The sequence below is a fragment of the Nuphar pumila genome, chromosome 13 (assembly GCF_984573655.1).
Source record: "Nuphar pumila chromosome 13, dmNupPumi1.hap1.1, whole genome shotgun sequence".
NCBI classification, from domain to species: Eukaryota; Viridiplantae; Streptophyta; class Magnoliopsida; order Nymphaeales; family Nymphaeaceae; genus Nuphar; species Nuphar pumila.
Window position 1 is genome coordinate 20340217 of NC_143261.1, and position 72089 is coordinate 20412305.

Genomic DNA, 72089 nt, shown 5'->3' on the forward strand with positions numbered 1-72089 from the left:
TAGGTGTCATGTTCTGATTGACAAGTAATATTTTTTAATTATTTTTTGGCCGATTCAAAAGGATTTACTTGAGAATCGGCCTATTCACTTCATGAATCCTTGGCCAAACGACACAGGTTTGACTCCGATACTGACAGCATTGATCATAACAATCCAGCCAGTCAACCCCATCATCATCATCATCATCATCATCATCACCACGAAGCTTTATCTCAACTACATGGAGTCAGCTTTAAGATTTCTGCTTCTCTGTTTGTTGTTAGTCTTAACTCACAACTATAGTCGCAAAGCTATCTCTACTCATTTAAAGCAAGTCAATGATCCACGAGCCTTTTTTTTTTTTTTTAATGAATATCCATGAGTACTCACAAAACACAGCATCATGAGGGGCCGTGTTTAATGCAAGGTTGCAAAACTAGGAAGTGGAAGCGGGAAGCGAGGCATTTTGAAATTTATAAGAAGCCGGAAGCTAAGTATCAATTTGAAAGTCAAATAGAAATAAAAAAATGAAGCAATATGATAACTGAATAGGAATTGAACAATAAACAAATAAAACCTAAAATAAAAATGATTATTCTTCTATTTCATGATTTTACAATAAAAGAGTTAAAATTTTGTTAAAATCTAACACTGATAGTTACCAATTTAGAGAAAGTACTTAAGTGAGTGAAAGAGTGAAAAAAAAATACATGAAAAACATTAAAAAAACATGAAAAAAGCATATAGGAAACATATACTAAGTGTGTGAAAAGCACATAATAAGTGTGGGGGAATCAAAGTTCTCATGAAGTTTCGAAAGCGAGGAGTATTGCGCTTTCGAAGTGAATTTTTGAGAAGTGTGCTTTCCACCTATCTAAGAAGCTTCCGGTAACTCTGGTTTAATGTTGAAATTTACCGACTACTTCACTCCAAACAAGGTAGAGACTTGGGACCATGTTTGCCGGATGCTCTGACATTCTACGGAATGATGAGCGTTTGATTCTTATGCTATTTTACATATATGCCATCTGCTTGAGAATTCAAAACCCTTTCTTTTCAATCTTTCCTGCGTAAGTAACTTAACCGGTACCAATAAGAGCATCACTTGTTTGGTAGGAACTGTTATTGCACAACACCATGTGTCAAGACGTTGCAAGTTCAAAACCCAATGGTATCTTGTGTAACTAGTGTGAGTCGGCCTAACCCCAGCTTGCCTTTCAAAAAAAAAAGTAGCTTAACGATCCCATGTCTCATTGTTGATAGAGGCAATGATTGAATTCGGCATTCTCAAATTGCTGTGAATTTCACAGCTAGCTGAGTGTTCTAGACACTAGACACCCCAAAATTTACCAAAAACTATTATGAAATTTTTTCAAACTTCTGAAACAATCTTTTTAAGGAAGGCATATTGGACCTGAGCGTTGAGTTTAGACTAAGCCGAACCTTGGTCGCAATATTGAACCAAGCAAGGCCTTGGTCAAACCCAATCAAAACCCATTAACATATAAAATCGACACTTGGATCATGAATTTTGGATAGAAAAAATGGCATTTGGATTCTCAAAAATTTATGAAAATTGTACACCGCTGATTTTTGAAACTTATAAAAACCTATCAATGCATGGGAATCAAATGCTCCAAGAAGTGATTCCTATAAAAACAAGCATATAAATCACAAATGTATGGTCATAATTTTAAAAAAATACCAAAAATCCTTTATATATATTAGGAGAATTAATAAAAAAAAACTTTGGAATAGTGCAACGGTCCAAAAAAATACTGGAGCGCCGCTGCAGTATTCCTGTTAATACTATAACACTGTTGTAATATCCTCATGGTTACTTCAGAGGTTGGACCCCCAGTGGCTTATAAATAATCCTAGGAACCCTCATCCCAAGGCATCTAAGCCTTGGGTGTGTGCCCACCTCTTTTCAGCTTAAAAAACTCTTCAAAGCTCTGAAAAAATCCTACAAAATGTAGAATTTTTTTGTTTCTGTTTGGCTCAAGATCCCGATCATCATAAGAGTTGGAGACTCTATCGATTCAAAGTGTGCTCGCTGCTATACCCAAGGGGTTTGGCACAGTGGCATGGGGCCTAGACCATTTCACGAGCAGTCTAGGTTCAAATTTCATGGGTGTCATCTTCTTGAGTAAGACGAAACTTAGCTACTCCCTTGGGTCGAGGGATAAGCCCTCAAAGTTTTACGCTGACATGGACAAAGACCATAAGTATGTCAAGCTGAGCCAACTCGAATAGGTCTCTACACCTGAAGCGGTTTCTCCAAGTAAAAAAAAAGTGTGCTCGCTGCCATCATCAACCTAGGGCTACCTAAGCCTGCAGTGAGCTCTCTTCTTTTGTTTTTCTTCTATTTTCATGCTATTTCTCCTTAATTATCCTAGTTTCTTTTAAGTTTTTTTTTAATATTTATTTAGTTTAAAGTTATAAAATCTTGGATTTTCTCACTTTTCTTCAAATTTACTCAAAGTTCACACTAAGATCTCCCATGTTTTTCTAAAATCTAGTTTAAGATCGTCCAAGTTATCCGCTTAATGTAAGTGCACCTCTTATTTGACAAGTTGAAAGGGATAAGATTTGTTTTTGTCATATTGACACAACTCCGATATTGCTTCAAAATTATGCATAATGACCAAAAAGTTTTAGATTGAGTCTTTCCTATCTCTCGAAAAAAAGAGCATCATCTTCATAGAGAGTGATGCCAAGGGAAGCTTATGATGGTCACTTGGCTGAGCTAGGGCAAGGTGGCAGGATAATCTTTTCATGACGATGAAAAATAAGTATGATGATATTACTACCTGAATGAGGGTCAATAGCGGTGACAAAAGTCGTTGCTATTGCTCTCTTTGTCCCCGTTATAGACTTATAACGGCAACAAAAAGTGGTCATCTATTTTTGGCTGTTGTTAAGTAATAACAACAACAATTATTCATTGTTGTTAAATGATACATCCCAATAGTAACAACTTAGCTTATAACAGTGGCGACCCTATAACAACGACTTCATAGTCGTTGTTATAGAAGATAATGACGAGAATTAAATTCTATTATAGCTTATAATGACAAGCATGAAGTCATCATTATAGGTTTTAACAAGGTTAAGACCTATAATGATGACACAGGAATGTCGCCGTTATAGGCCTTAAATTTGCACTAATAAATTTTTATATTAGTTTAAAAAAAATTACAGAATTTGCATATGAAACATACATTTAACTTCAAACATTATATTCAACAAAATTTAAACAATAACAATACAAATGAAACCACTAAAACAATAACAATTCACTGAATTTTTCTTAGGCGTCTCTTGTTAACCAAACAAGGATCAATTAGTAGACGAAAATCTAAAAATTTGAACATTTATTTACTTATAAATATATATCCAATTTCACATCCTCGTCGTGCAAATGACAACATCTATTAATTTCATGTAAACAATATTAGATCATATTATAATATATAGAATTGAATCATACAAGAATATTGACTATCATACAAGAACAATATTAAATTTGATATTATACTCATCATATTGCATACAATTATGAAATATAAACAGATCAATAACACATGCACTTATATTGCACTTTCATTGACCCTAGATACTTTGTGAATGCTTAAATAAGTAGATGTTCAACTGCACTTATATCAAATTCTAGGTCTAGTCATGAGTCCACTAACCAATTAGGACTTTCTGGCAACATAGTCTTCCTTCTTCGCTTGTGATAAAAACATGTTGTAGTTTATGAAATGCCCTACAATATTAGAATATATCACAACTAAGTGCTAAATAAGATTTTCTCATAACATAAATACGTTGTGATGAATTGTATGCATAAATAATATTTTTCAATCATCCTTTGAATCATCTCAGGGTAAAGGCATGGGATCTTCGTCGATGGTGTGGGGAAGTAATGAATAAACAATGTTAAAGGCTGAAACACTACTAGTAAATGAACATTGTTACTTATCACTCGCACTTTCAAACTCGCTTTTGTTGAAGGCATCACTATTCATACTAAGAAATTGTTTTCTCTTACAAGGGTAGTTCAATCTTTTTCCCCAACAATTATGCAGAGAACATTTTTCTCTCTTTTCGTAGGGTCATTCTAAAATACCAATCATAATCAAAGTACTTGTTGAACATCATATATTGTCACTCACACTTTCACCCTTGATCTTTTTTAAGACAACAATATTGTATGCATAAATAATATTTTTCATTTTTAAGCATCGATGATGTGTCTTACACCACTGGGGGCTCACCCAGGTACTCAAAGTTTGAGGTACGCAATAAGCAAAGAAGATCCAAATCCAATTGAGGTCCTAGTCTTGTTGGAGTTATTCCTCGTTAGTAGAGGAGAAATGACCCTAGCTCGCACGTGTGAGATCCCATAACTTTTTAAAATGGAGGCGAGTTAAAGTTAATATTTTCAAAAGATTTTTTCAAAACAAAAAGACAAGTGGAATGATGAGATCTCCATTACGCCCATCTCAGGTGTCCACATGTGTCAATCACCCCAGAGAGCTTGATTTTGGTACATATTTTCTTTGGTGTTGCATCAAAATAGGCCCTTGATCAAGCCAAGGGTCAAACAAGAATGAAATTCTGGAACCCCTCCCTACTATAACATTTTAGCACCTTTATTCAAAATGGATGCTCCTATACGACCTATTTTCATCCAAAGGCCTCCCTCTTCCTTCAGCTTGCACACTTGATCCTAGTGGAAGTGCTTTTATTGTTCATTGTCATGCCATAAAAAAGATCTAATAATCTCCACCATTTTGGACCCAGAGTTTGAAGCATTGCATCCAAAAGAGCAAAAAAGAGGTTAAGACAAATTTAATAAGGCGACCTGTTCAAGATCATAGTGACAAGTATTGCGAGATTTACGAAAATCTTGTAATAATATTGTGAGAAATTGCTTGGAAGTTTAAAATCGCAATTTCTCTCAAGAATTTCAAAATATCATGTGATTTATGAAAAACATAAATACCATGATTTAAATGCAATATTTGCATTTTAAACGGCCATTTATTGTGAAAAAATGTGTATTTTTATTAATATTTTCTTATAAAAATAATTTTTATATTTTTTAATTTGTGTTTTTATTGCCAAAATTCTGTTGGAAAAACACGAGATTTATAAAAAAAATTCAATTTCTCGAGAGTTTTTGAAAAATGCAATTTTGCCAAAAAAAACATTTGTCACTATGCTCGAGACAACAATTTCTTATTCTAGTCTTGAAGTTTGTCTCTAAATTTCTCAATAAACTTTCTGATACTTTCATTGCTCCTTTAAAGAGGGAGAATGTCAAGATATATAACCAGAATATTTGCTTGATGCCATTCACTTATTTGCTTAATGTAAGTGCACCTCTGATTTGACAAGTTGGAAAGGATAAAATTTGTTTTTGCCATATTGACACTAAGCTCGGATATTGCCTTGAAATTATGCATGATGACAAAAAAGTTTTGGATTGAGTCTTTCCTATCTCTCAGAAAAAAGTGCATATGCATAGAGAGAGTGATGCCAAGGGAAGCTTGTTATAGTCACTTGGTTGATTATGCCTTCATCTTCAGCTAGGCCAAGGTGGCAGGATAATCTCTTCATGACGATGAAAAATAAGTATGATGATATCACTACAAGGATGAGAGTCAATAGCAGTGACGAAAGTTGCCGCTATTGGTTTCTTTGTAGCCGTTATAGATCTATAACGACAAAAAGTGGATGTCTAGTTTTGGTCGTTGTTAAGTAATAACGACGATAATTATAGGTCGTCGTTAAAGGATACATCCCAATAGCGACAACTTAGCTTATAACGGCAACAACCTTATAACGATGACTTCATAGTCGTTGTTATAGGAGATAATGGTGAGAATTAAAATCCGTTATAGCCTGTAACGGCAAGTATGAAGTCATTGTTATACGCTATAAGTCATTGTTATAAGCTTTAACGGGGTTGAGACCTATAACGATGACACAGGAATGTCACTGTTATAGGCCTTAAACCTACATAAATAAATTTATATATTAGTTTAAAAAAATTATAGAATTTGCATATGAAACATACATTCAACTTCAAACATTACATTCTACAAAATTCAAACAATAAGAATACAAATGAAACCACTAAACAATAACAATTACATAGTCAAATGAAAGTATATGATAGCTTTCAATATTCGTTAACAGAAACAGAAGTTCAAATTGCTCAATCATTGACATGATTGATTAAGATCTCTCTCATCATTGACCCAATGAAATCACTCAATGGTGAATTAATCAATCAGCTTCATGTGCCAACAAACTAATCCTACTTCTTTCTGCTTTTCTTCCATAAAAAAATAAAGTTGCAGGTTAGTACCTTTGACAACTATTAAGAATGTAATGCTAACAATCATAAACAGTCAAGTAAATGTGAGTCTTCGATGTTTTACCATCTCAAAGATGAAATTTTGTGGTGCCAAAAGAAAAGGAAAACACACCAAAATATTATCCACTTGCTATACATTAATAAAAAATTAAGATATACCAAAAAATCACTTTATAGAGGCTCACCTTGAAATCGAAGTTGAAGATGCCTTGAAAGAAATGTGGCTCATTTACCAGTTGCACAAAAATGCCACAAAAAATAAATAAGTAAATAAGAGTATTTAAAAAAAAACAGTTCTATTCTCAAATTAGGTAATATTATTTCACACTTAATTATTTTTCAAGAAGACAAGCAACTTAACATGATGGTAAATATAAATATAAATATAAATATAAAAGCACATTTTATTTAGCACGAACCCATTACTCTCTCTCTCTCTCTCTATATATATATATAAAGAGAGAGAGATGATGAAGCTCATCCTTACCATCGATAGAGAGGGTCATCTCTCTTGACGAGCAAACAACATGAGGTGGTGGGTTCATGTATTTTTCAAGAAGACAAGCAACTTAACATGATGGTAAATATAAATATGAAAGCACATTTGATTTAGCATATTTCATTTAGCACAGACCCATTACTATATATATATAGTTGTAGATTTTAGACCTTTCTTTGCTTGAAAGGTACCCCTTCTCTCTCTCTCTCTCTCTCTCTCTCTATATATATATATATATATATATATATATATATATATATATATATATATATATATATAGAGAGAGAGAGAGAGAGAGAGAGCGAGAGAGAGAGAGAAAGAGAGAGAGAGAGAGAGAGAGAGAGAGAGATGATGATGAAATGGGGCATACCAAAATCATGAAAAGATCTAGGATGAGGGATTCGATCTGAGCGATGCTACTATATTCAGCATGTCCTTTCTGAACTTCCTATTTTCTTTTGTCTCTTGCTCTAATTGTTGTTCGAGTCATTCGAGCTTCAACTACATTGCCTCCAATTGAGAAGATAACTCTGAAACTCAGGTTTTGCCTTTGGATGGAATGACAAATGCACTCATCCTTCTCACATATCCAAATCGCTCCCCAAGGACCTTCGCAAAGTCTTCTTGTTGCGACATCGACGTGCCTCCTTGTGAAGAAAATATTTCACAATCTTCAATATCTATAGATCGCAGTTTGTTGTACACGTCGATGATATATCATTGGTTATACATAACTAATAATATTATATAAAATAGAATGAATGAATGTGACACTATAAAGTGTGAGTTACATACATAGTTCTCTGATGCTTCACTGTAGACGAATGTCTTGCGATCTGAATGGGTGTGCAGTTCTAAGTAGAACTTATTCACTATCAGTTTTTTCTCTTCTATTTCAAGAGTCTGTAAATAACAAATTTTAAATCTATTACATGAAGCATATTTAACATTGTACTAATATATGAACAAATAAACTTAGGGAATAGGAAACTTACCCTCGTATGAAATTTCTAGAGGTACGAAGATGATCCAGTGGTATGTTGGGCTTTATTTGCCAAATTTTTCTTGGACGTCTCCTGTTAACCAAACAAAGATCAATTAGTAGACGAAAATCTAAAAAATAGAATTTATTTACTTATAATTATATATCCAATTTTATGTCTGCATCGTGCATATGATGACATTTGTTAATTTCATGCAAACAATACTAGATCAGACTACAATATATAGAATTGAATCATGCAAGAATATTCACTACCATACAAGAACACCATTAAATTCGATATTGTATTGGTCATATTGCACATAATTATGAAATATAAACAGAGCAATAACACATGCACTTATATGACACTTTCATTGACCCTAGATACTTTGTGAATGCTTCAAATGATAGATGTTCAACTATACTTATATCAAATTTTGGGTCTAGTCATAAATCCACCAACCAATTAGAACTTTTTAGCAACCAGTGTTTTCCTTCTCTGTTTGTGATAGAGATATGTTGTAGTTTCTGAAATGCCCTACAATATCCGAAAATATCACAACTAAGTGCTAAATAATATTTTCTCATAACATAAATATTGTCGTGATGAATTGTATGTATAAATATATTTTCCAATCATCTTCTGAATCATCTTGGTGTAACAACATGGGATTTTCATCGATGGTGGGAGGGAGTAATGAATGAACCCCTCCATAATCGTCATCCTGATGCACATTGTTGTCATGTTCTTTGTTTCGTTTAACTGAAGATGGTAAAATCTCGTACACATTTCTTGGTATTATCTATTGTATTTTAAGCATTTCACTAATTGTGGGATCTCTAATATAAAATAATTGCTTTGCTTAAAAAGCTAAAATAAAGGAATCATTTGTGTATACTATGTGAGACATGTTAACGCGTGTAAAGTATTCGTCCTTATGCATGTGTCTATTATCAAACCAATCATATTTAAACATATACACCCAATTTTATCCGCTATATTTCATTTCAATAATATATTTTAGAACATCATAATAGTCTACATCAAGCTCTCCTACATTGCCTTTACACAAGACCATCACTCCATTGTTCTGAGGACTACGAACTTGACCTCGAGATTGTGTATGAAACCTAAAACCCTTTACATCACAAGTAGGACAATGATTCACGCTCAGCTCTTCTTATGAGACTTTGTAATTCTGGAGATGCATCCTCGTGATTATGTAGAAAACAAATTATTCATGTCGCATTGTAGCTTGTTGAACATTGTCGCAAGGGTAAAGAGAAGCGCATCGAGGAGCGATACCCAAGCTCATAGAGGGCACATAGGGCATAGAGAGATATACACATGCTAGCAGAGGGCAAAGAGAAGCTCGTCAGGGAGCGTCACCTAAGCAGAGAGGAGAGAAATTGCAGATAAAATGAGAAGAACAACGGTCCAACAATGTCACCCAAGCAAGACCATCGTTCCTCTCTTTGCCTATTGGACCATCGTTATTCTATTTTAAAATTATTAGGACCGCCATTATTCTATTTTAAAATTATTGAAAAAACATATGAACACAATGCACACCTACATACTTATTACATCAAGACAATGCCATACTCTTGAAAGAAGGCATGTAGTCATGTAGTACACTAATTCTAAACTATAGCTTGGAATACAATGCAGAATTTTTTGAAAGAAAACAAGCACACACTCAATGAAGAAAAGAACAAGACAACTGCCCCTAGGAAACCTAAGTCGTCCCTCACCAATTGTTGTTCAATTATTTGCCAATTGCAGCAGTCAAAAGATCGGTGGAAGCCACGAGAATGTATAAGTTTAACTTTTAAATCACCCAAACAAAAACAACACACGTTTGCAAGGCACAAGAACAAATCAAACAAAAGGATCACAATTAAACATGAACATCTCTTTTTAATACAGAGAAATAAATCCATTCATCTTGTCCATGCATAAAACTATAGGTTTACCTGGGGTGGAATAGATGAATTAGCATACTAATCTGGGTTTTAACTAAAATAGTTCAATTCAAGAACAAACCTTCCAAAAGCATTCACATGGTTTTCAAAAACAAAAAGATCCAGAGAAAACCACTAATCAAGCCAACCTACATTGATAAATTGGACATTTCTTTCTTTCTAATAACCAAGCAGGTCTTGAACTCCAGACACCTCGGTCAAGATAGTGAAACTCTATTGTTCCATCTATCCTATTGTGACCTAAATCTGGGTTTTATTACCGAACAAACAAATGAAATTAGAGACAGTAGCCATTTGATAAGACCAATAATCTGCAGGAATCACTTTCTAGCTATTCCACATATTTAGGGAGATAAGTACTATAGATGCATTAAATCACAAGTACAAACCTAGGCATTTTGTGGCATGTAATAGGTATAACATAACTAACAACTCCTACAAACACAAACAACAAAATAGTACCCTATGACATGCATGCAACACCCGCACCCACACACGCATGCACAACAACAAACACACTCACTTTCTCTCTCACACTACAAGAGCAAAAGCATAAAAAATACACAACAATCCCAATGAATCGGAAGAAGAAAGTAACAATGGTGAATTCATATAAGCTAGACAAAGACTTGTGCATTTCATAACCACATTAAGCTAGAAAGACACCTATGAGATTTGCCAACACGGGAAATTTTCTTAGCTCATCCACCCCTCAAAAAGAGAACACATTTATTTTTATAAAATGTGGAACCATGAACGTGCTCCATTACATACTATAAACAAAACTGTATTTAGCAGAAGATTTAAGCATTCACAAATGCTCTTGATTGTTAATTTATTTTTGGTTAAAGAAAAGCGAAGCAAAATTAAACTAATGTACATTGGAACCATTATAAACGGACATCATACATACGCAAACTACAAGATATAGTTTAGTGAAGCACAAAAATCAATTCCTATGACCAGCAAATCCTATTCCTATAAAATGGAGTTTAGACAAATGTGGAAATGAATGACACAAACAAAGAGAGAGATACACACGCTTGCAGAGGGCATAGAGAGGCGAGTAGAGAGGAGAGAGATCGCAGAGACAGAGAGAGAAACGATAGTCCTACATTATCACTCGAGTAGGGATCGAAGATGGTGTTTGGCGGTGTCACAAGAGGATATCCTCCGGCAGTAGTCAGGCGGTGTCACTTGAGCAGAGATCAGAGGTGGTGGTAGGCGGTGTCACCTAGAGAAATTGCAGAGAGAAAGAGAGAGAGATGATCGATCCTCGGTCTGACGACTGTTAGACAGTGTCACCCGAGCAGGGAGGGAGGAGGTGGTCCGGCTGTGGTCCAACAATAGAGAAAGATTGCAGAGGGAGAGAGAAAAAATTAGAATTAGGGTACAACATTGGGCCTTAATTATAAACCCTATAACGACGACACCTAAATATGGCAGTTATAAAGTGAAACCTACAACAACAACATTCAGTGTCCATTAAATATGACCGTAAAAGTGGTTTAACAACAATATTTGACGGCCACACATGTCACCGTTGATGACATATCAATAACGGTGACGTACAAGGTCGTCGTTATAGAGTAAAACCCTATAATGGTGATGTAGTAATATCATCGTTATTAATCAATAATGATGATATTTAATGACCGTTAAATATTATTGTCAGAAGTGCTTTCACGACAATATTTAATAGCTACATATGTCACTCACATATGTCACAGTTAAATACAACCTATAAAAGTAACATTTATTAATCGCCGTTAGAGACATATCTTTAACGGCGATATATAAAATCGTCATTATAGATAAACCTATAACAATGATATATAAAGTCACTCTTATTGTGACAATTCAACTTCAACAATAGTGGTGACTTTTTGTGTTGCCATTACGCTATTGACCATCATCCTTATAGTGTATGGGGTCACTTTGCCATATACCCTCGTTATTCCAAAATTGATTCTAGCTTTCGCCGTTTATAACTACGGCAAATGAGGGGGTGCAGACACATTGCATCACTCTAGTAGTCCACTCCACTGAGCAGCAAAAAAAAAAATCCTTGAGAAAATCCCACTCCACCCGATCATAAGCTTTTGCTATATCAATTTTGAAGATGATACTCTTTTTCTTGCTATCGGTCATAGAATCGACCATTTTGTGGGACAACAATAAAGTATCCTTCATGTGCCGGCCTCTGAACAATGGCCATAGGTTGTGATTGATTATCCTTTTTAAAATTAGCTTTGTTATTTCCTTATAAACGAAATAACGAAATTGAGTAAACTGATCGGTCGAAAGTAATTTATTATGTAGAGGTTTTTTCTTGTTGATAAGAAATTTTTAATTGCTTTGAAAAAGTCCTTGTTGATGATAGGCCAAAATTCTTGAAAAAAAGGTGGCTGAAAGCCATATGGGCTTAAGGCGCTCTCTGAAAGCTATCTTTTGAATTTTTGCATCTGAAACCTATTTTATTGTCTTGATCTGTGACCCCAAGAGAAGCTAGGCCGGGGAACAAGGCCTAGGATCGAGAGCAACCTTTAAAGAGCTATAAGAAGTAAGACACTACCAAAACTTTAATCTCCTATTGGGAGGATATTGTTCTACCATCATCCCTTTCCAACCGAATAATCTTTTTATTCATCACATTTTTTGTTTACCATATTCTGGAAAACGCCAAGTTTCTATTCCTTTCCAGAATCCATTTGCATTGGGATTTTTCTTCCTGTCAGATTTTTCTGCCTTTAGTCTTCTGTTGCGAGAGGCTTGTATACATGTGTGCAAGTGTAGTAGCCTCCTAACTCCTAATCAAAGTCATCGTCCTTATCTAGATTAACAAAAAATCCAATGTATGATGCATTAATCATCTTGTCATCGGTGTTGATAATTAGGTAATTTTCTCATAAATAAAGTAAGAATGCCCTCAACTTCATATCTTCATTTACTGCCTCCTTCAATTGTTGATTTATTGTATCTTTGTGGACCCTTTTTCTATTTTTTTTTCACAAGTCATATTTCTCCTTCAACCACGACAGTTTAATCCTATCATTAGAAAAAAACCATCTTCATTTGCTCTCAACAACAATCTAGCAAGATGTCGAAAATCACCAAACTTGAATTCATTGACTGGCTTCTCATGACACTTTAATCATGTTATGCATGCAACATCCTTCGGAGCCAACGTAAGCTCAATTTTTGAGAATTGGAATTTGTTGGTGTCCGGATTTCAAATATGTGCATTGACATCTACAAGAGGATGAAAAATCTTCCATGGCATAACACTTGGAACTTTCTAAAGTGTAGCTCATTTTGCCTCTCAAAAGGATTTTTGTACCACTCATGGACTGGGAGCCAACATAACCAATGTATCAATCATTTCAGCTCCTATAATGAGTACAATAGTGCATTTATCAGTCATGCATAGTAAAAAATAAATCTCTTCATAAATCATTGATAGAGCATAGACAAAGTAAACAATGAACCTGACCACGAGGGCATCTCCTCCATTCTTCTCCTATTTGCTGCACTTCTTTGCATTTTTATTTGAGCGTGTTGAGAAGAAACACCAACCATTGTTTCATCAGCAACATAACCAATTCTATTGTTTTTTGTTGTTGGGGACATGCACCATCTTTAGGAGCACTGACTATTTTTCTAAGAAACCCAACAATGTTTTGTTCAAGAGCCCCATCCAACTCTTGTTTATGTTCATCCACTTCCCTCCTTTGTTGTGGCTCCAATATTTTTTTAATTCATCAGAAGCACATGTGTCTCAATTTGTTGTCACCTGGGGACTAGTGGTGGGACCTTAGTTTTAGGATCCATATTTGAAGGTGAAAGACCTTGATAGAGGTCTTTATAATTCTTTTGCACGATAGTTTAGAGTTATTGAACTATTTTTCTGAGCTCTTTCCTCTTTTTCGCTCTTGTATTTGACGCTACTTGTAACGCCCCAAAAATTTTAACCTTAATTATAGTTCAAATATTAAATTTCGAGACTAATTTTTTTTATAAGTATAAGTAAATCAGATCTTATACTGCAGAAACAATTTTTAAAAACGGTTAAGACTTTGGGCGCGGTTACACTAAAGATAACAATCAAATCAAAATGTATGGGATATACACATTTCAAACCACGTATAATATAAGACTGAAATATGAAGACTTTTAATTTCATTTCAAAATAAATAATGAAAAAATACTTCAGTCTCTACATGATCAAGTACTTAAAACAAAAAGATCATGAATACCAAGATCACAAGGTAAGAGTGGACCCTCGAAGATGCAACTCAACCAGCCCTTCGCTCCAACTACTCATCATACTTTACCTGCATTACCTGTTCCCCATAAAACGGGGTCAGACTCGCTAAAGTCAGGTAAAGCAACCCAAACTCAAACTTAAAGAAAATATATCAAGCATTTAAAGGTAAAGATATATTATTCATCCATCGTCAAGTGATAGACAAGAGAACAATATCCTATGAGTCATTCATTTCAAGCATTCAAATATAAAACATTTAAAAACATTTCATCACTTAATATTCTATTCAACCTTAACTCACGTAATAAAGCATAATTTATATGCATTCAAGTCATACAAGTCATCGCATAAATAAATAAATAAATAAATAAATATATATATATATATATATGCATCTAAGACATTCAGATCATTGCATCATTTTTATATGCATTCATAATTCTTATAAACGATAAGTCAAATCACATTTGACCATTCCAACGTGAAACACATGCACATACCTTATAAGTAATTTAGTTAGATATTCATGATACATATCAATCATGATACATAAGTGTGATATATTTACTCAGACAATCATAATGCAGTCATTTGCAATGAAACTATGTAGGCGTGATGTATCATTCACCTAATAAGTCAAAAGTAGTCATTTGTAGGCATGATGTGTCATTCACCTATACACTAACATAAGTGTCACAATCATAACCTCATATCAAGATCTAAAATCAATAAGGATCTGATTATCATATCTGAGTTCAATATATAATTATATTATAATAGAAAAGCCAAATCTATAGATTCATAACTGGCTATCTCAATCAACTCAAAAGATCATCACAATTCATCATAACATTTTATTTATTCATAATAAAGATTTACAAAATTCAAGATGGATTACCTGGTCTAGAAAATATACAACCTCACAAGGAGTTACCGCCCTAGACGGATGGTTTGCCTGGTCTTGGACAATGCACTTTCTCACAGGAATATACTATCTTTGTGGCTACCCGCTCTTGGATAATGCACTTCCTCACAGAGACTTACCGCTCTAGCTGGATTACCTGATCTCGTCATGTACACCCTCACAGAGAATCCTTTAGGAACAGTTCCTCAACAGGTACCATATCTAGTGAAAACTATTGTGGTACATGCATCAATACAATTGACCACTCTCAAGGTCGATAGCCATCAACACAGGCATAAGCATATATACAATCAAAGCATCACATCATACATCACTTCATATGACATTAAAATTATAAAATCACACATTTAACCAATAAGGCTTTATGAACCAAAGTTCACTATTGAACTTAAACATTTATCGCATGCATTCATAATTTTATTTTACGTGGCATTTAAATCATATCATACAAAAACATATTATCTTATGCATCATATCATCGCCACAAAGAACATTGCACTTCATAAATTGAACCTCGAAGCATGCGTAAACAAAACATGAGTTTTATACATGCATACGTGAACTTGCACATTTCATAATACGAAGCAACTAAACCTCAACATACATAACTCTTACGTAGTTCGAGATTTGCACACACGATAAAAGTCATGCATTTTTTCACCACATGAATCAATATATCACCTTAGATATAATTATGTAAGGGTTGGTCAAAATCTCATTGACCATCCTACCATACATCATACGCATATATTTCTCAAGCAAACAAGACATACAAGTTTAAAATAATTTTTAACATTCGCATGCATTCTTCCATACAAGAATAAATGAGTCCATCATATGATAAGACAATATATATAACATTCACATTATGCATTAAACACGACTTATACATATTCATAGTAGTTATATGTGCACCATGTATCAAATTCATACAAACACACAAGACAATATAGTATGCGCAAACTAAAGTATGATGGCACACATTGCGTATATATTATACATTCATAAGTGCATAGGCATTCAAGCTCACTCACAGGTGTACCTGCAGCAAACACACTCCATATTTCGCTAACTACAATCATGACAAGCATGATCTCTAAATTACAATCACAAGAGTCCTAGATATTCAGAACTAAGTGAAGTGTGTGAGCATAACTTATATTTGCAATTTATTTAAATATTCAGTGCAACGACAACATGCTTACACAATTAGTGCCTAAATATGCTCTCTACAAGTTTAGTTAAGGTATCTTACCTTAATAATGTGAAGAACAATGAATCAAAACTCAAAAGATTGAGGAGTTTTTAAGTCCGCAAAGACCGATACCCAAGCAATACAACAAACCCTTCGTGTGCGATCACAAATACCAAAAACTCAAAAAATGTCAATTATAACAAAATTAGCCAAAAAATAACAAATTACCCTATAAATCATTACCAAGAGTCAAATAACACACAAATACACTTCAATAATTTACAAACTCCATCAAAAATATATTTAAATATAATATATATATATAGTAATTTATAGCCCAAAATAGTTCTATAAATGCCAATTATACCCTGATTGGCTTGAATGAACAAATGAATATGCAATAAATAAATAAAAAATTCAAAAGCTAGAAACACATTTCTAATTTGAAGATAAAGAAAATGAGTTCTTTATTTATTAATAATCCTTAAAAATTATGAGTTTTACACCACTTTTGTGTGCTTGTGATTGAGCTTCACTAGATCACTACACTATTGCAAGTCTAGGAGGGGTTTCGTCTAGCCCGTGACTAGGTTACAAGTTCTTAAAACAAAGTAAAACGGAGTCACCTCACACACGCGAGTTACAAGGGAGGTTGTTGCCTAGTTAGGCTACACTCAGCCTTAGCTCAAACTTCTGCCTCACACAGACAGATCACATAAAGAATTCAACTAAGGGAGGTTCACAATTTCAAAGCACTGTGAACAGGCTGCAGGTGAAAGTGCAGCGGCAAGATGCAGTCACATGTTGAAGCTGCGCACGTTGGATGAGGCACAACAAGGCCGTGAAGCAGAAGACTGAGCAAGTTAGGTGCGACAGGAAGGCGCGTTGCAGAAGGCATTGCACGCATGGTCGTGTTGAGAAACTATGTTTTTTATGACACATAATATGATATACTGTCATATATGCTTTAATATGATATGGTGATATGCCTTCATGAAAAATGTTATACTATGACTGGATATGATTTGTCATGCATTTAACGAGTATTTGATGCAAGGTTATTTCCCCTAAGAAGAATGGAGACAACTTGATCAAGTACAACTATTTGATGGAATCATACTCTCTGAAGAAAAAGCTTGATGGGCCATACATTCTTAAATACTATTCAAGGAGATCGACTACTTCAAGATGAAGATTTTTTTTTTAGAGTCATATGTAACAGAACCTTCAGAAGCATGCATACTGCATATTTCATATTACATGCTTTATCATACAAAGCCATCTACTTTCAAAAAGATATGTTTCATAAAAGGATACTATTTTTCAAAAAGCACCTTTTTGAAAACAAATCATTGTACCTTTCTATAAGCATTTATGAAAAAGATATTTTGACAAGATATAATAGCTCATGATTTCAAAAGCATTAATTGTACCTTCTAACATACATTTATGAAAAAGACAACTTGAAAAGAAACAAAAGCTAATGATTTCAAGTATGAAAGAAAAAGACAAAATGAATTTAAGTCATAATACATAATCGACTATCTTGAATTAACAAAACAAATATTATTATATACAAAACAATTATGTTTAGAAAAGACTGTATTCACTTTATACACTAAAGAATGTCGACTTACTTAAAGTCATTATTCTTTCTGTAAGCATTAAAAGCCACCTTAAAAGCATTTGAAAAATGACTATTTATTTAATAATAAAATTCATACTCAAGAATGTCGACTTACTTAAAGTCATCATTCTTTCTGTAAACATTAAATGACACCTCAAAAAGCATTTGAAAAATGACCATTTATAAATAAAGTACTCAACAAAGCATTTATTGTACTTACATGCATTTAACTAAAGAAGTGACGACTTGTAAGAAATATACTAACATACTACAAATCATTAAATTGAGTAAAGACAAAACTACATGATAACTTACACTCTAACATTCAATGTACTACAAATCATTTATTATGAGAATAGATCTTTTACAAATTATATCTCATTTAAAATACAACAACGAATAGTGTACCCCAAATGCTACACTTATGGAAAGAAGACTTTTTCGAAAAAGCAATGTAGTACATATATCTTTTTACATAAAGTTGTTTTTGAAATGACTTGACATCTCATATCTCAAAAGGACAATCATTTCAAAAAGGTAACGACTATTTTCTTGAGGCTATATATACACTAACAAAATAGTTTTTCGACCAAGACTCATGAGCTTACAAAGAGAAAAATTCCTATTCAATATTTGAAAAATAGAGCCTAGAAAAAGAAAGAGAAAAAGTTAAGAAAAGCTCTTTGACAAAGAGAATCATCTGTGTGAAAAGAAAAGAACATTCTGAGAATATTCATTCATGCATTCATATCATTCTGAAGGTTCTATAGGAACTATTGTAACTTTCTGTTATTCACTATATCCCTTCTCTGTTGAGGGAAGTAGACCTGTGTGAAAGAGGGTGTTTCTCTTCTCTGTTGAGAGAGGTAGACCTCTGTGAAAGAGGGTGCTTTTTCTTCTCTGTTGAGGGAAGTAGACCTCTAAGGAAGATGGTGTTGTACTATTTATCCGGTAACTCAGATGTTATAGTGAAAGGCTCAAGTATTTTGCTTGGGGACTGGATGTAGGTCAGTAACTCGACCGAACCAGTATAAATCTTGTGTTTTATGTGTTGTGCCTTATTGCCTATATCTTTTATATTATCGATCTTTTTCATATTTCACTAATCACCCCCCCTCTAGTGGAATTTCATTTGGCATCAGTGCAGGTTTTTCTGGTTTCGACATAACAAGTCTTCTAGCACAAATGGCACCTACCTCCTATGCTCGTGATATTGAAGGACAACACGCATCTCAACCTCCTTTCTTCAACGACTCCAACTATGGTTACTGGAAATGCATAATGACTATATTTCTAAAGTCTATAGATTTTGCTGTATAGAAAATTATTGAACATCCGTACACATCTCCATCCTAAGACTATAGCTTGTGGTCTGATGAAGAAAAGAAGATGGTCAATCTAAATGCAAAGGTTATGAATGCTTTGTATTGTGCCATTGATTAAAATGAATTTAACAGAATATTTATTTGTGAATCTCCTTATGATATTTGGCATTCTCTGGAGGTTATTCATGAAGGAACCAACAAAGTAAAAGAAGCCAAGATCTCATCTTTGGTTCGAAAATATGAGTTGTTCAAAATGAAAAAAGATGAACCCATCACAGAGATGTTTACAAGATTCACAAACATCACCAACGACCTTAAATCTTTGGGAGAAACCTATTCCCAGACTGATAAGGTGAAGAAAATCTTGAGATCTCTCACAACGGATTGAGAGAAAAAGACAACAACAATTGAAGAAGCTCAAGATTTATCCAAGCTTACACTGGATGACTTAATAGGCAATCTTATGGCCTATGAAGTCTATATGAAGGAAAGAAAGGAAGAGGAACAACCTACAAAGAAAACTCTAGCCTTCCCAGCCCTTTCTGAGAATGAGGACTCAGAAAAGGAATCTGAAATCGCGTTGCTTACTCGAAAATTTCAGCGCTTCTTAAGAAAGAACAGGTTGTCAAATAAGCACAAGGAAAAGAAAGATTCTAAGGAAGATTCTATGTGCTATCAATGCAATAAGCCAGGTCACATGAGACGTGATTGTCCTCTTCTAAAAAGGAAATCCAAAATTGAGGAACCAAAGAAAAGGTCTTTTAAGAAGAAGGCTCTGCATGCTCAATGGAATGATTCAGAACCATCCTCAAGTGAAGAGTCAAGTGATGATGAAGCTGAAACCGCCAACATGTGTTTCATTGTAGAAAGCTCTGTAAGTGAATCCTTTGATTTTTCTTTTGAAGAACTTCAAAATGCTTTTCAAGATCTTTTTGAAGAATCAAGAAAAATGATTCTCAAAAACAAAAGTTTGAAATCTGAAAATCTAGAGCTTCTCTAGAAAAATAAAGAACTCATTATTGAAAATTCTGAGTTGAAAAAGAAATTTTTTTTCCTTATGAAATCAGTTCTACTAATTTCAAGACAAAAAATCTTCAAGTAGAAATTTCAGAATTGAAAAGCAAAACTGAAAACCTTATGAAAACGGTTTTCAAGTTTACCAAAGGGAAAGAAAACCTGAATAAACTCCTATCCTCTCAAAAACTCTCTTTTTACAAGAATGGTATTAGTTACTCTCATATAAATAAACCTTCTTGTATGAATAAAAAGACTGTTTTTGTCAAAGGTTCTGCTGAACCTAAGTAGAAGCATTACAACTTTCATACTATGTACTCCTCTAAATTTATAGACAAACCCAAATCAAAATAGATATGGGTACCAAAGTCTCACAAAAAGGGACCCGATCGGGTACCACAAAGATTTTTTACTTGATGTTTTATAGGCTCTAAAGAAGAAGAACAGATGGATACTAGACAGTGGATGTTCAAAACATATGACAGGACATCCTGATCTTTTTGTTGTTCTTCATCATAAAGAAGGAGGAACCGTCACCTTTGGAGATAACAACAAAGGGTTGATAATTGGTATTGGCAATATTGGTAATATCGATAAACCTCTTATCAAAGATGTTCTCCTTGTTAAAGGTTTAAAACATAACCTATTAAGTATAAGCCAAATGTGTGACACAGGTTATAACGTTAGTTTTAAACATGATGCTTGCCTCATAGCAGACACCAATGAAAATATTATTTTAAAAGGTATAAGAAAAAATAATATATATGAATTATACCTAGAAAATATTACTGAACATTGTCTTATAACTAATAATGACTCTCAAAATTTGTGGCACATGAGAATGGGTCATGTTAACTCTAAATATATGTCAAAATTAGCTAAGAACAATTTAGTACGTGGGTTACCTAAAATATCATTTAAAAAGGACTGTTTTTGTGATGCATGTCAATTAGGAAAATTGTCAAAATCATCTTTCAAATCAATAAATATTGTTTCAAGTAAAAGACCTTTAGAGCTTCTCCACCTGGATCTTTTTGGTCCTTCTAGAGTAGCTAGTCTTAATCACAATAAATATGCTTTTGTCATTGTAGATGATTACACAAGATTTACTTGGGTAATATTTTTGAAAAACAAAAGTGATACGTTTTATGAATTTAAAATTTTATGTAAAAAGTTACAAAATGAAAAATCTTCTTCTATCATCAAAATTCGTAGTGACCATGGAGGAGAATTTGATAATGATTTTTTTGTAAATTTCTGTAAATTGCATGGTATTTATCATAACTTTGCCTTCCCTAGAGCTGCACCTCAAAATGGTGTAGTTGAAAGAAAAAATAGAACCCTTCAGGAATCTGCTAGAACTATGCTCCAACATAATAATCTTGCTAAATATTTTTGGGTAAAAGTTGTTAATACTGCATGCTATATATCAAATAGAGTTCTTATCAGGCCCTTATTAAATAAAACTCCCTATGAATTATTCTATGACAGAACTCCAAGGATAGACTATTTTAAAGTTTTTGGGTGTAAATGCTTTATCTTTAACGCAAAAGATATCCTTGATAAATTTGATGCTAAATCTGTTGAAGGCATATTCTTAGGATTATAGTAAAGCATACAGAGTTTTTAATAAGAGTTCAAACACTATTGAAGAATCTATGCATGTCAATTTTTGTGAATCTATTGATCAATCTGTTCATAAGCAAACTAACGATGATGATGTTGAAAGTACAAATTCTTTCTTAGAAAATACAGCTAAACCCAATGAAGATGATCTTTAAAGAACATTTGCCGAAATCAGAGATCATCCTCAAAAGCAGATTTTGGGAGACCTGACCAAGGGGGTTCAAACTAGAGCTCAGCTAGAATGGATTGTAAACATGGCATTCATTTCTCAACTTGAACCAAAGAAGATTGATGAAGTCATCATTGACGAGTTCTAGATGCTATCCATGACTGAAGAACTATATCAGTTCCAAAGAAATGATATCTGGGATCTTGTACCAAGACCAAAAGATCATCAAATTATTAGGACAAGATGGATCTTCATAAACAAGCTGGATGAAACAGGTAATGTTATAAGAAATAAGGCAAGGCTAGTGGCTCAATGATACAATCAAGAGGAAGGTATTGACTTTGATGAAACATTTGCTCATGTTGCTAGACTTGAATCTATTAGAATGTTTTTAGCATATGCAAGCTATATGGATTTCAAATTATATCAAATGGATGTTAAAAGTGCTTTTCTAAATGGTTTTATAAATGAAGAAGTTTATATAAAACAACCTCCAGGTTTTGAAAATGAACAATTTTTGGATCATGTTTTCAGACTAAAACGTGCTTTATATGGATTAAAACAAGCACCTCATGCTTGGTATGACAGACTTAAAACCTTTTTATTAAAAACTGAATTTTCTGTGGGCAAAGCAGATTCAACCTTATTTATAAAATTAGTGAATGAGCATACCCTAATAGTTCAAATATATGTGGATGATATAATCTTTGGATATACTAACAACAGTCTTTGTGAAGATTTTTCTAAGTCCATGCAGAATGAATTCGAAATGAGTATGATGGGAGAACTCACCTACTTTCTTGGACTGCATATTAAGCAAACCAAGGATGGAGTCTTCATCAACCAATCTAAATATGCTCATGAACTTCTGAAGAGGTTCAACATGAACTCAACTGCTTCAAAGAATACTCCTATGAGCACAACTATTGTATTGGACAGAGATGAAGATAGTAAGACTGTGGATACAAAGTTATATAGAGGTATGATAGGATCACTACTTTATTTAACTGCTAGCCGTCCAGATATCATGTTCAGTGTTTGCTTGTGTGCTAGATTTCAGTCAAATCCAAAAGAATCACATCTTAAAGTTGTAAAAAGAATAATGAGATATCTAAAAGGCACAATTGATTTTGGGTTATTTTATTCAAAATCATCTACATTTGATTTAATCTCATACAGTGATGTTGACTTCGCTGAAAGTAAATCTGACAGAAAAAGCACAAGTGGAACATGTCATATGCTAGGGCACTCACTAGTTTCATGGTTCAGTAAGAAACAAAACTGTGTATCTTTATCAACTACTGAAGCTGAATACATAGCTGCAAGCCTAACATGTACACAGGTCATCTGGATGAAACAAACCTTAAAAGATTTTGGTTTAAAATTTGAAAATACAACTATTTTTTGTGATAATACTAGTGCTATAAACTTATCTAAAAATCTTATTTTACACTCTCGAACTAAGCACATTCAAATTAGACACCACTTTTTAAGAGAACAAGTCTTAAACAACATAATCAAACTAGAATTTATTTCCACTAATAAACAATTAGCAGACATTTTTACTAAACCATTGAAAAATGAAGACTTTATAAAAACCAGAAGAGAGTTAGGAATCTGTAAATTAAGTGATTTATAAATTTAATCCATATGACTAATTAGGATATAATAAAATTTGTCTACTCGAGTTCACCTCTACAAAATATTAAAATATAATATTTACTTAACAAAATTTATTTTTACTAGAGCTTAACAAGTAAAGAATAATAAAAACACTTTGTGTCAAATCATTTTTTATGAATTATTTTTGGCTATCTTCATAATGTAAAGTGTTTATATTTTTATTCTTTTCATGTTTTGTCTTTCTTCCCTTTCACCACCTTTTTCAATGTTAACAAGTCTTTGCATGGATTCACGTACATTACAAGTTATGATAAAAACAAACACTTTATGTCACCTCTCTATTTTAAATATATGATTTTTCTCAAAGTACATTCAACTTTTTGTCCAGTCACCTTTTTCACTTCTCTATAAGAATTCATATAAAAACTCCTTCTCGACAAACTTGTCTTTCCTCTTATTTTTTAATCATTAAATGTTCTTTTCATTGGTACCATCTTTTTCTTTCTCTCTCATCTACGAAATGTGAATCCACCTTTTTTGTCATCTCAAAATCGTGGATTTGGCTCCTTAACAAGATTTGAAAAGTTCATTATTTTTTAAAACTATAAACTCCCTCATATCAAATTTCTTTAAAACTATGTCTTTCAAAATAAGCAATAATTTCAGTCAATCATGACATTACTTTATGTCATTTATTCCATGTCAATCATCTATCTTTTTTGTCCTCTTCTCCATTCACCTCTTATTCGAAAATCCATGTATGACATCACGTTTCTTTGACTACTCTTGCTCCTTCTACTCATATTCATAAAAACTACTTTTTATATGAGCAATCATAAGTCTTTTTTTGTCTCTGTCTTAATCCATCTCTCACAAATTTAGAATTTATTCTCATAAAGTAAAAATATTCTTTAGTTGTTTGTTTTATTTGGCCATTATTCATCTCACATGATATGGCTTTATAACACTCTTACACATCCTCCTTTCACGATTGTTTTTTTATCTCATCACATCTTCACATGGAAATCTTTAAAAAATCTATGGATCATAATTCACATCGTGGAACACACCTCTTCGGCTTTATTCCTTTATCCTATTCTATTCATCCACATTTTTTTTTACACACCACTTCCAATGATCACTCCATACTTAAACTATGACAATACAATGGACTCTCCCATATTAACATCTCCTTATATAGAAAATTATTTTTGAAACTATGTTCTTCTTGTCACCTTTCCTAATATAATATATTATCATCAACACTATCTTCCAAAGAATGATTTGATTTATCATTCACAAGAGCCTTAAGTTACCACTCACGAGTTCTCACTTCAACTAAAATTTGAATTACATTCACTTCAAGTGTCACTCACTTCTTATCATAACAATTCTCATCTCTCTATTTAATGAAATGATTCATCCTTCACCAATTCACTCGAATATCTCTTTTATCCTACAAGCTATCACTCTCTCCAAGTTCTTATTTTCTCTAAGTTTCTATTCTCTCAAGACTACTTGCAATGGCATCCGCTTCACGATCCTCTGATGTCAATATGATTGAAGCAGCTGAATTGAGATTTCCAGATCTCATTCACCACTACAACTCCATTAACTCTTTGCCGATTCAAATTGGTAAGCTGGTTCACTTTGAAGCCTTTCCCTCCTTCGACCTCCACACCTCTCTCTTATATTTTGCCTATATCTTAGGATCATTCAACCCTATGACCATTTATCCTCAACTTATCAAAACTTTCTACACCAACCTTTCAGTCGACCATGACCAATCAACTATCACATCCATGGTTCATGGAAAAATCATCTCTTTTGACATTCTTCAGTTAGGTTGTATTCTTAACATTTCTTCTTGTGGCATTGAACTCCCCAACATAGTACCTATAGACCATACTGTGTTTAAGAAGATCCTCCACTCCACTCGTTCAACCCATTTTCCGTGGCATACAAGCAAATTGAAGCCTCATGCTTTGCTATTGTCATAGATCATCTTCTCTAATGTCTTTCCTAAACCGCCATCCAAGGGATTCATTGCTAATGAAATCTCTCTTCTCTTTTATGCGATTTTCTGTAGCTTTCCCATAAACTGGTTCAGTATCATTTTCAACAACATGATTAATTTTCGTTCCTTTCGCTCTCTCCCATTCGGGTATTTCATCACCCATATTCTTCAATACTTCCGAGTGCCCTTTCAAACTGATGTCGTCGTCTACTCCATTCATGCTTTTGATGACTCCTACCTCCCTGAGGAAGGGTCACCTCAACACCAATCTGACGACGAAGACCATGGTGAAGCAAATCCAGCAGCAAATTCTGAACTACACATCTTCTCAGCCCTTGTCGACGTTCAGAATACCCAGGATCTCCTTCTGAGGAACCAAGCTTCTCTGCACCAAGCCTTTGAATCTTTGAAGATCGGCCAAGATGATTTACTCAAGAAGTTCAATCCCACCTCCGATTCTGAATGAACTTTTTTTTGGTCTGTAATAATAACACTTTTATACTCTGATCCCCTCCTTTTTGTCTATGACAAAGGGGGAAAAAAACCTTGTCTCCTATGATGGAAAAAAGTACTCTGATCTTTTTAAACTTAAAACTTTTATGTTTTATGCTTATGTTTTATGCATTTTTATGATATCATTATTATTATGCATATGGCTTTTTGACAGGGGGAGCATATTTTGTCATCATCAAAAAGAGGGAGAATGTTGAGAAACTATGTTTTTTATGACACATAATATGATATACTGTCATATATGCTTTAATATGATATGATGATATGCCTTCATGAAAAATGTTATACTATGACTAGATATGATTTGTCATGCATTTAACGAGTATTTGATGCAAGGTTATTTCCCCTAAGAAGAATGGAGACAACTTGATCAAGTACAACTATTTGATGGAATCATACTCTCTGGAAAAAAAGCTTGATGGGTCATACATTCTTAAAGACTATTCAAGGAGATCGGCTACTTCAAGATGAAGATTTTTTTTTAGAGTCATATGTAACAGAACCTTCAGAAGCATGCATATTGCATATTTCATATTACATGCTTTATCATATAAAGCCATCTACTTTCAAAAAGATATGTTTCATAAAAGGATACGATTTTTCAAAAAGCACCTTTTTGAAAACAAATCATTGTACCTTTCTATAAGCATTTATGAAAAAGATATTTTGACAAGATATAATAGCTCATGATTTCAAAAGCATTAATTGTACATTCTAACATACATTTATGAAAAAGACAACTTGAAAAGAAACAAAAGCTAATGATTTCAAGTATGAAAGAAAAAGACAAAATGAATTTAAGTCATAATACATAATCGACTATCTTGAATTAACAAAACAATTATTATTATATACAAAATAATTGTGTTTAGAAAAGACTGTATTCACTTTATACACTCAAGAATGTCGACTTACTTAAAGTCATCATTCTTTCTGTAAGCATTAAAAGTCACCTCAAAAGCATTTGAAAAATGACTATTTATTTAATAATAAAATCCACACTCAAGAATGTCGACTTACTTAAAGTCATCATTCCTTCTGTAAACATTAAATGGCACCTCAAAAAGCATTTGAGAAATGACCATTTATAAATAAAGTACTCAACAAAGCATTTATTATACTTACAAGCATTTAACTAAAGAAGTGACGACTTGTAAGAAATATACTAATATACTACAAATCATTAAATTGAGTAAAGACAAAACTACATGATAACTTACACTCCAACGTTCAATGTACTACAAATCATTTATTATGAGAATAGACTTTTTACAAATTATATCTCATTTAAAATACAACAACGAATAGTGTACCCCAAATGCTACACTTTTGGAAAGAAGACTTTTTCGAAAAAGCAATGTAGTACACATATTTTTTTACACAAAGTTATTTTTGAAATGACTTGACATCTCATATCTCAAAAGGACAATCATTTCAAAAAGGTAACAACTATTTTTTTGAGGCTATATATACACTAACAAAATAGTTTTTCGACCAAGACTCATGAGCTTACAAATAGAAAAATTCGTATTCAATATTTGAAAAAGAGAGCCTAGAAAAAGAAAGAGAAAAGAAAGAGAAAAGGTCATGAAAAGCTCTTTGACAAAGAGAATCATCTGTGTGAAAAGAAAAGAACATTTTGAGAATCTTCATTCATGCATTCATATCATTCTGAAGGTTCTATAGAAAGTATTGTAACTTTCTGTTATTCACTGTATCCCTTCACTGTTGAGAGAAGTAGACCTCTGTGAAAGAGAGTGTTTCCCTTCTCTGTTGAGAGAAGTAGACCTCTGTGAAAGAGGGTATTTTCCTTCTCTGTTGAGAAAAGTAGACCTATGTGAAAGTGGGTGTTTTTCCTTCTCTGTTGAGAGAAATAGACCTCTGAGGAAGAGGGTGTTGTACTATTTATCCGGTAACTCAGATGTTATAGTGAAAGACTCAAGTATTTTGCTTGGGGACTGGATGTAGGTCAGTAACTCGACCAAACCAGTATAAATCTTGTGTTTTATGTGTTGTGCCTTATTGCCTATATCTTTTATATTATCGATTTTTTTCATATTTCACTATTCACCCCCCCCCCCCTCTAGTGGAATTTCAGGTCGGTCATGGTGCGTTGATAGTGCGCTGCAGAGTGATGTATGCACGGGAGAGGAGGTTGTGTGTGTTGCGGTGAGCGGATGTTGTGGCGCGAGCGATGAGCGAATGCTGCAGCGCGTGCGGTGCACTAAGCGTTGTATGTTCGTTGTAGCTGAAGGTGTTGCTCGGTCGTTGCGCAGACTGCGTAGTGCGAAAGCATATGGCAATTGTGCGTTGCTCAGCGAAGAAGCGCCAAATGATTGCGCGTGAGCAAGGCTGAGGTGTGGTGTTGCGGCTAGGCTGCTCAACTGAGTCTGCAACTACTGTCGTGGCACAGTTGCTCGAACGCACAAGCAGATGGCATCAAAAGCAAAGGATCAACACGCTCCTGGGCCTGTGGAAAACCTCCACTGTTGCTGCACAGGTTCAAAGGCGATCAACCTTCATTGCTCTTGGCGGTAGGCGAACTCTGATCTAAAAGCCTCCCTACGCCTGGAATTGATTATAAAAGGTCTTCTGTTGCGGCAGAAGTGCTCCTCGAGTACGACCGTCAAAGTCGTTCATCCGGATAGGCGCGACACAAGAATAAGAGCAAGTAATGAATGCTCTTGCCGAATCAAATTGGAATTAAATTGTGAGAAGTCAAGCACTCACCGATTGTTAGGAATGAGTGTTGCGCTCTTGACATCTTCACTGCAATGTGTTGTAAAAGACAGTCTGCAAGTCGTCGGATATGCGATGAACTTAATCTAGGCTCGAAGCATTGGATCAAGGCCGAATTCTAACTCAGTCATCAATCTCGAATTTCCCTGGTTGAGGGAACCGAATGCACAAGGCACCAAGAGATTTCTCTCTTCCAAAGACCGAAGTCCAATTCTCATTTAAAATTTTCAAAAGATATAATTCGATGGATATTAGCCTTATTTATAGGCTGAGCAAAACCAAAAACCAGTCAAAGAAACCACAACAGTTTTCTAACTGCCACAAGTGGTCCCAACAACTCAAGGGCGCACATACATTGAACCTGATTTGTTGAAGTGACTCCCAAAGGCGCATATACAATGAATCTAGACATTCTAATGTAGCGCATTCACAACCGCACAATTGATTGGTTGAGTGTCACTGCTGACTACTTACCTGAAGTGGCAGGCTTTGCTGGCAGCGTATTTTGTACAAGCAACAATAACCCATGCTGGCAAGTGCGGCCTTCCGTTGTTGTTGTGCTTGCATGGCAGCGCTGACTGATACAACCGGCTATCCCATGCTTGCATGCATTCACTGTGGGTTGCATCACTAGCCTCAAAGTTCACATTGGCTATGATATCAGCGTTCACATGTGCTTTGCTTTCGTAGCTTTTCCTATGCTATTATTCTTCCCTTTTTTGAAAGCTTTTCATACGAAAGTCAATTTTCTCGTAGCCGATGTCAAAACTCTTGGCCTTAATTTATACATTTTCTGTGCAATACATTAGATACCTATGCATCTGGGTGTGGTAGAGCTAGCCTTTCAATCCACTCGTTGATTTTCTTATGTATTGCAGCATATGATTAATCAACCAATCGTGTTGGGCTGAATGAGGAACAAGAGACAACTTGTAGATGAAAAATGAGTTTGCAATGATCATTCATTGTGAATAAACATTGGAAAAAAAATGTTCAATGTAAAACATTTTTTTCATAGGCCAAGGGAAAACCCCCTCATTGCTGCACCTTTGGCATACCTCTGTTTAGTAAAACCTTGAGGTTCCTCCTATTCACCAAGGAGTACATCCAACTTTGACCTTACAGTAAAGAACACTCTCTATGGGTTTTAAACTTGTGACCCTCACAAATCACCCCTACAAGAGCTTGTAGGCACTATTTTTTTTTTTATGGCCAAACTAGGGATAGGCAGTCCCCCCACCTGTTATACAATGTACCATTGGGTTTTGACAGTGCAACGTCACTCAATGTGACGTGCACTAACAGCTCCTAGCAAAAACCAGAGACCTGTTGGTTGTAATCCCTCTACTTTTGCTACCTCATTTGATTTCCACTGGAAATTCATCAAATGAGATTTTTTATGGTTGATTTAAGGTCCGGTTTGGAAATTGGCAGTTACTGAAGGAGTTTATGAAAGTAAAAAGTGGCAAATTGCCAAACCCTGAATTTGGTGAAATACAAAAGGGTGAGCCCCAAACTAATGCATAAACTTCCATCCAATCTTTCACTTTTTAGACATCGACCACCAAAGCAGTATAATCATGTTTTTACCAAATGCATAAGCTACCACCCCCAACTACCAGTTCCTAATCAGAGCCTAAACCAAGATTCCAGTTCAAGATATACCAACCCTTATCTATTGGAAAATATTATATGATCACTCAGACACTCTCTTTGAGTGAAACATATTTACAGTAGACCTTAAAGTGCTTCTTCTGACTTAATGGCCACTCAATGATAAATGATGAGTTCAATGCTCTAGCAAAAGTGATACTTTTTTTTTGGAGTGGGGAGGGCTCTGCTTGCCTGATAGGAGCAGCAAGTGCAAGTCTCCTTGTGTTGGGACGTTGCAGGTTCGAAACCAAAGCCCCCAAACTCTAAGAACAGAAAACAAGAGAAACGGAGAAGAGAGAAGAAGATGCCATCAGACTTAAATACGAAGCGAATCATGTCTGATCATATTGTTGCAGTATTTTCTTCATCACTTGACAGATTCTCTTCCATGCTCTTCTACAGTTTTGAAAGAGAGAGAGAGACTTGTAAAGGAAGCACCACTGAGGATGATGAGAAGGAGAAGGGAAAACCCCAACACCCTTATATCGCTGTAGAAAGTAAATTACAGGAATAACCCTCTATCTAGGGCGTATTGCGGCGTTCTGTTGGGGATGTTTTAGGAACATAATATTGGAGGATCAAATCGGTCCCTGATTCGTTGGTCGGCTAGTCCAGGAATAAGGATAGACCCAGATCCGACCCATAATTCTGTGGGAGCTGATCCGCGAGCCATCCATGCCTATTTTTTGGAGGGGTTCATAAAGAGAACGAAAAGAGAGCGTAATCGCTAGGGTTCTTGTGAGGAGGAAGAGGGGCCGAGCAGCAGCAGCAGCAGGCATGGCGGCCGCAAGGACGGTGAAGGACGTCTCTCCCCACGAATTCGTCAGATCTTACTCCTCTCATCTCAAACGCTCCGGCAAGGTTTCCCCTCCTTCACCCATTTGTGTCTGTTTCCTTGATTCCTTGTTCTTATTGTCGTTTTAGTATGCGTGTGCTTTGATTGAACGGTGTCGTGCGGTTAGAGGATCGGTGAGGCATCTTACATATCGCATTGGTTGGATGCGTTGATGTGATAGCAGGCATCGACATCATTGTTGCCGAATTGGCTGCTTTTATTAGAAGTCAAAAACGCCTTTTATCCTACCGTTTATTTCCTGGGAGATTTCATTCTCGCTTGGCCAGGCAGTCCAATCAGATGAAAATTAGTCTTTGGCTAGCAGGTTTGATCCAATAGGTCTACTCTCAACCAGTTCATTGGATTTGGAACTGAAACAAAAATCGAGACTTTTGAAGCAATCAGTATAAAATGGTTGTGTGGTGACAGCAGTTGGAGCTTGTTGAATGAATGGTTCGATCCCCTACAGGAGTTTTGTGTCTTTTGCACTTTGATTATGTCAAGCACGTCGACCATACTTCTGTCACTGATGGAGAGTCATGTTTGGCCAGGTCAGGCATTCAGCGGGTGAGTTTATGTTGGTAAATGGAGCCAACGACATGGTTTGCGGAATGAATAGTTGGAGTTATCTACGGCTTTTTTTTTTTGTTTTTTCCTTACGCACTTTGATCATATTAGACAGGTTGAACATACTTACTGAAGGAATCTTGGCATTTTAGTGCAATTTAGACTGGATGTAGTCTTGCCCTGTTATTTTAGTGGAGGCCCAATGACATGCCATAGTATTTCGATTCTTTGACCAGATGTGGATTGTTGATAAGAGCATATTGCTGATTGGTACTCCTACGGTATTATGTCTGTCAAGCAGTGTTGTTAAAAGCACCCTCAAGGTACAAAAGGCATGCCTCGCCTTGAGGTGAGGCCCTCTGCCCCTCAATGCACCAGCCTAAGGTGTGATACTAATACTAATACTAATACTAATACTAATACTAATACTAATACTAATACTAATACTAATAATAATAATTTAATTATAATTATAATTATAATTATAATTATAATAAGAAGAAGAAGAAGCATTTTTTTATATATTTGTAATTTTAGATATTTTTTATAGTTTTTTTTTTAAGTTTAAAAAAAATTTGAGGCAAACCTCGAGGCTTATGCCTCACCTCAGTTTTTGGTGGAGCGCCTCGCTTCGCCTCAACTCTTTCACAACATTGCTGTCAAAAGTTTAGTTTCTTGGGATGATTGATGACATTTTTCCCTTGATAAGTGACATTCATATCGACTATGCGTGAAGCATTTGCTTGCTTGCTGATACCTTTGGAGATTGTCATGTACTAACTAGCCCCAGAAAGGAGCCTTCTTCGACACTTTTTTCATTAATAAATACAATGAACTTTAAATTAGTGTTATAAATGGAATTGTTTTTCCATTATTGAATTATAAAAGTTGAATTGTCTTCTTTGCGATGTGTTTTCCTTTCCCTAACTTGTAAATACAAGGAATTAGGTCTGTGCAATCGAATATTGAAGGAAGCTGAATGGGATTGGGTTTTCAAACAATGACTCATTCACTGTGTAGTCAAAAGCGCTAGGCAGTGCCTAGTCGGTATACTCCTAAAAAGACTAGTCGAGGACTAGTCGGACTAGTCGAGGACTAGTCGGACTAGTCGGACTAGTCGGTACCTCAATTAAAATATAAAAAAGTACACAAAATGTATATAAAATTTTGTTTACTTATTTTACTGATAAGATGTTTTCATTACACAAGTACAAAATTACACATGCTTTCACAAAATATATTAATATACATATACATAATTGTACACAATATATATAAACATGCTTTCAGGATTTTATAGAAAAATTCATCAGAAACAAACTAACACACATATATAAAAAAACATAATCAATTAAAATTAATTGTACATGCTTTCAATGTTTCACAGAAAAATCTTAAAAGCAAAGTAACACACACGCCAGTGTTACTAAAAATGCACCTCAAGGCACAAAAAGCATGCCTCGCCTCAAGGCGAGGGGATTTATGTCTTGAGGCGCATATATAAAGCGCAAAAGCCCCGAGGCGTGCACCTCATACGCATTGAGGCACACACCTCGGGGCGAGGTGTGCCTCAAGCCGAGGCGTATAAGCCTCAAATTTTTTGGTCAAATGAGGGTCAAAGCCCCCATTTGACCAACAATTAGGGATTTTCATGCACTTTTAACTAATTAGGCTAGTAAAAAGGGAATTTACTCCCCTTTTCAAGCTGGTTTTCCCTTGTCGCTCCTCCTTCGCCCGCTCGCTCTCCCTCTCCCTCTCCTCTCCTCTCCTACTCGCTCTTCACGCCGTTCCTCTCCCGCTTGCTCTTCACGCTTCGCCATTGTTGCCACCACTGCACCTGGTGTCACGGTTGAACCTATGTCACAAGGACTCGGCAAACTGGGTGCCGCACCCGCATCAACGCGATGTGGGTGCAGCACTCGGTGCGGTCAACGGGACCCTGGGTGCGGTCAATGCACCCAGGGTCATTTGTGTCCAATTTTTGGACAAAAAAATGCTCCTGACTTTTCTTCCGGCGAACGCAAAGAGAGAGAGAGAGAGGGGAAGGATGCGGTAGGGGGCCGTCGGCTTTCCAACGAATGCAGAGAGAAAGGTGGAGGGCACGGCAGGGAGCCGTCAGCCTCTTGCCGGCCCTTCGGCAAACAGAAGATGGAGACAAAGAAGAAGAGAAGAGAATAAGGGGAGAAGAAGGAGACAAATATATATATATATATATATATATATATTTGCCGCACTCCCGCACCAAAGGTTTTTGAAAGTTCCGCACCCGCACCCATGTGACATAGGGTTGAACCTTCACGCTCCTCCTTCGCCGACGTCGCCACCACTGCCATCGCTATGCCCGCTTGTTCTCCCTCTCTCGGAGGTCAGGTGTGCTCTTTCCCCCCTTCTCTCTCAATCGTTGATGCTATTCTCCCCCCCCCCCCCCCCCCCTCTCAATCATTTTGCTCTTTCCCCTTTTGTTTTCTCTCTCTCTCTCAGTTTCCTCTTTTCCCTTTCGTTTTTTCTTGGATAATCCAGGTTACGTGTTTTCCTTTTGTTCTTGGACAATCTCAGTTTTTTTTTTTCTTCTAGTTGTTGATGCATTTTTGGTCATCTTTCTCAAATTTCCCTTTCAATTTTCTATTCGAGATGGCCCTGATTTGGTGAATTTTTTTAGTTTGATTTGTAGGGGGATATCTAGAGTTCCTGTTTTTCTATGTTTTGAAAAATATGGATACTCTTTCTTGTTTGCTGAATTTTCTTTCATGTTTCTCTTGTTTTATCGGTTAAGATACTTTTTCATGATTGTTATTCGTTCTTATGTCTTATCATTTGTATGTGGAAGTATTGAGATTATTGGAATATGAATGAGTTTGTCTATGCAATTTTGCATAGAAGTGTTGAAATGAGTGCCGTTTGCATTTCATTTATAATGAATGGTTTTTATTAGCATGTGCACACACTAGATTGCTGTATTGTATTGCATGGTGCTTGAGTTTTTTTTTTCAAATAACCATCTGAGGAGCTTAATGGACCTATACTTTTTTGGTTTGCCGTGAATTTCAAAGTTTTAACCCATTTGCTTGTCCTGACATTATTTCTATTGTTTAATTAAATAATTAAAGCAATAAATGTACCTTAATGAAATGCCCAGTTGCTCAGTATACTGTCCATCATTTGAATTAGATGCCATGGAACATGATCAAGATCCAATGGGATCAAGGCATATGATGGTGCTTCTATTCCACATTTTTGCAGTATGGGCATTTTATCTCACCTTGTGATACATAGCATGTTGTCTCATATTTCTATTTTTATTCGTTACTTTTGAGGTGTCCTTTTTTATAGTAAAAGGAATTTCTTCTCTACCCTTTGTTTAATTCTCAAAAATTATATCTTTTCAGTTAAGCCTTCCAAAGGGCGCCTTGTTTTGTGATCAAATTAACCATGTTCTTAATTTCTCATATATCTAGTAGGAGCTGCTTACCTGAAGCACCAACTGATATTTTGCAACAATTGTAGTGATTTCTCTGGCCTTATTCTTCAAATGACTTTGTTTTTTTGCTTAGACTGGATAAGGCTCTAATATCTTGTTGTTGGCCTAGTTTAGTCCAACTGAGTGAAATGTAAAAAGTTGTAAAAGGTTTGAGACTGATTTTAATTGAGCTTGGTGATACAATCAGCAGAATGGATGTTTAGATGGTACACAAAAGTGTATTTTATTAATAACATGATGCCATGCACCGGTATTGTATATGAAGACATACTTTGTAGTCATATTAATAAATTATCTATTCCTGTCAATGGATTTGGACTGAGAATCTTTAGTTAACGATACCAGTCCAACTATCACATTTGATCTGTATATCACCTGTTTCTATTTTATAGTTCGGAGTTAGTGAACGCCTGATATAATTGTTTTCAGGTAAAGACCCAATTCATATTAGTGCCAGTCTGGTAATCTTGTCTCTAAAGCAGCAGAAAAACTGGTCCTGCATGAGATGCAGATACATCTCATTGTCTTCGTTACAATTTTATATAATGAATTTGTTGAGATTCTTGAGAACCTTGAATCTATGGTCTTAATATTTGGTGGATTATGGAATTAAAAGTGTCTGGCCTTCCTTTGCTGCATCATATCTACATGTGTCCTGTCTTTCTATTCTATTATTGTTAGAATCAACCTCTCAATAAGAACGTGAAAGTGTTCTTAGCAACAGATGGATTCCTGCTGGATGATTTACCATTAGGTATGCAAACGGTTCGGATATCCGGTCACAAAATACATTGGGGAGTCACATTGGATCAGATTTGGAACAGCCAAAATTTGCAAAAGTTCCTTCCTGAGTCCAACCTGTTTGCATCCCTATTTGCCATGAGTGACCAACTATTGAATTTCGTTTTCAAATGTTATAACTCTAGGATCTGGTATTTGGTGCATTTCATTTTGTTGTTTCTTTTCTTATTGTTGTGTCCCTTATGTTTCGGATATTCATGAGGCTCTTCTAAGCCAATAAGAAAATGTTTCTAGGTTGATGTTGGAACAGATTTTAAACTAGTCTTGCACTCATGTACAATACAATTGACTAGATTCTGCATTGCAAAAATGGTAAAATTTTGGGTATTCTGTTTACATTTTTTCAGATGGAGCTGCCTCATTGGACAGACATTGTCAAGACTGCTACATTCAAGGAGCTTGCTCCATATGATCCTGATTGGTATTATGTAAGAGCTGGTATGCTCTTTCTCTCTCTCACTCTCTCTCTCATCCCACGACAGCTGCTGAACTGGGATGGTAGTTGTTATTGGCTACCTCTGCTTTCGCTGTTGGGTGATCCTGGCTGGAATTGTGAAAACCTTATGTAGTACCATTCTGGTTTCTCTATAGTAGCTTATCTTAATTTTGGTGTTGCTTGGATGCTTGGGGCTTTCATCAGCATCGATAGCAAGAAAAATCTACCTGAGGCAGGGAATTGGTGTTGGTGGATTCCAAAAGATTTATGGTGGAAGGAAGAGGAATGGATCCCGCCCTCCACATTTCTGCAAGAGCAGTGGCTCCATCGCTCGTCACATCCTGCAGCAGTTGGAGCAGATGAACATAATTGAGATGAATCCCAAGGGGTTAGAACCTGGAAACTGTAACTTGTTCATCCCTCATTTGAGGGCCTAATAATCTCTCTGTGTAATCCTAGTTTCTAACTTTGATCATTTCTCTTGATGCTGCTTGCGCAGGGGAAGGCGCATTACATCTAGTGGGCAGCGTGATCTTGATCAGGTTGCTGGCCGGATTGCAGTGACAGCATAAGACCTTGTTCCGTTTCTAGCCAGAGGAAGATCCACACCACACTCTATATATGTGGAACTTGAGAGGCGCCCCTCTTATTTAGTTTGAGTTTATCCTTTAGCCGCATTTTTATATTGCGGTTGTGTTAAGGATTTTGTTTGTCGTGATTGGTTTTATCCAATCACTTAAGATTTTGGAGTTATTTCAATTAAAATCCTCTACTTCGCTATGCAAATTGAGCATTTTTATATTGTAGTTATGCTAAGGATTTTGTTTGTTGTGCCTAATTTTATCCAATGGCTTAATGATACTTTGTATAGAAGTTATTTCAATTAAAATCATTTAAATCTTCTACGCAAGTTGAAGAGCTAAATATGTGGGCAACACCGGTATAATTTGTATCGCACTCGTCTCTCTTACGCAAATCTAGCTTCATTTTCCACACTTAGCATATAACGGTAGTTCCTGGTAATTCCTGAATAAGCCTATCCCTCATGGATATGGTACCGTGCTGACATCATGGCCGTCCGATTTGCATTTTAAAAAGCTCAAAAGTCAACAAAACCACGTGGCATTCATCCAAAATGCAAACAGACGGCCACGATGTCAGCATGAGCAAGAACGCTCATGTTCAGCGTGACCTGATCTGCGCCCACCTCATGTTGGCTCGCTTTTCTGGCAGCTAGTGTACGTCACCTTGTGTGTTCAAAACTTAATGGTATAATTGTAAATAGGGAGCAGTGGACTTTGGGGGAAATGGAGGTCTTGCCTCGCCCTGTTTGGACTGGGGATGGAGGTTAAAATCAAAACCTGTGTGGGGATGAATTTATGCTTTCTCCTGCCCCGCCTTGTCCCTGTCCCGATCCCTGCCCCATCCTGTCCCCAGTTCTCCTTTAGGGATGGCAATGGACCGAGGGGAAACGGGGCCTCACTTTGCCTTGCCCCGCCTGGGCCGGGGGATGAAGGACATGAAATGGAGATGGAGGCGGGGTGGAGGTTAAAATTCAAACCTGTGTGGGGATGGAGGTCAGGATTTTGAGATAAGGTGATGGTGGAGACCTTGTCTCTCGGTCTACTGTCATCCCTAATTGTATAACTGGTAGGGGTCTACCTAACCTCAGCTTGATATGGTAAAAATAGGAAGAATCAACCCTTTTTAGTATAAAAAATATGTTTTTTAGGTTTAAAAAGTTGATATATTGTAGGCTGTTGATTTTTTAACCACCCTACATACAATCTGACAAAAATGTTTGAAAACATGATCCAAAGGTCAGTCTCTACTAAATTAATATGTAGATCACATATGAAGGGTCATGAAAAAATTGAAAATAATAAAAGTATTACATTTTTCATTAGGGATTTGGCTGGGGCTTGTTTGAAGTTTGCGGAGTGGATTAAAGGTCACTTGGCAGTGCCATTGATCTTGGTCTCTTAAGAGGCGTACGTTTAATGTTCTTTTTTTTTTTATGAAAAAAGTGTTTTTTCATAGGAAAGATTATCTCCTAATATAGGTGGAACAAACATCTCTATAAGAAATTTGGTTGGGTCCACATGATAAACATAAAAGGCATCTCCTGTTATCAGAATGTGTTCACACCTGACATCTCTTCCCATGAGGAACTACTTTCCTTCTTCGGCCTTCTTTTCAAAGAAAATCGACTTTCTTTAAGTGGGGGTTGCAACAAAAGCCCCCTTGAAGTAAAATGACTCGATATTCTTGGTTGGGAACGTTCACAATAATAATTAGTTTATGAGAAATCACTTTAAGCATGGTGATCATATATAAAATTATCATGAATCGATGGTCACTATTTTTTTTTGTGGTAAACAAAAACAAAAGAAAAGGTCTCTCTCTCTCTCTCTCTCTCTCTCTCTCTCTCTCTCTCTCTCTGCGCATGGTGGCCACATTCCCAAGAACGCCAAGGAGCCTTAGAAATAGTTCCCCTTAGGTAATTCGACCGTTTTTTTCCTTTTATCTAGAGCTCAATGGACCACTTGTGATCATGAGATTGGTCCACGTCAGAGGAAATAGTTTCCACACGTTGCGGTGACAAGGTTTCACAGAAAGTCCCAAAATAGCAAACAAGAGGCCAAGAATCCATGAGGATTTTTGCCCACTCAAAATCACTTCTCAGAAAAAAGATCATAAAGCGAGGGAAGACTTGTAAACCAACCCTACAAAGAGAACAAAAGATCTTGAAGATTATCCCAAAGGGCTGAGTCCATTTGTGAAATGACATAAAAGCCCTCGTTTTAGATATGACCATGTTGTCTCCTATGCCCCCAAACATGATGAAAATGCCTCAAATATCCCGTCCAGCTTGCCCATGTTGGGATCTTAGACCGAGTACATAACTATGGCAAAGTAAATAGCAACTTATTTCCTCTCAATAGAATCTCCCTTCACTCAAAATCAAGTTTTTTACATGTATTCTTTTAGTTTTTTTTTTTTTTAATTTAACCTTTCAAACGATGTAGAAGATAAAAGAAAAACTAGAGACACTTGGGGGATTTAATGTATAAAATTAAAAGTGTGATTTGCCAAATCCACATGGTTGATCTTCTTCATTTTTTTTAGGTTTGAAAAATTGAATCACAAGAAGTTTGTTAACATGTAATTGCATTGATTTTATCCCATATGTTTTTCTATTTTCAATAATACTTAAAGATTATAGGTAATGCACTGATTTAGTGCTTGAATATGATTTTTTCTTTATATGTTTAATAGCACTGATAAATTAACAATATATAAGATACATACACATCTGCCAACATCAGATTGAGTAAAAAACAACTTGCAATTACGAGATTCTATAGGTGGATTCTCATACTGTCGACTGTAGCAAACGTGCGTCCCCATGTTGGTATTGAGCTTTAGCTCTTGAAGTTGGTTGAGGTTCTTGATCGTTCTTGACCACTGGATTCGGTGGTAGTTTGATAACTTAATAAAACAAGATAAACTTTGGTGGTGCCCCTTCTTTTAGTACCGAATTTGATGATCAGAACGAGTCCGAATATGTATATATAAACTCCTCTTTCCTTGGCCAGTTGGTGCAGCAGAGAGAGAGAGAGAGAGAGAGAGAGAGAGAGAGAGAGAGAGAGAGAGAGAGATGGATCCTTACAAGGTATGAGTTTCAATCCTTTCTCCATGGCATTGTTAGATTTTATCTCAATTTAGTTTTGGGCTTTTAGATATCATGATTTCCCCTCATGAATTTCACAGCAAATTGTTTTTCATTCGTTGTTCTCGATCGAAATTAGATTATTTTGAGTTTCTTTTCTTTCTCTTCGTGATTTGTTGTTTATGGGTATTTTGTTATGAACCAGCATCGTCCTTCGAGTGCTTTCAACTCACCATACTTCACCACCAACTCTGGTGCGCCAGTTTGGAACAACAACTCTTCTCTGACCATCGGACCGAGAGGTATCTGTTTGTATCCTATTTGTTTTGTTCTTTGCTTTCACATCGGTGCTCATCGTGTTATTTGAGATTATTTTTTGGATCGATTAGATTAGTACGGTTACGATCGATTTGCCCAATTGCTTCATATTCTTTGATGGGTATCGTTTGAAATTGCATGGTTTTATGAGCTATTGTTGTTTCTTGATGCTATAGCTCCAATCCCCATTTAATTTTGCAGTTTGAGAATGTTTTTCGTTAGATATTTTGGATGGATTGCGTTGTGGATTAGAAGAACATGGTCATCGTTTAGCTGGTTGCTTCGGTATTGTGGTTTCTTGACAACTTGGTGGCTGAAATTCAACTTAACCTTTTAGATGGAAGAAAATTGTCAAAAATGTTGGTGTTTATTCCCCTTTCACATTATGGGGAGATGATAGTGTGCTCTATTCGTTTCGGTTTTCTTTCCTTTGTCTTTTTGTTTAGTGCATGACCTTTCTTTTTTGAGATTATATGTGATCAAGATTCAAGTGTTATTCTTTTAAATTAATTAGTATGTTTTGCAAGGCAACGGGATAAGCTGTTTAGTCCTTCGTACCATTTCATAATTTTGAGCTTTTAGATGTTCTGCATTGTGTCAACTTATGGACGAGTTCGGATCAGGTTGGTTTACCATCAGGGGTCCCTCTGATGCTGTTCATCTATGGCATGAACGGCATCAAACAACCATGGCCTGATAGCAAATGTTTCATAATGGCCCCGCACAAATTTTCAAAGCTGTTGACGTCCGCAATGAGCAGCATCTATGGTCCAATGAATGGACGGCTGAAACAAAAGCAGAAACCATCATTGTTTAGCTGTTCATTACCATGTTTACCATGGATGAACAGCATCGGAAGGACCCCTGAATGTTCCGTCAGGAGTAACCCTGACCTGATCCGCACCCCTTTTTAACATGGTGAGTGCACATAGGATCTATTTGATAAATTTCTCAATTCTGCAATTTGATGAACCTATTGATTGAAACTCAAGAATTAGGATTTCTGTACTCTCTCTCTCTCTTGTTTTTTGGTTTGTTTTAAGATGAATGCTTCCATAGCTTCTTATGTGACATATTTCTTTTGTGGCAGGGCCAATTCTCCTTGAGGATTATCATTTGATTGAGAAACTTGCTAATTTTGATAGGGAGAGAATACCAGAGCGTGTTGTTCATGCTAGGGGAGCTAGTGCAAAGGGCTTCTTTGAGGTCACCCATGATATTTCCCACCTCACATGTGCTGATTTTCTGCGGGCACCAGGAGTTCAAACTCCTGTTATTCTGCGGTTTTCAACTGTGATTCATGAACGTGGTAGCCCTGAGACCCTTAGAGACCCTAGGGGTTTTGCTGTGAAGTTTTACACAAGGGAGGTATGTCTAGAAAAGTATTGGGTAATACATTTCTTATTGATCCTATACACACATATATAGATGGATGCTAGTTTTTTATAATTTGTGAAACCAGATTTCTGCAAAGATCCATGAAATTTGCAGTTGTTCACTTTTTTTGATGTATGAGCCTTTTGGTCTGATTAAACGTGCTTACTGCTTAGAGATGTTTATGTTCATAGTTTTGCTTGTTTCTCTGTGATAGATTGTGGAAGTAACCTTTTTTATTTAGCAAATTTCTTATTTTAAGAAAAAATAGGAAATAAATAACTAAGGCAAACTTTGATCCGATATACTTTCAGATGTGAAAATATGGTTTACTTGGTTCACTTTTCCCTTATTTTGTAGTTACAGCTAGCATTTAAATGTTACTTGGGCATGTCCCGTTGATTTTCCAAGGTTTCATGATGACAAGAAATGCTTCTTATTAATTTTATACGCAACCACATAGGAGCATCTGTGTGGTGCTTAACTATGCACATGTTTCAACTGTTGCATGTGTAATACTAATGCTTCTTTATTTTCGGGTGCCAACAGGCACACATTCACACATGCACAATGTTTGGAGGATTTTTTGTATGGTGTTGTGTTTTTCTCCCATACCTTTAAAAGTTCTCTTACCCTTTCTCTGTATTGTGATGGTACTGCTTTAGCTGATATGACGCATCATATTGGTTTCAGGGTAATTTTGATATGGTTGGGAATAACTTCCCGGTTTTCTTTATCCGTGATGGAATCAAATTCCCTGACATGGTCCATTCCTTAAAGCCCAATCCAAAGACTCACATCCAAGAGAACTGGAGGATCCTTGACTTCTTTTCTCACCATCCTGAGAGCTTGCACATGTTCACTTTTCTGTTTGATGATGTTGGTATCCCGGCCGATTACCGACATATGGAAGGATCTGGTGTGAATACTTATACAATGATTAACAAGGCAGGAAGGGCAACTTACGTGAAATTCCATTGGAAACCCACATGTGGAGTGAAGTGCTTGTTGGATGAGGAAGCTGTGGTGGTTGGAGGTACCAATCACAGTCATGCTACTAAGGATCTTTACGATGCCATTGCAGCTGGAAACTATCCAGAATGGAAGCTTTTCATCCAGACCATCCCACCTGAAGATTTTGACAAATTTGATTTTGATCCGTTGGATGTTACCAAGACCTGGCCAGAGGACATCTTACCTCTTCAGCCAGTCGGGCGTCTGATCTTGAACAAGAACATTGATAATTTCTTTGCTGAGAATGAGCAACTCGCCTTTTGTCCTGCAATCGTGGTGCCCGGAATTCATTATTCAGAAGACAAATTGCTCCAAACAAGAGTTTTCTCATATGCAGATACTCAGAGGCACCGTCTTGGACCAAATTATCTGATGCTTCCAGCAAATGCACCGAAATGCGCACACCACAGCAATCATTATGATGGATTTATGAATTTCATGCACAGGGATGAAGAGGTATGCTCATTTATCAAAGCCTGACTATCAGGCAGTCCAAATAAAAACATTTGGGACTTCAACTGTCAGGTCTATAGGTTATTGTGCTGGCTAGAATGTTCAGTTCACAGCTGTCAAGTCGTGCAAGTTTGTATGCATGATTCAGTTACAGTTGTTCATGGCAATGCTTTGTGTTAATTCACTGCCCTTAATGGTTATGGTAGAGCCATCTGAGCTTGCAAGTGTCTCAGCACAATTTGAGATTTTTGAGTCTTGAGCAGAGTCCTATAACCTGAGTTTTTGCTTAAACGTCAGCTCTTTCTGTCCTAAATTATCTGTAGCACACCATCATGTTTAAATTATCCACAATTGATGCCTTTCCAGGTGGATTACTTCCCATCAAGGTTTGATCCTGTGCGCCATGCTGAGAAATACCCCATTCCATCTTATATTCACAGTGGGAAGCGAGAAAAGGTATATCTCAAAATAAACAGATTTCTTATGATACTCATTTTTGAAATGTCTTCCGGTGGTGGACATCCTTCTGTTTTTACATGTCATTCTTTGAAACCTAATTTTGTGAACTCCAAAACAGTGTTGTATTGAGAAGGAGAACAATTTCAAGCAGCCAGGGGAGAGATACCGATCATTTGCACCAGATAGGTTTGTCAGAGTTTTCATGCTATTCAAAATATTTTCTTGCTAACATTTTTATGTGCACAGAAACTCATGGTAGTCTCTGTTTATGGGTAGGCAAGAGAGATTTATTCGTCGATGGGTTGAAGCCTTGTCTGATGCAAGAGTGACTCATGAAATACGCAGCATTTGGTTGTCATACTGGTCTCAGGTCAGTTTTCTTCATGCTTGTACTTTACTTTATGTTTTAATTAAGTTTGATAGAGTATTGGTGCTGATGATAGTGATGATGGTTCTTTATTGCACCGTGCAGTGTGACAAGTCTCTGGGTCAGAAGTTGGCAACTCGCCTTAACCTCAAACCAAGCATGTGATTACGGTGAAAATAAAGGTTTTATAGTTGCAGAGTGCATAGAGAAAAGGGTGTGTTGGTGACATAGGAGACTGATGATGTGAATGTGATTAATTGATTTGCTGGTTTCAATCATCAGTGTTGTAACCTGAGAAACTCATTGATACAATTATATTTGTAATAAATTGCTACTCTTTCTGTGCCCGTGCATGCCCTCGTGCGTTTGGTTTTAAAATTTACAGTATCTTATTTTAGAAATTCTGACATTGCTTTCTTGTTGAACATTCTTTTATGTGATGTGCATTCTACGAAGGGTTGTTTGGTTGGACATGTTGAGAGAATTGAATGGAGGGGTGGACACTGGGCTGGGTACCCAATGGGTTTTTCCGTGTTCCCACTTCCCAGGCAGCCCAAGACGGGCTGGGCTGGGATGGGCGGGAGCAGTCTGGTTAGGCTTTTAGTGGGCCTGGATCTGGGTTGGTATGGTCTGGCCCTGATGTCTGCCCCTAGTTGACTGGCCCATACATAGGAGAGAGAGAGAGAGAGAGAGATTCAACATTACCACTCGCGAAGATCAACAAAATGTTGAACCCATGAACTGAACAAGAGCAAAAGCCAAAACAAATAAAAAAAAGCAGAAGAGAAAAAGAAGATCAGACAAACAAAACAGGCTCCTGTACAGAGGGGGAGCAAATGTTAACCAGAATTTGATGAAAATGAGTATTGTTGCGCGTCATCCAAACAAACCACCAAGAGGTAAGCAACCACGTCCGTCAGATCAACCTCCACCTCGTGCTATGCCTAATACAAACCGAGCCCAAGATCAGATAGAGTACCAAGGACTCCTCCTTAACAAACACTTAGGGATGCCTCCAGGAGAGAGAGAGAGAGAGGCTCATACTAACGTTATATTAATCTCATACAAATGGTGAGTAAAAAAGACATACCTCTTTCTACTCATGGAAGGCCATTTAATCTCTTAAGACACACCATAAGAAACTTCTATTAAATTCTAGCATGCGACAAATACGCCTTTAATTTTCAAAATTTTGAACACTCATTTATTTCAGTAAAAAATATAAATTGAAATATGGTGGTATTTCCAATATATCACATTTAAAACGAAAGTATTTTGGTACTCAAAATGTTTATTATGTTTACTTATAATAAATTTAAAATGTTTTGAATACTTTGTAATATAAGATCAAACTCGGAAAAAACAGGCCTAAATCCAGCCTCCAATCCTATTTCGGCAGCAACTAGTCTCTCATGCAAAGATAAAAAAAAAAGTAAGAAAAAAAAAGATGGGGAAAGAGCCGATATGCTACCTTCTATCCACACTTGCAGATTTTCATCATTTCTCTCTCAATTTGCCTATTCTATAAACAAAACCTAGGATTTGAAAATTTAGTAGCAAACTTTTGCTAAGGTGAACCCAGGCGATGATCAAGTTCATCAACCAATTCTAGTTCTTTGATTTCTCACCAAACATGATGTGACTCAGACTCACTGTTTACTCCTATAAAATGAGAGCGGATCCTGTAGAACGCTGGGTGAGATTAGCAATCTCACCCAGAATTTACAACCATTTGGCCGGGTCATGACAACTTTATATTATATATAAAATATGTACATAATATGCATATTTTATAATATATTACTAATTAATATATATATATATATATACATTGTATATAAAATGTATTATATCATATTTATATAATATGTTTATTGTCTAATTTCATTGATATATGTATAACCGTCCTTTTATATATTTATATATATATATATATATAAATATATAAAAGGACGGTTATACATATATCAATGAAATTAGACAATAAACATATTATATAAATATGATATAATATGTTTATTGTCTAATTTCATTGATATATGTATAACCGTCCTTATATATATATATATATATATATATATATATATATATATATATATATATATATATATATATATATATATATATATATATATAATTGCCGAGTCAGCCCATGACAGCCGAGTTCTGTGAGTTCCTGGGTCATTGATTGGGTTGACTCAGTAAAAGAGCGAGTTGGGCCGGGTCAGCCTAGTCACTGGGTTGACTCGCTCAGGTAAAAATTCCATCACCGTCCTTGATGGACCTCTTCTAGTAAATAATGAAGGAAAAATCCTCCTAAATTGTTTCAATTGATGGAATTTGAGGGTTGAGAGATCCAAAAAGAATGACTTCAATCGACCAGAGAAAATGTGAGGCTGGGTATCACTACTATCTGGGTCTTTGTAGATCCATCTTAGTTAGTTCAGCTTAAACTGGGTCATTTTGGATTTGGTCTTGGTTGCACCTCTTGGTTGTTAAAATTCTAGATGGATCTAAAGCATATGAAATTGATCCAATAGCTAGATGCAAACTCATATCCACTAGATGTCCATGGCATAATCTTTGAATCAAGGTTGCAATTAAGTTTGTAGTAAAATATTCTACTCAGATATATCCACAGTTCCACACTCTAAAAGATCAAGGATATATCATAATTAGAGCCACCAGTATATCTTAGACATGGAGATACATATCAAGGCAAAGACAAAATATTTAAAAAAAAAACATGTTGAATCGTTTCATTTGGTCTAATTTGTAGGCCAAGATCCCATTGCTCGGTCTTTTTATCCACATTCACTTAAGTTTATTTAAATCCACTGCTTGCACTACAAGGATGAGGGCCAATAAAGGGGACTTTTTAACGGCAACAACAAAAGTCGCCGCTACAGAGTGCTGCAATAACGGTGTGTTTTTTGTTCCCGCTACTTGCTAGGTACTAGCGGCGACATAAATATAACGTCGTTAAAGATATGTCTTTAATGGTGACATTATCTGGCCCCGTTAAAATACTTTAACGATAATATTTAATGGTCAATAATCTGGCCATTAAAGATCAATAACGCTGATATATATCATCGTTATAGGTTTTACTTTGTAACGACAACCTTGTATATCATCGCTAGCGATATACCTATTATAGATCAACAACTATGATATTCTCGTGTCGCCATTATATGGTATACTTATAGGTACTTTATAACTGTGACATTTATGTTACCGTTATAGAGACCATAATTATGGCCCGATGAGCCCTTTTTAAAATTCTCTCTCTCTCTCTCCTGACCATGATGCCTCTCCCTTCTCTTAGCCTCCTCTTTTTTGTAGGACGGCGACACCTCCTCTCTTCCTCCGGCTGAAAGTGCAAGGTATCTCTCTCTCTTCTTCTTCATTCTTTTCTTTTTCTTCTTCTTCCCTTGTTGCCATAGGTGTGGAACCTACCCTTGTTGGGCTGGGTTCGGCCAACTTTGTCAAACCCAGACCAGAGGGTTGAGTTTTCTTGTAATCCTGGTTTGTGTTTGCTTTGCCTTGCTGCATTTTTTTTTCTGTATTTTGTGAAGTTAAAACCGTGAGGAATGATTGATACTTGGTTGTTGTTCATTCATATGTGTGTGCTCATTCATGTAGAGGGTTATGGTATCATTTTGCAATCTTTTTGTGGTATAATTTTTTTTCTATGCTGAAATTTTTTAGATGAATTGAACTGGGGAATGGAATAAGTACTCTTTGTGGCAATACCTTTTCCTTTTTTTAATGTAACTGAGGATTGTAGCATATGTTTTTTTAATAGAGTATATCCTAAATAACCCTTAAAAGGTGTCTGTTCATAATTTAAAATTGTACAGCCGATGTTGTCAGCCTTGAAGATGTCGTGATGTTGATTACACTTTTGATGTAAAAAAAGAAAAAGAAAAAAAATTGTGCATATATATTCATGTTGAATGTTGTAAATCTGAACCGGTCTGTATAAAACAATACTTGATTTTCAATCTTAAGATCCAGTTTTTTGCTCCATTCTGATGCATTTTAAATCATTAACTGATTTAGTTTATCAAGGTGGTTGACAGGCTAAAGAGAGCAAGACAAAGGTCATGATAAATGGTTGCACATATGCTCCAGTATTTTTAAGCTTGGCCTGTGTATTGAATTCCATCAACTCAGTTGTATCTTCTAATTGACTTGATGTCACATGCATGACTAATCTAAGTGGTTAATTTTGGTTAGCTATGAATTTTAATATCAAATTGTTGTGCTAATAGCTCAATTTTACTGTTGATGGTGACAATCTTCTGTTGTTGATCAATGCATCTTTCTATGGCTTCTGCTTGACTCGACCTTATTGAGAAGAGATTCTCTTAGTGCTTCAACTGCTCTCTCTCTCTCTCTCTCTCTCTCTCTCTCTATATATATATATATATATATATATATATATATATATAGAGAGAGAGAGAGAGAAAGAGAGAGCTCAAATATGCAATCTCTCTTTATCGTGTTTATGTTTATCAATTATTTTAATCGGCTTTTCTTTACATGCATTTCAATTTTTTAGCTTAATTACTTCACTGGTTTTTTTGGTCATTTTTTACCAATATAATCAAGGTTTAATTTCATAGGTTTTATCATGCATACTAACTGTTTGATTACTTGTTTAAACGATTAAAGACCACTGTTGGTGTCTTTGAATGGTTTCATGAATTGTTTCCCCTTCAAATAATAACTTTGGTTCCATTGTTTTTATTACTCGTTCTTTTCGCTTAATGTTCCATTACTTTTTATGAGATTCATGTTCTAATGCAGATGACAAAATTGCTTGTGATATACATAAGAAACCAAACGTCAGAAAGTGAGCACCCCTTTTTGTCATCTTTTGTCGTCAGAGCGTAGTCGAAACACAGTTGCCACCATCGACTGCATCTACCTTCTAGGTGTTTCTCCTCCACTGTCGGATTAGCAAAACTTATGTCCTTTCGGTGAGTTTTGTGTAAGGATTTGTTATATAAACAAATCGATTTGTAAATCTGAATGTTAAATCTTACAACGGGTTGTACTATTCATGCTAAATAACACTTATTTTCATACTGAAACAAATCGATTTGTACCTATTCACCTTCTGGGCATCAAAAAACAGTTAGCACAATTTATTCTTATGAAGGCCAAACATTACAACGATATGTACTTATGAAGGCTAAATTTCTACAATGATTTATAAGTTTGAATTTAACAATGATTTATACATTTAATGCAGTAGCGATTTGTTCGATGCAGCAAAGATTTATATGTTTGAAGCAGTAGCGATTTATGATTCATGATTTATACATTTACGATTTACAATTTACAATAATATGTACTTATGAAGGGTACTATTTGTACAACGATTTATACGTTTAAAGCAACAATGATTTATATGTTTGATGCAATAGCGATGTGTAATTATGAAGTTACCTCGATTTGTACTTATTTTTGTTAAATCGTACTACAATGTTTACTTATGAAGCCAAATATTGCGATGACTTATAATGTTGGTGATTATGTAACGAATGTGATAATTTGTAATAATATATACTTGGGGAGGTAGTTGTAACATATAATGATGTGGTTAAATTTATATGTTGTGCACGTTAGCAATGACTACAATTCGTAAGACAAGAAAGCCTTCGTCGTTGGAGGGAATGACTCTTGGAGAAATCATCCGCCAATCTGATATATATGAGGGTTATGTAAAGTACCAAAATATAATAAACATTGAGAATGAAAAAGACATGAACAAATTATTGGATATTTATTATGCGAAGCCTGATCCATCAGATATTGAAGATGAAAAGAAAATGAAGAAAGATGAGAAAGAACTAAATATGAAGAAGAAGGATGATGAAGAGAAGGAAAAGCAAAGGAAGAAGGAGGAGGAGAATGAAAACTATGCACACTTATGAGGCAAAAGGATTTCTTCCTGTCGACCATGCAAAATTAAATCTACATACACATCATTCTTCATATTATCTGTCATGATCGTCAGTTGTATCACACTATACTATGCATCAAGTTGTTATTTACCATGTCAATTAAAGAAATGACTTATCGTATATGTCTGTTGACGATAGCAATTCACGTGATAGCGATTTAATGACAGCTACGACGTTGTGAAGCGATTTCAATTTTAATCACTAAATGAGCAGTGATTTGAATACAAATCGACATTAGAAAGCACTTAATATTTTACAAATTGGTATAAATATCGCATAATATATTACTATACCTAACCCTAAACCCTTAATATCTTACTAAACCCTAAATCTTAAACTTAAATCCTAAACCCTAATCCTACACCCTAAACATAAACCCTAAACCTTACTAAACCCTAACGTTAAACCCTAAACCCTTAATATATTACTAAACCCTAAACCCTAAACCTAAACCTAAACCTAAACCTAAACTCTAAACCCTAAACCCTAACCTTAAACCCTTTAACCCCAAACCCTAAACCCTGACCCTAAACCCTTAATATCTTACTAAACCCTAACGCTAAACCTTAAACCTTTAATATAATACTAAACCCTAAACCCTAAACCTAAAACCTAAACCATAACCCTAAAACCTAAACCTAAACCCTTTAACCCTAAACCCTAAACCCTGAACCCTAAACCCTAAACCCTAAACCCTAAACCTAAACCCTTAATATCTTACTAAACATTAACGCTAAATCCTAAACCCTTAATATATTACTAAACCCTAACCCTAAACCCTAAACCCTAAACTCTAACCCTAAACCCTAACCCTAAAACCTAAACCCTAAACCTAAACCTTAAACCCAAACCATAACCCTAAAACCTAAACCCTAAACCCTAAACCTAAACCCTAACCCTAAATCCTAAACTCTAAACCCAATTTGCATATCGATTTAAGCTATTGTTTTGATTTTTAATATCGATTTCTATGATGATTCTAAATATCGATTTTTAAGATATAAATAGGAATTTTCAAATCGATTTAAGATATTGTTTTGATTCTTAATATTGATTTATATGTTTATTCTTACTATCTATTTTTAAACTATCAATAGAAATTTTCATATCGATTTAAGATATTGTTTTAATTCTTAATATTGATTTCTATGTTGATTCCTAATATCGATTTAAGATATTGTTTTGGTTCTTAATATCAATTTATATGTTGATTCTTAATATCGATTTAAGATATTATTTTGATTCTTAATATCGACTTAAGATATTGTTTTGATTCTAAATATCATTTTTTAGGATATCAATAGGAATTTTCATATCGATTTAAGATGTTGTTTTGATTCTTAATATCGATTTAAGATATTGTTTTGATTCTAAATATCGATTTTTAAGATATCAATACAAATTTCCAAATCGATTTAAGATATTATTCTGAATCTTAATATCGATTTCTATGTTGATTCCTAATGTCGATTTAAGATATTGTTTTGATTCTTAATATCGATTTATATGTTAATTCTTAACATCGATTTTTATGCTATCAATATGCATTTCTATATTGATTTTGTAAGATATTTTATAATTGATTTGTAGATATTGATTCCTAATACGATGTCTACTATAAATTTATAGGATATTATATCGATTTAACATATTGCTTTGATTCTTAATATTGATTTGTATGTTGATTCTTAATATCGATTTCTAAGCTATCAATAGGAATTTTCATATCGATTTGTAAGATAAGTTATCGATTTAAAAAATTTCCACTGAGGCGATGGATGGCATCATTTTCAGTTGCCCGTTGAGAATAGGACATCGATTTAAAATTTTGGACTGGCAGAGGAGAAAAGCCACAATATTTTACTTTCTGTCTGTAACGGCTATATCGCACTGTCTTTTTTAGACACATTTCCTCTTATCACTCCCCAACCGCCCTCTCTCTCTCTCCAACAATAATGATGTCTGAAATGGAGAGGACAACTGCAACGCCACCACACAAGTCTCCTGCGGCGGCTCTGAGAAGCAAGGACGCTTTCTGTGCCTCTCAACTCCTCAGCCTCCAACCACCACCATCCCTTCTTGTCGATGTTGTGCCTCTCACCCCTCATCCCACGCCCAAAGTTTCTCTTTCTCCCACCTCACCCGTCGCCAATCATCCGCCAATCCGATATATATGAGGGTTATATAAAGTACAAAAATATAATGAACATTGAGAATGAAAAAGACAGGAACAAATTGTTGCATATTTATTATGCGGAGCCTGATCCATAATATATTGAAGATGAAAAGCAAACAAAGAAGGATGAGGAAGAACTAAAAATGAAGAAGAAGAAGAAGGACGACAAAGAGAAGGAAAAGCAAAGGAAGAATGAGGAGGAGAATGAAAACTACATGCATTTATGAGGCAAATAGATTTCTTCTTGCCGACCATGCAAAATTAAATCTACATGCACATCATTCTTTATGTTATCTGTCATGATCGTCAGTTGCATCGCACTCTACTATGCATCGAGTTGTTATTTACCGTGCCAATAAAAGAAATGACTTATCGTATATGAATGTTGACGATAGTGATTCACATGACAATGATTTAATGAACAACGATTTGAATACGCAAATCGCCACCGCAATCGCGCAACAATATAAATACCGCACACACACGTTTTAACATTATAATAGAAATATCTTATAAATCGACACTAGAAAATACATAATATGTTACAAATCAATATACATATCGCATAATATATTATAAATTGATACGAAAAATCAGCATAATAGCTTAGAAATCGATTTAAGATATTGCTATTAATAAACATTGTGTCGATTTGTTGTTTTTTTCTCATTTTTGTCTTTTATCAATCATTGTGTAAATTGCGATAGGACAAATCGTTTCTACCGATTTTTATGAAATATTGTTTTGTTTGTTAATATCGATTTGCAAGCCATTATGTTGAATTGCGGTATCTATTTGTAATATATTATGCTCAATTGTTGTATATTAACTTATAAGATATTATATGCTTTCTAGTGTCGATTTTTATGATATTTGTAATATGATCTCTATTATAGAATTACAACAAAGAATTATAACATTACAACAAAGAATTATCGATTTACAACAAAAAATTATAGAATTAAAACAAAAAATTATCGATTTACAACAAAGAATTATAGAATTACAATAAAGAATTATATAATGCTAAACATTATAATGATTTACACTAATGAAAGTTAAATGCTACAACTATTTTGTAGCTAAATAATCCACACATGATTCTTGTGTTGCGTTGCTCACTTTTGAATTAAATTGAGTCTGTCATGAAACAAAACAACATCAGACACTACATTAAGTTCAACAAGAAATGCAAACATCCTCCCAAAATTGGTACATACCAAAAGACTTGTTAAAATTATACCATTGTTCCACTCAAACAGGTCAAGAGGATTTCAGGTTCCAATGTTGTAGTGCACGTCTGTAGGGTATTGTTGCATGTTGAAAATTACACAAGTTAGATATCGCTAAGTTGTACGTAATACAATTTACATGGGAAACAATAATATCTCACAAACAACTTACAAATCGATATACGACAATTCAATATAATATATTACAAATCGATATTAACAAACAAAATAATATCTCACAAATCGACACTAGAAAACACATAATATCTTATAAATCGATATACGACAATTCAGCAAAATATATTATAAATCGATATTAACAAACAAAACAATATCTCATAAATCGACACTAGAAAACACATAATATCTTACAAATCGATATACGGAAATTCAACATAATATATTACCAATCGATATTAACAAAAAAAACAATATCTCACAAATCGACACTCGAAAACACATAATATCTTACAAATCGATATACAATAATTCAGCACAATATATTATAAATCAATATTAACAAACAAACCAATATCTTACAAATCAATATACATGTTACTACAACTGCGATTTGTGTTATATTGCATATACTGAGTGAATGGACGATACCGGATGGGGTAGAGACCCTTGCTCGCATATGTAACCAAGCATTCTTGTCAATAAATCCCACCACCTTATAAATATCTTTAAGTTTCCAACCGTCGAAATGATAAAATCTACCTTCAATAACAAAACAATGTCTTAATGACACTCACGACGACATACGTTCTTAAACAATAGCATGATGACATGGAAAGGTACTCAACACGCTTTAATGACACTTGTTGGAATGTTTATGCGTTATTGCTTTTTTCCATACTGCCTAACGAAAATAAAGAAGAAGAGAAGACTGTAAAAAGAGATGGCCGACAAATCCCCCTATGATGCCCACCAATGATCAAACCCGTCATTCGATTTATAGTTATCTCCACGATGTAGGAACGAACCCGAAAAGGTTTTCTATCTAACACAAGGCAGGAACGAGCGGGTATGTGTTGTAACACAAGCTAAAAACAAAGGCGGAACGTGCAAATCTATTTACGGGGAGCGGGAGGACATTTTCGTCCAACGCATATCTATCTTATGAGAGGACATTTCAGTCAAAAGCATATCTACCTTTTTTATATGTTATTTTATTATAAAGTCATCATGGGCAACATTGGCATGTGAATTATCGCAGGTCTCAAGATATTCCTCCGTACACACCGGAACACGCAAATTTGTGTTCCGAGGAGAACACACAACACCCTCCCAAAGAGGAAACATAAACCATTATTGCGAAAGATATTTGTGTCATACGACCCCGCTACACCGGCTATGGTGGGAACAATCTTCAAAGGTGAGTATGGTTGTGCACGTAGTATGGAAAAAGAGATATGTCATACGACACTTTGAGAAGATGGTATGGGTAGCAGAGAAAAGAAAATTATACAGATCATTTTCGCCTGGCAGGTCTGCTGCTGGAAAGATGATGATGTCCTTCATTTGTTGCATCTTTTTTTTTTTTCAGTAAAGGGAGTCATGTTTGTCTTTGTTTTGTTGGTAGGCAAGAGAGATTCATACGACGATGGGTTAACATGCTGTCTGAACCGAGTCACCCATGAAATACACAGCTTTTGGGTATCTTATTTGTCTTAGGCTTGCTTCCATCTGTATGCGTGTTCCTTCACGAATCATGCTAGTATGTTTTGTGCTCAGAAATTTTGATTATGATGATGATTTGTTTGATTCAGTGTTATCAAAAATGCACCTTGAGGTGCGCTTTGCCTTGAGGTGCGGCCCTATGTACCTCAAGGCGCAAGCTTAAGGTGCAATTTTTTTTTTTTTACAAAAAGATTTTTGAGACATAATCAATAAGATTTTTATAGGTTAATATCATATATTTTCCAGCTATTTCAGTTATGTAATCAATTTCTTAGTATATTACTATATTTTAACTTTTGTTGGTTAATCTCGTATATTTTTCAGTTATTTCAGTTATGTAATTAGTTTCTTAATATATTTTAACCTTTGTTCATTAATCTCATATATTTTCCAGTTATGAAATTAGTTTTTTAGTTGCTTTTATATGTTAATCTCATATTTTTAGAATAATCTCATATATTTTAACTTTTGTAGGTTAATCTCATATATTTTTCAGTTATTTCAGTTATGTAATAAGTTTCTTAGTATATTTTAACTTTTGTTGGTTAATCTCATATATTTTTCAGTTATGTAATCAGTTTTTAGTTATTTTTATATGTTAATCTCGTATTTTTTAGAATAATCTCATATATTTTAACTTTTATAGGTTAATCTCATATATTTTTCAGTTATTTCAGTTATGTAATCAGTTTCTTAGTATATTTTAATTTTTGTTGGTTAATCTCATATATTTTTCAGTTATAGAACCAGTTTTTTAGTTACTTTTTATATGTTAATCTCATATTTTTTAGAATAATCTCATATATTTTTACTTTTGTTGATTAATCTCATATATTTTTACTTTTGTTGGTTAATCTCATATATTTTTTAGTTATATAATCGATTTTTTAAGTATATTTTATCTTTTATTGGTTCAACAACAACAACTACGCCTTCATCTCAAAACAATTGGGGTCGGCGATATGAACCAAAAAAGAAAATCATTTTGGGTCTTACACATGAATCCTTCTCCTATTTTCCAATTATGTAATCCTTTTTTTACTGACTTTTATATGGTAATCTCATATTTTTTAGCATAATCTCATATATTTTAACTTTTGTAGGTTAATCTAATATATTTTCCAATTATTTCAGTTAAATGTATTCAGTTTCTTAGTATATTTTAACTTTTTTTAGTTAATGTCATATGTTTTTCAATTATGTAATCAGTTTTTAGTTACTTTTATATGTTAATCTCATATTTTTTAGTACTTATTTGAGATTTTTTATTTTTTATTGGTTGTTATTTCATAACTAAAGCATTTTTTATTTATTTGTATTTTTTAATTTTTAATTTTTTTTAAAGTTTTAAAAAAAAAATTTGAGGCTTACGCTTTATGCCACAATTTTTAGTGGAGCACCTCGATATGCCTCAACGCTTTTCACAACACTGGTTTGATTAATTATTATATCTTGCAGTGTGAGAAGTAGGTTCAAAAGGTGGGAACCCGACAAGGAATAAATCATTTGTGCCTGTGTGTGCATGGGCTAATGCTAATTTGAATGTTCAGTGGATGGTGTAAGTCTCTTGTTTAAGCAGGAATATGTTGGGTGCGAAACCAAAAGTAATGAAATCAAGTGGAAGCACTTCACCTTCATGTGAATCACTTAAAAAATTCAACAAACACTTGGTAATCACATGTAACTCCAACTACACCAAATAGCGTGCAACCACCGTATGAAGTTGTTTACAGAAGGAAACCTCCCATGTTACAAAGATATCAACCAGGATTGTCAAGAGTAGAGGAAATCGATGTGCAACTCCGTGCATGAAATGAAATACTGCAGGAACTGAAAAATAATTTGGTGCAAGATTGGAATCTAATGAAACAGATTTATGATGCCAAGTGTGGAGAACGCCAATTCAACATAGGTGAGTGGGTGTCGTTGAAAGGGTTGTCACACCAACAGAGCTCATTACATCGACAGCGACACCACAAACTATTTCCCCTGTTTTACGGGCCTTTTCAAGTGACAAAGGAGATCAGAACAGTTGTGTATAAACTCCAGAACACACCCATATACACCCTATTTTCCAAAGCAGGTTATATGTTCCCCCCCCCCCCGAACAAGGCCGGTACTAAGATCTCATGTTCGGGGGTTCCAAATAGCGCCACGTATAAGATCCAGACCGGCATGTATCCCGATGTCTGTCCGCATCATACTGCATCGTAATTTGGTGCTGCAGCAAAGACTTAAGTACCCTTTACCACCATTCGCTTCCTCTTCCTCGAACGGACATAAATGCCCTCCTTCTAGAAAACTGAATCATCGGTTCGTGAAAAGGACAAAACTGCCCTCCATCGTTATCGCGCCAAAACGTTCCGCAAAGTTTGCATATGTAGCAAGCGTTATGTTGTAGGATTCAAATAGTTCAAAACAATCCATTCTCGCTCTAAGCACTCTACCAGAGATTCTTTGCTTTCATCTGGAGTCGTCATAGCATCCTTTCCCTTTGTTCCAGAGCATCGGTTTCCGTCTTACGCGCAGTCGCAGCATAATAACCACCTTCTGTTACGTATTAGTTGTTACCACTGCTTACTCTACAGTTGGAATATCCAAATTCCTATCATTTCGGTGAGTTTCGTGTAAGGTTTCTTTCTTCAATCTGAAGATTGCTTCTTATACAACGATTTGTTTCTTATGAACCCAAATATTTCAACGACTTCTAATCATGATGATCGTGTAATGTGTTGTACAGGTTAGCAATGTCTGCGCCTCATCAGATTAGAGATACCCCGTCGTTCTATGGGTTGTCTATTAGAGAAGTGATCCGCCAGTCCCATCTATCTAAGGTTTTTGAAAGATACCAAAATATACTTAAGATTGAGAACGATGAAGACAGGGAAAAAGCCTTGGAATCGTATTATGCGAAGGATTATCCATCAGATATCGAGGCTGCGGACCAAAGGAAGAACTCTGAATTACGAAAGATGCAAAACAAGGATGACGAATTGAAGGCAAAGGCAAGAAATATTGATGAGAATATAAATAGAAGGCGGAGGATTAACGCACAGGTGATGGGAAAGAGGAAGAAGAATGTAGAGGAGTTTCAAAGTTATGTTAGCTATTTAGTGGATGAAACTGCGACACAATGTAAGAGGAGAGACTTGGAGCGTAGCGCAATGCGAAACAAGGCAAGGCTACTGAAGGAGGCGGAGAAGAGGCGAAGGCAAATGAATAAGGAGGAGGAAGAGAAGGAACAAAATATTCCTCAGTATGAGGAAGAAAAGGAAAGGCGAATGAGGGAGAAGGAGTTTGAGGAAGCTAAGGAAATGCAAAGGCAGGAGAAGGAGAATAAGGAAAATAAGGAAAGGCAACAGAAGGAGAAGGAGAAAGAAGAAAAAAAGGAAAGAGAAAGAAAGAAGCAGGAGGAAGAATTGCAGGAAAGAAGGAAACAAGAACTTGAAGAGAAAGAAAGGCGGCGGAAGGAGAAGGAGGAGAAAGAAAAGGAAAGGGAAAGGAAAAAGCAGGAGGAAGAAGTGCAGGAAAGGTTAAGGAAGAAGCATGAGGAAGAAGCGAAAAGGGAGAGAGAAAGGAAGCAGAAGGATGAGGAGAAAAAGCAGAGAGAAAGGAAGGAGAATGAGGTGAAAAATGAGAGAGAAATGATGCGGGAGGAGAAAAGGGAGAGGAAAATGAAGCAGAAGGAGGAGGAGAAAAGGGAGAGAGAAAGGAAGCAGAAGAAGAAGGAGGATAATAGGGAGAGAGAAAGGAAGCAGAGGAAGGAGGAGGAGAAAAGGGAGAGTGTGAACACCCCAAATTTTTCAAAATGTTGTAAATATCTCCTTTCTGCCCTTTGCCCCCATTTTCTGGGTAATTGAGTCAGTTTTAAATCTAAATTTCATTCTGTTTCTCAAAATTTGGTTGAAATTAAATTCATTTTCCATATATGACTCAATTTCGGATCCGGAACCATTATCCAAATCCAAATCTGAGCTTCGTTGTCCAAATGTTTATCAAATTCTCAGAATTTCCAAAATAACTTTTGAAAAGCTCAGACAGTTCGCTCGGTATCCGTTTGGATCAATCAAATTGTATTTCTCGATTCGAGGTTTAAAACTCGAATATTTTCTCAACACCTAGGTCCCAACCCATTTTCTAAAGAAATCAAACCCAAACTTTCAAAACTTCTCTTTTTATAAATTTTTATTAAGAAAATGCAAAAAAAAAAAAAATAGTTTTCATCTCTCATGCTGCTTAGGTTTTATTTTCAAAAGTAACAAAAAAAAATATAGAAAATATAGAAAAGAAAGATATATATATATATATATATATATATATATATATATATATATATATATATATATATATAGTTTTTTTTTTGAAAGGCCTCTTTCTGAAGAACCTTTTTTTAGAAAATCGGGTAAGGACCCCCCCCCCCCCCCCCCCCCGCCCCCGCTTTATTTAAAATCTTGAAACTAAGGGGCCCTTTGGCGGAAATTTTCTTTTAGGGTTTTCAAGGAAACCCTTGGCAAAAAAAAAAAAAAACGGGGAAGGACGGAGGCGGCACCTCTCGCCTCTCCCACAAAAACCCGCCACAAACCCTCCAATCGCCCAAGCTCCTCCTCCGTCGTTCATCACCAACGAACTCGCATGCTTCCATCGCCCGAGCTCATCCACCCTCCGATGACTGGCCTCTCACGCGAACCATCGATCGACAACAGAATCCTTCCCTCTCGAAGTTTCTCCTTTCCTCTATAAAGGAAAGCCAACAAGAAGCGAAAAAGGGAGCCACTGGCCAGATAACCATTTCTCTTTCAGTATCATTCATTTTTTTTTCCTTCCATTTTCTTGGTAAACAATCGTCCATCTCCTTTCAGCTGGACTCCCTCGGTAAAGCGACAAAGCTTCAAGCAATCTGGGGGGGAGGAGGTTTGATCCGATCGATTTCCTATTCCGGAGTCTACACAGTACGAAGAGAGGAAAAGTTTCCTTTCTTCCCGAGGCCATCGCAGCCGCCCGCTGCACGCATCGTTCCCCCCCCCCCCCCATTTCGGGTTTCTGCAGAGTTGATGGGATCAGTCAAGTATCGGCAGAATCACCAAACTTCGGTGGGCAAGGAGTTTTAGGCAAATCGATAAGACCCCTTTTCTACATTTTCTTTTGATTTTCTTGCCTTCCCTTAGTTTTTTTTTTTTGATCGATTGTCCCATTATAGCATCCACGCGGCATCGATCTTGCATATAGCAAGTACCGATCTGTGTAAGTATGCAAGAATAAAAGGAATGAAAATGTTCCAACACGTCTTTTCTTCTTTTTTTTTCTCTTTCTCTTTTCCTCTCCATATTATATCGATTTAGTTTCCATCTCTCGGTTCAGTGTAGTATCATCGATCCTTCGTCTGATTTTGGCTTTGTCAGGCCCTTCCTGATTCAATGGATGGAAGTAGTGTCATCTTTTATCATATTTTAGGTTTCGTCTGTTACATAATGAATGATTTCTCTAGTTGAACACTGATTTGTCGTTGTTTTCTTCAATCTCTGATTTGCTTTGAAATATGATTATTTCCTATGCTATTTGTTATTTCATATCACCTCATATTATCAATCTAGTCTCGTGATCGCATCGGTAGCTAATGTTTCTCTTTCTCTCCCTCTCTCGGTGACGTGATTCTGTGGCTACATTATATCTGAGCCTGATACTCTCCGATTTGTCGTATGTTTTGATCTGTATTTCATTAAGATATTAAACATCTCGTATATGATAAATCTTGTGCATGGACCCACATTTGTGCATCGTAGCAAGGACCCCAAAAATTTTTTTCCTCAAAATCGCATGATCAGGGGATATTCGAAAAATCAGGCCTCTTGGTGACCTGTCTCAGCTATTTGTTGAGGGGTCTCAAAGAAATGCTATCTGCTGGAAGGAAGTGGACACGCAGCTCTGTCCGATCCAAGTTTAGCCCTTCGGCGTTTCTGAGCTTCCCATTCGTGATTTAGCGAGGCACAGTTGTTTGATCTCAGGTAAGCTTGCAGATGATTCCTACTTTGGATCCCTTCTGTTGGGCTTCTACATCGGATTTCGCGAGTTCAACAAAGATGCCCAGCCCTTGAATCGACTGATGAGGGAGAATCTGCTTTGATTCAACATGGTGGTTTTATTTACGAATGGTGAAAGTTTTTTTTTTTTTATGATCTGTCCTATGATATTTATCAGAATTAGTTATGCTCATCGTAGATAGAATTTTATTGTCAGCATCTTATTCATGTTTAGCATCAGCACATTCCCCATGGTCAAGCATTTGGGATCATCAGTTCCATTAATAAATTTAGTTACGTTTTTTTTTTTTTACCAGCTGGTGTCACACTCCATTGAAAATTCCTACACAGCGAGATATTTTGCATCTGCTTTCCAAGAAGAGGGAAAGATATGTGTAATCCTGCGAAATCCGATTGGGGTTTAACACTCCAGTTTGGAAATCACAAATATTCTGTTCAAGAAGTTTATGGATTAAGTGTGATATTTTATTAATAGCCAAAATGTATTTTGAACGGCTGATACTGGTTGTTCTTGGAGGATCGTATGATCTATTGCTTCTAAGGGATATTCCCTTCACTAGAAGCTTATGTCATTTCGTAACCATGGCCATTGGGTCCTTCGCCAAGTCGACCAAAAGGTACGCTGGGAGGACTATGGTCGCGTTTGGAATTGCTGAAGAATGTTATTCCTTGAAATATACCTTCACCATCAAGAATCGCATCGCTAATAACCTTTCACACAGGGAATCGATTCTCATCAGATCTGTGGAGGTCCTGTACAGAACGCGGCCTGTGAGTGATAAAGTAGTGAGCCACTGCAGGATGTATATGTGTTTTTTTTTAGCATTCTGTTAATAATGCCTTGCTAAATTTTTTTTTTCTAGCGTTCGCTATACTTGTTATATTGCTACAATTTCATTTGCTCACTCATCCTATTCTTTCCTCATCGTCATGCTTACCACTAACCTGTATGCACACCCACCATGTCATCCTTCACATGATTAAGGGTATAGAAGTTACTGAAATCATTACCAATGTTGCTTTGCTTATTTTCTGTCATGTATATTGCTCAGCTGGAGAGCAAAGTTGGGGCAAAAGGGGACTGAGATTCTTAGTAATCATTCACTTGATATTTTTATCGTATACATAACCGCACCTCCTACAGGACGAACTCTGCCTCAAAATTTTTTTCTTACAGAAACAGTGAAGTTCTAGCATTGACCTAATAACAAAGCCAAATCATTGCAGGAGAGATACGTTATTGTCAGAAGCTAATCAAAGAAGAATTCGGGGGTGCCTCAATACAGAATTTTCTTATTGATTGTCACATATAAATTCTTGAATCCAGAAGCCCTGACTCCCAATAGGATTGGAAGTCTCCAGTAAATTCAGTCCACCCAGACTTAGCGGCCACAGGATGATCACCTCGACAACTGCTGTCGCTAGTCTGTTATGACCACAGCTGAATTATGACCCATGTGTGATCATCGCAAAATTTTTCCTCTCGTGGTTTCTTTCTCTTCCCTCTCCTTCCCTTTTCTAACCTCTATTTTCCTCCTTTTTGAAGGGAGTAAAATAAAAGAAAGAAAAGAAAGAGAAAAGAGAAAAGAAAGAAAGAGAAAAGAGGAATTCTTTTGCGGGTTTTCACTTGACCTTAATTTTGAAATTTTTTGAAATAACTCACCTCCGTTTTTGAAATATTTGCGGGAAAACTGGGAGACGGGCTCCGCTCGTCGGTACGAGGTTCGACCATTCCTGGCGCCTTTACCAGGGGTAATCGAACCAAGGGTCGAATTTTATGCCTTTTGCTTTGCTAAGAATTTGCCCTAAGTTTAAATGCACAATGAATCATGCTTGTGCAATATGCAAAGATGTATGCTCTTTTTGAAAATGTTTTGAAGAATTTCCAAGTGAATCTGATAAAGTGAAGAAATGTTTTTCTAACTTAGAACTTAAGATTAAAGTTCTAAGTTTTTAGAATAATCAAGAGCTCGGGAAAATAAATCTGGATTTTGGAAAGTGATTTTGAAGTTTTGAGATAAAAGAGAAGAAAGGAAATTTTCAAAGTTTATAAATGGACTTTGAATCAGAATAGAAAAGGAAAAAAATGGAATTGAATTAGAAGGAAAAGATAGAATTGAGAAATCTGAATAAAATTTGGGAAATGGAATTGATTTGGAATTTCAAGATGTAATCCGAATCCAAGATCTGGATTCTGAATAGAGTTCAAAGTTTGAGCTTTGAATTTAGGATCTGAAATGAGAACTTGGTTTGAAATCTGGAATGAAATGGAATTGATTTTAAGAGTTGGAATTAAAGTGAAATTTGGATTTTGGAATTTTGAATGGAATTGGATCCAAGGTTTGGAATCCAAGATGGTATTTTGATCCGAAATCTGAGATCCAAGATAGGGTTGGACTCTGGATCCCGAGATGGAATTGGATCTGAAGTCTGAGACCCAAAGTAGAATTGGATTCTGGATCCTAGAATGGATTCGAATCTGAAGTCTGAGATCCAATGTAGAATTGGTTTATGGATCCTAAGAATTGGAATTTGGATCTGAATCTGAGATCCAATGATAGAATGAGGATCTGGATCCTAAAAGAAATTTGGACCTATGATTGGAGATCCAAAAAAAGTGTAATAAGAATTTGGATGGAATTTGGATTTGTGATGAGAGATCCAAAATGGGATAAGGATTTTGATCCTAAGAATTTTGGAATTTGGATCTGAATCTGAGATCCAAAGCAGAGTTGGATTCTGGATCCTAAGAATTGGAATTTGGATCTAAATCTGAGATCCAATGGTAGAATGAGGATCTGGATGAATTTTGGATCTGTGATTGGAGATCAAAAAAGTGGAATAAGGTTTCGGATCCTAAATGGTGATGGGAAATCCAAAGTGGAATGGAATTTATACTTGGAAATCTGGATCCAAGTTGAGATTAGGATTTGATTTTGGATTTGGTTTATGAAAAGTCCAAATAGGACCTTTAAAGACGGATCTGGGTTTTAGAAACCCAAATTTAAACTTGAGATTTGAATCCAAACCTTGATTGAAGATAAGGAGATGAACTTGGTTTTTGAAATCAGGAGATAATTTCAAAGTTAAATAGAACTTTGAATTTGGATTTTGATTTGAGTTGGAAATTTGAAGTTTCGAATATGAAATGATTTTGAAATTTCAAAGTCAAATTGGTCTTTGAAATTGAATTCTTGAATCTTGAAGTGAGATAGAATTGGATTTGAATAAGATCTGATGAAGAAGAAGAAACACTTGGAATTTTAAAAAGGAAGTTTTGAAAATATGATGCAGTTCTACCCTGAATGATGAATGAATTTAAATTTTGAAATTAGATTTTGAAAATTGTATTTCATTCTTTACATGAATTGAAATAAGATTGAAGATATAATACATCCTTGACTATGGTCATTGAATGTATCATATAATAATCTATATTTAAACTCAGGTGAAGAATGAAACATATTTTGTGCTTTTATAGAGTTTAAAATGGAATTAACTCTCAACATACCCTGACTATGGCCATTGATATATATATTGAATTAATTCTAAGTTAAACTCTGATAAAAGGTGAAATATTTGAAGAATATGATGATTTTTGAAAGAGGATCCAGTGTGGATCCAGTATTATTTCATAAAAGATAAGAATACTCTCTGATCTGATTTCTACTATAAATCGCTACTCTCTGATCTGATTTCTATTATAAATCGCTACTCTCTTATTTGATTTCTACTATAAATCGCTACTCTCTGATCTGATTTCTATTGTAAATCGTTACTCTCTGATTTGATTTCTACTATAAATTTCTACTCTTTGATTTGATTTCTAATGTAAATTGCTCTTTTCAATAGAGAGATAATAAAAAAAACCACGACCGCTTAGAGAGAAATCTTATTGCTCTTTTCTACAGTTACAAGAAAAAAAAAAGAATTTATACAAGGCAAGGGCGACAACCCTAAACCTAAACAAGTTGGGTCTGATCCATAAGAAACTGAGTCTCAAACATAAGCCTAAAAAAAATTTCTTCTGAGGGGGCGCTGCCCCCCACGACCCCCCGCTCGCTGACCTCTCACAGCGGGACCCGCGCTAGGGGGAACCCTGAGACCCCATTTCTGTAAGAGAAAAGACTATGAATCAAGCTCTACAACTCATCAGGTAGGAACAAGAAGGCAGCCATGTGTTAAAAACAAAGGCGAAATGTGCAAATCTATTTACGGGGAGTGAGAGGACATTTTCATCCAACGCATATCTATCTTATGGGAGGACATTTCTGTTAAAAGCATATCTACCTTTTTTATATGTTGTTTTATTATAAAGTCATAGTGGGCAACATTGGCATATGAATTATCGTGGGTCCCAAGATATTCCTTCGTACAGACAGAAACACACGAATTTGTGTTTCGGGAAGAACACACACCACCCTCCCGGGGCAGGGCCACAAGAATATGAAATGGTGGAGGGGCACCAGCTCCTACCCTGACTGCCGGATCAGGGTGGGCACTGCACACATAGCCGTTGGGTCAGGGTGGCTCGTAACGTGGCTCCGCCCATGTGCACATGTGTGCGTGTGTGACAATGGACTAGCTGGATATATATATATATATATATATATATATATATATATATATATATATATATATATATATATATAGAGAGAGAGAGAGAGAGAGAGAGAGAGAGAGAGAGAGAGAGAGGATGTGTGGGTCAATTTAGGTGGGGCACAACATTTGATTTAGGGTGGAGTTTAAGCTCATATTTGATGTAATACATCTACCAACCTAAAGCTAGTTACACTTGCCAACTTAATGCTACTCACATTTTCTTTGGCGAACGATTTGTTAGCATGTCTGTCTCAAATTACATCCGCCTATATTTGACTTTGCACTTCACCAAAATCATTTATTGAAGATAATCTAGTTTATTTAGAATAAGCTGAATAACTAGCTTCTGATAATGGAAATGCATTTTGATGGTGGAATTAGATTTGGAATCACCATAGAATATTAAGCTTGAATTTTGAAACCAAATTCAAGCCAAATCCAACACATATCCGAAATCTGAATACATGTAAAGGCTATATTTGTTTAGTTCTCCGTCTAAATCCCAATCTGATTAAAAATGTTCAGATTCAATAATACCTACATCCAAATCGATAATGGCTCATTTGCATCCGTAGTTACACGCATTCACAGTGATGCTTCTCACGGGAAAATGATCAACCAATCCACAAATTCAATGGTGGAAGGCGGGGGCCGTGTATAGGGGTATGAAATGGGTGGTGTTTGGTTCGGACCCAGGTGAGACCAAACCCATATCTGATTTGAGATGCTGGTACTGGGTCTGGACCCATGTTCAATCGTACCCATCATAAGAGAAATCATACCCGAATCCTATAAGGATTACATAAACCAGATCCCGACCATACCCGGTAAAATTATATACATTGAAAACCTGTGGATCTTTGTTGGAACTCGGGTCGGCCTCAGGTCTGGTATTAAAATTTCACAAAGCTATAGGATGCGGGTTTGGTGATAAAAAAGAAGTCTGACTCGAAGGATCCGATTAGTATGGGTTGGGTCCAGGTTAAACATGACCCATTGACACCCCTAGCCGTGTGTGGTGGTGTCCCATTGATTTCAGGACCCCTTTCCTTGCAGAAAGAGTGTCCCGCGTTTGTGTTGCAGCTTGAGACCCGTGAAAAAAAAATCATGCATTTTCACGAAAAATATATACTTTTGGGACAAGTTTTGTGAACCCATTCCATCAGTTTCAACAACCGGCCGCAAGGGGTTGCCCAAATAACCCCGGGCTCGTGGTTTGGGAGATATCCCTTACCCCAAGTTTGAGTCCCGGTGTGGGCACTCCTTCCCGCAGGGCGAAGCAAGATACTAGCTGGAAATTGAGGGAGGCACCACAGTTTTATGTCCCAAGGACACAGCGACTCTAGGTACAACAGGCTATGACTAGGTGTGGGGCAAGTCCCGGCCCGATAATGGACCGGGCTGTTGACTAGGCTGGCCCGGTCAAAATCCCTGACCCACGGCCAGACCAATAGGCCCGTGGGTCTAATCGGTCTGGGTCGAGCCATATATGTATATATAATCTACAATATAAAAATCCTGTTGACTACCTACCTAGCTAACTTTTATATATTCTATGAATGACATGATATGATGATGACCAGAGGAAGTTTCGGGATAACATGTAAAGAGGTTTAAGCCACTGAGATATGGACTTGGATCCCACGTATGGTTGGTACGCAGTGCAGGTCAGTCATTAATGTTTGGTAGGGAATGGTCCGACTCCTATCGGACTGTTCAGTTGCAAGTATGGAAGTTCCCAAAATAACGTGAGGGTAGAACGTAGCCTTTGGTTATGGAAAAGTTTCAAGAATATCGTTTTGCTTCCCTTGAACTGCAAGTCATATTGATTAAAAAGGATGCCCATGAGGGCTCTCCTCATCTGGTAGGGACTACTTGTTAATGTCACCAAGTTCGTTGAGATGTCATGAGTTTGAAACTGGGTGTGGAGTTTTACACAAATGAAGTCCATGAGTGAGACAGTTTTACTGTGGTTATCCAAAACAAAAAAAATCACTATATTGTTTAGGCAGATAAGTTTGCTTAAGACGTTTGCCACCATAGACCCGAAAGTTTCAATCGTATTAAACCCATGCAAAAGCTCCAAAGTATTTGCAACGAAAAAAATAAGGTGCAATTACATTGCACATTTCAAATGTTTTGCTGCACCCCCAACACCCAGCATCTGATGTTTGGGCCCTACAACAGACTATGAGAAAGAAAGATGGAGGGTGCTGAGGTGCAAAGGCACGTCACCAATGTGCAATGTGATTGCACCTCATCCTGCCTTTGCAAATAAGCCACACTCAAAGAGAATTGGAAACCATTAAACACGATATAAGTGGTTGAGTGGTAAAAACACCTACATCCACGGTAGGTCACACACACCCTTATCAAAGATAAGGGGGCTCCTGGCAGGAGCAGTTAGTGCAGGTCACCTTGTGTTGGGACAATGCATGTTCGAATCCCAATGGTATGGTTGTATGACTGGTAGGCGTCTGCCTAATTAACCCCAGCTTTCTCAGTCAAAAAAAAAAAAAAAGACAGGATGGGATTCACATTGATTGTGATCCACTTGGCATCGATAGCATTATCTTCAAAACTATCTTTGCAGGTAAGCTGGTGGATGAGCTTTCATTGTCTTATCCTTCTTCTCGTTAGGCGCCTTATCACCTTCATTATCCTCTAGGCTCCTGGATCCAATGCTGTTGGATTCAGTACCAGACTCATTCTTATATTTAACCACCTCTACTAGCAAAACCCTATGATTCTTGAATTTCCTCAGCTTCCTGTGACATCGCATCATAATCATGATATTAAGGCAATAAAAGCACTTTTGCATTATATATAATTTACGTTTATATTTATATTTGTTAGCATATTCATTTATTTTTATTTTTCTATCTACCAATATAGTTTCCTAAGATTTTCTCCAAAAAAAAAACCCAATTTTTTTAATATCTGACATTTTTTCATTTTCCAAGAATACATTTTTTTCCTCGAAGAAACCGCCCCAAGCGCAGAGACCTAGCCGATCTGACTCAGCCTGTCGTACTTATGATCGCTGTCCATGTCAGCATAAAACTCCGAGGGCTTACCCCTCCACCCCAGGAAGTGGCCAAGCTTTGGGGATTTGAGCCTGGACTGCCTGAAGAACAAGATTTGTGATTGTGCTCAAGGTATCTGGCACTAGAAAAATAAGGAGTTGAATCTTGCTTTGTGAGGTGCCTCTCTTTTCTACAGATATTTTAATGCCTCAAGGGCTAGCTGTACTAAAAGGGCTAGTAGCGTACATAGTAAAAAAAAATGGCAAATCTGGCAATTTTAATTCCAGATCTTCAAATCAATATAATTAGCGAAAACCATGATATTTTTTTTAAATGTCATGATATCATCACGGTGTTAATGTAATATTCATATTGTTATATTTTTAATAATTTTCTTATATATTATTAAAATTTAAATATACTGATATTTTTCTCAACTTTCCCCAAGAAAACAAATTCTCAATTTATTGTTCGATTTGTGGTTGGTGGTACACTCAAATCAATAGTCAGCGGTTTTGACTTGACTGAAATAGACATGGCACGTGGCTGCTTTTGATTCTATTATTGCCCAAATTTGAGGTGACATACTTTCAAATGATCCATATAATTATTAAAGTGGTGTAGCGTTAAGATTAAAATTTTAAAAAATATAAATAAGAAACTCAAGGCTCTTGAACATGGAGTGCAATACTTCATAATAAAAAAAAGGCTGACCCGTTTATGCTATTACAGTTAGGGTGTGTTCGTTGAATCGGACCTTGCTCCATGGGAAATATTATCACGGTTTTGGAGAGTTTGTGTTGATTTTGGCTCCTGCTTTCGCCATGTCACTTTGATCTCAACTCGTGTTTGCATGTCGGGGATGGATGCTGGTTGAATCGGACCTCGCCCCATGGGAAACATTATCACGGTTTTGGAGTGTTTGTGTTGATTTTGGCTCCCGCTTTCCTCGTGAAAAGTGGGGTGCCTTGTTTGCAAGTGCTTGTTGGCCCCCACAGAAAAGGTGTGGGGTTTCTCACCATTCTGTGTAAACCTCCCCTTTTTTGGCTACATGCAAACAGGTCCTTCATCGCCTCCTTATTTGAATGCTTTTCAAATACTTGTTTTTTCAGTTCCTTGATCTGATGGCATTATTTTTTTTTATTGTACATGTTCGGGTCCGACTGAGCACCACGTGGCGTTCAGTGGGGTGTACGGGACCCATACATAGCCGTACACCCACAGACGTGTATATAGTGGTGTACAGGGTTGAGTGCCATGCACCCAAACACGCACTATAGCTACAGTACTATAGAGAAGACGCAACACCGTCTCAATTTTTCTGATTAAAACTAGTGAGGCCTTATAACAGCCACTCCTAAAGAGACTTGATTACTCAATTTGTCTCACCAGGATTGGGTAGGAGAGCTGTCAAATGCTGGGTGAGATTAGGGCGTTTACAACCACAAAACCCACCCCTCTTCACCGAGGGTTTACAACCACAAAAGTAGCTTTCAGTACGAGGGGTGGGTTTTGTGATTGTATACCTACAATACATAAATTCGTTTGCCTGATAAGAGCAGCTAGTTTAAGTCACCCTGTTTTAAAACCCAATGGTATAGTTGTATTACTGGTAGGGATCAGCTTGCCTTTCAGGAAAAAAAAAAAAGATTGGGTCAAGTAGGCTCAATAGACAGGATCAGGTCAGAGGCACCACCGTCAGAGGTGTTTTGGATGCGGTTGATCCATATGATGAACGGCAACCCACCTCTCATATAGGTCCTACAAAAAATTTCAGTCATTCATCTTTTACATGCATCTGACCACACCTTATTTTTATAGATTTAGTTGTCAAACGTTACATCTGACAGTACATGTAATTGGCATGGTTTGTTTGCTGCATTAGTATGTCTAATCATCTCCAGTATGCTGCAATATTTCATTTTCAAGATGCTAAAAAAATAATATCTCACCATTCGTAAGGATGGTTTGCAAGTAATCCGATTCCAACAACTAAAAACAGTAAATAGAACATGTTAAATATGTTCGAAAGGTTCATTTTTGCTCCTAGACATCATAACTAGAGGTGTCAACGGGTCGGGTTTGGTTGGGACCAAGTGGAACCAGACTCTAACCATATTTGAGATAGTGTCCAGATCTAGGTCTAATCGGACCAATCATAAGAGAAACCATACCCAGATCCTATATAAAGACTAGATTAACCAATCTCGGTAAAATAATATTTTTTTATCATTTTTAAATAATATTGTTTTATCATTTTTACATTGAAAATTTGCGGATCTTAATCGGAAGTATAAAATTTCACAAACCATACCCAGCTTCATGTATTAATGGGACCCTTCGAGTCTAACCCAAATTCTAATCGGGTCTTCTTATTTATCACCAAACCCCGACCCTATAGGGTTTGGTACGGGTCAGATCTGGATCAAACCTGACCGGTTGACACCGCTAATCATATCTATCCAAATCGAGTATACCATATCATGGTGGTTTCTGACCATCCTAGACGCACTGTATGGAGAGAGAGAGAGAGAGAGCTTTACACGTCTCATGTTTGGACCCACTATCGAGTGAAGAATCTGGAGAACCCACCTTGATTTGGGAGGTAGCCCAGTTAGGCAATCTTGGCCAAGGCACGTTTTTGTTATCCCATGGGGCGGTCACTTGTTGACTGCATGCTTTGACCCACAACTTAGGGCCGTTTGATTCGAGGGCAGTGCAAGGACATTGACAGTGTGTCCTGTCCTGTCCTGTCCTGTTCACAGACAGCACCTGATGCATGGCTTCTTTTTATTATTATTATTTTTTTAGGTGTTGTCCACACTGTCTTATCCTCTCTATTCCGTGGATGGGTTAAGGTAGACGTAGACATTGGACTGGATCGACCTGGCCTTACATGTTGCCCGTTAAGGGCCTAAAAGAAACGAGCCCATACGTGACCCGCCAAAAAACCCAACCTGTCTCACTGTCTTGTTAGATTGAGATCTGCCACATTTAGGAGTGCAAACGTGTCCGATCTTGTCAGGCTTGAATCTGAATTGGA

General features: G+C 36.0%; 2 protein-coding genes and 1 non-coding gene across 3 annotated transcripts; 2 read left to right on the forward strand and 1 right to left on the reverse strand.

Moving 5' to 3' along the window:
- Positions 1-30841: 30841 nt before the first annotated feature.
- On the reverse strand, positions 30842-30913 carry LOC149818021 (small nucleolar RNA Z199). The gene has a single exon (XR_016427496.1). It is a non-coding gene; the product is annotated as a small nucleolar RNA Z199 (small nucleolar RNA).
- A 354-nt stretch (positions 30914-31267) lies between these two features.
- LOC149818022 (small ribosomal subunit protein eS19-like) lies at positions 31268-37439 on the forward strand. Its single transcript, XM_089985071.1, has 4 exons — positions 31268-31397; positions 36565-36655; positions 36858-37041; positions 37153-37439. Exons 1-4 carry the CDS (start codon positions 31314-31316, stop codon positions 37223-37225), a joined length of 432 nt encoding a protein of 143 aa, XP_089841197.1. The 5' UTR covers positions 31268-31313; the 3' UTR covers positions 37226-37439.
- Positions 37440-40199: 2760 nt separating this feature from the next.
- LOC149818023 (catalase isozyme 1) lies at positions 40200-44658 on the forward strand. The gene is made up of 8 exons (XM_089985072.1): positions 40200-40329; positions 40532-40628; positions 41735-42012; positions 42712-43488; positions 43852-43941; positions 44063-44130; positions 44221-44314; positions 44417-44658. The coding sequence occupies exons 1-8, from the start codon at positions 40315-40317 to the stop codon at positions 44474-44476; spliced, it is 1479 nt and encodes a 492-aa protein (XP_089841198.1). The 5' UTR covers positions 40200-40314; the 3' UTR covers positions 44477-44658.
- The last annotated feature ends 27431 nt before the right edge of the window (positions 44659-72089 follow it).

Coding starts and splice junctions, on each gene's coding strand:
- LOC149818022 (XM_089985071.1), top strand. CDS start 31,314: ATGGCGGCCGCAAGGACGGTGAAGGACGTCTCTCCCCACGAATTCGTC. Junction 36,656..36,857: donor TTGGTATTATGTAAGAGCTG/GTATGCTCTTTC, acceptor GGCTTTCATCAG/CATCGATAGCAAGAAAAATC. Junction 37,042..37,152: donor ATTGAGATGAATCCCAAGGG/GTTAGAACCTGG, acceptor CTGCTTGCGCAG/GGGAAGGCGCATTACATCTA.
- LOC149818023 (XM_089985072.1), top strand. Junction 44,131..44,220: donor CGATCATTTGCACCAGATAG/GTTTGTCAGAGT, acceptor GTTTATGGGTAG/GCAAGAGAGATTTATTCGTC. Junction 44,315..44,416: donor GGTTGTCATACTGGTCTCAG/GTCAGTTTTCTT, acceptor TGCACCGTGCAG/TGTGACAAGTCTCTGGGTCA.